The sequence below is a fragment of the Lolium perenne genome, chromosome 2 (assembly GCF_019359855.2).
Source record: "Lolium perenne isolate Kyuss_39 chromosome 2, Kyuss_2.0, whole genome shotgun sequence".
In the NCBI taxonomy this organism is placed as follows: Eukaryota; Viridiplantae; Streptophyta; class Magnoliopsida; order Poales; family Poaceae; genus Lolium; species Lolium perenne.
The window spans coordinates 163962966-164035054 of record NC_067245.2 but is presented as its reverse complement, the minus strand read 5'-3'; the positions used below and the strand labels follow the sequence as shown (position 1 = coordinate 164035054).

At 45.3% G+C, this 72089-nt stretch overlaps 1 protein-coding gene and 1 long non-coding RNA gene across 2 annotated transcripts; both read left to right on the top strand.

The window, feature by feature from the left end:
- Positions 1-42152: 42152 nt before the first annotated feature.
- LOC139836085 (uncharacterized) lies at positions 42153-50260 on the top strand. The gene is made up of 2 exons (XR_011752069.1): positions 42153-42207; positions 49921-50260. It is a non-coding gene; the product is annotated as an uncharacterized lncRNA (long non-coding RNA).
- Positions 50261-53609: 3349 nt separating this feature from the next.
- Positions 53610-55848, top strand: LOC127330261 (pre-mRNA-processing factor 19-like). Its single transcript, XM_051356530.1, has one exon. The coding sequence runs from the start codon at positions 53659-53661 to the stop codon at positions 55840-55842; it is 2184 nt and encodes a 727-aa protein (XP_051212490.1). The 5' UTR covers positions 53610-53658; the 3' UTR covers positions 55843-55848.
- The last annotated feature ends 16241 nt before the right edge of the window (positions 55849-72089 follow it).

Below are 72089 nucleotides of genomic sequence, written 5' to 3'. Positions count from 1 at the left end.
CTGTCACGACTCTGGGCAAAATTCTCTGTAGGTAACTCAGAAAATTATGCCAATTTACGTGAGTGATCCTCAGATATGTACGCAACTTTCATTCAATTTGAGCATTTTCATTTGAGCAAGTCTGGTGCCTCAATAAAATTCTTCTTTACGAACTGTTCTGTTTTGACAGATTCTGCCTTTTATTTCGCATTGCCTGTTTTGATGTGTTCGATGGATATTTCGATTTCATTGACTTTCAGTAGCTTTGTGCAATATCCAGAAGTGTTAAGAATGATTATGTCACCTCTGAACATGTATATTTTGATTGTGCACTAACTCTCTAATGAAGTTGTTTTGAGTTTGGTGTGGAGGAAGTTTTCAAGGATCAAGAGAGGGAGATGATACAACATGATCAAGGAGAGTGAAAGCTCTAAGCTTGGGGATGCCCCGGTGGTTCATCCCTGCATATATCAAGAAGACTCAAGCGTCTAAGCTTGGGGATGCCCAAGGCATCCCCTTCTTCATCGACAACATTATCAGGTTCCTCCCCTGAAACTATATTTTTATTCCATCACATCTTATGTGCTTTGCTTGGAGCGTCGGTTTGTTTTTGTTTTTTTTGTTTTTTTGAATAAAATGGATCCTAGCATTCCTTGTGTGGGAGAGAGACACGCTCCGCTGTAGCATATGTACAAGAATGTCCTTAGGCTTTACTCATAATATTCATGGCGAAGTTTCTTCTTCGTTAAATTGTTGTATGGTTGGAAACGGGAAATGTTGCATGTGGTAGTGTATAATAAAATACTTGTAGAACATTGAGCTTTGATAACTTGATTCTTTGCAAATGTTTTGAGGTATTTAGATGGTAAGGCTTGCTGGATAAATAAGTTAAAATTAGTAGTGGATTGTTGTCTTAAAGCTTGTGCCGTACTACAAACTCTATTTAAATAGTTGAAGGCGTAGTTGGACTTGATAGCTTTCCATGTCTGAGAGTTCATCGTAATAACTAAGTTGTGCTGAAGGTCGAGGGAGCTAGCGGGGTACTTGTGCCACCGTGAACGGCCCTCCTTGGAGTAAATTTTAATCATGCTCTTAATGATGAACCTGCTAGTTGTTTGCAATAAGCTTGTGAGTTCTTTTTGACTAATGTTAAGCTACGGTTTTTGGCACTTCCACCATCCAAATTTGCTAGCCTCTTCGGTACCGTGAATTGCCTTTTGCTCACATTGAGAATTGTGCATACTTCGCCGGTACATCCAAACCCGTGGGAGAACTTTCTCTTGTTCTCCTACACATAAGCCCATACATCTCCTCAAAACAGCCACCATACCTACCTACCACAGCATTTCCATAGCTGTTCCGAGATATATTGCCATGCAACATCCATTTTTACATTACATGCCATGTTGTCATTTATTATTTATATATTGCTTTGCATGATCATATACAGCTGATGTGTGGTTTACCCATGTTACGCTAGATCATTGCACATCCTGCTACACTGGCAGAGGCATACAGTTTCATACATCATGTTTCATTATGAGTTATTTGTACCAAAAAGTGTGTTGTCATATTAGGATGTTGCCCCTAAAAATGAAAAGAGCCGTGGAGGCCATCAAAAAGAGAAAAAAAAAGAAGAAAGAAAAAAAAAATGAAAAGAAAGAAAAAAAAGGAAAAAGGAAAAAGAGAATAAAGAAAAAGGGGGCAGCATTACTATCTTTTATCCACACTTGTGCTCATGTTTTAGCACCCGCATTATTCATAGTCATCATTTGTGCTCATGTTTAGCACCTACATTCATAAGAGTTTTCATGTTTTACTAGTATAACTATGTGGGGAATTTACACTATAGAACTTGGGTTGTATATTCCAATGATGAGCCTCCTCAAAAGTGCTCTAGGTCTTCGTGAGCAACCAAGTTGGATGCACCCCCACTAGTTCCATTGGAGAGCTTTCATACACATATAGCTCTATGTGCATCCGTTGCATGGCAATCACTACTCCTTGCATAGCATCGATCATAAGGCTTCCTCTTGTCTAATGGTCATTTACAGCTTTGCAAGCCTTTCTTCCATTTGGCCTTCCAAACCCCCATTAACGTTCTTTATGCCATAACATCCTGGTGCTAATACCAAATGCTTGCGCTCACCGGTTGAGTAGACTTTGAAACAGTTGATTCATGACGTTCATCTTTATGTTTACTTGACTGAATCCTTCTTATGTTGTGAAAATTTACTTGATGCTTGGAATGAAGGATAGAACTTCTATGCTGAATGCTTAATACATCTTTAATGAACTTTGTACGGTTGCATGTCTTTAAAGCAATAGTTCATGAAAACTTCTAGCTTGTCTAACTCTTGCATTATCATCTCTTATATCAATATAGATACTTGCTTTGAATGATTTGATCTCAGCTCATATGCTTTACAATAGTATGATCAAGGTTATGATGGCATGTCACTCCAGAAATTATCTTTTTTATCGTTTACCTGCTCGGGACGAGCAGGAACTAAGCTTGGGGATGCTGATACGTCTCCGACGTATCGATAATTTCTTATGTTCCATGCCACATTATTGATGATATCTACATGTTTTATGCATACTCTACATCATATTTATGCATTTTCTGGAACTAACCTATTAACAAGATGCTGAAGAGCCAGTTGTTGTTTTCTGCTATTTTTGGTTTCAGAAATCCTAGTAAGGAAATATTCTCGGAATTGGACGAAAATCAACGCCCAGGGGCCTATTTTCACATGAAGCTTCCAGAAGACCGAAGAGTCAACGAAGTGGGGCCACGAGGTGGCCAGGAGGTAGGGCGGTGCGGCCCAGGTCTTGGCCGCGCCGGCCTGTCCCCTGGGCCCCTCGTGTGGCCCCCTGACCTGCCCTTCCGCCTACAAATAGCCTTCATCGCGAAACCCCCAGTACCAAGAGCCACGATGCGGAAAACCTTCCAGAGACGCCGCCGCCAATCCCATCTCGGGGGATTCAGGAGATCGCCTCCGGCACCCTGCCGGAGAGGGGAATCATCTCACGGAGGACTCTACGCCGCCATGGTCGCCTCCGGAGTGATGTGTGAGTAGTTCACCCCTGGACTATGGGTCCATAGCAGTAGCTAGATGGTTGTCTTCTCCTCATTATGCTTCATTGTCGGATCTTGTGAGCTGCCTAACATGATCAAGATCATCTATCTGTAATGCTATATGTTGTGTTTGTTGGGATCCGATGAATAGAGAATACTATGTTATGTTGATTATCAATTTATGTCTATGTGTTGTTTATGATCTTGCATGCTCTCCGTTATTAGTAGAGGCTCTGGCCAAGTTTTTGCTAGTAACTCCAAGAGGGGGTATTTATGATCGATAGTGGGTTCATGTCTCCGTGAATGCGGGGAGTGAGAAACCTCTAAGGTTATGGATGTCTTGTTGCCACTAGGGATAAAACATTGATGCTATGTCCGAGGATGTAGTTATTGATTACATTACGCGCAATACTTAATGCAATTGTGCATTGTTAGCAACTTAATACGGAGGGTTCGGATGATAACCTGAAGGTGGACTTTTTAGGCATAGATGCATGCTGGATAGCGGTCTATGTACTTTGTCGTAATGCCCAATTAAATCTCACAATACTCATCATAATATGTATGTGCATGGTCATGCCCTCTCTATTTGTCAATTGCCCAACTGTAATTTGTTCACCCAACATGCTATTTATCTTATGGGAGAGACACCTCTAGTGAACTGTGGACCCCGGTCCAATTCTCTATACTGAAATACAATCTACTGCAATTGTTCTACTGTTTTCTGCAAACAATCATCTTCCACACTATACATCTAATCCTTTGTTACAGCAAGCCGGTGAGATTGACAACCTCGCTGTTTGGTTGGGGCAAAGTACTTGGTTTGTGTTGTGCAGGTTCCACGTTGGCGCCGGAATCCCTGGTGTTGCGCCGCACTACATCTCACCGCCATCAACCTTCACGTGCTTCTTGACTCCTACTGGTTCGATAAACCTTGGTTTCTTACTGAGGGAAACTTGCTGCTGTGCGCATCACACCTTCCTCTTGGGGTTCCCAACGGACGCGTGTCGAACGGAAAGACAATACGTCAACCACGCGCACCACTGGGGACGTGAAGGAAAATTACACCACAGAGATTTCTAACTCCCACGTCAACTGCACGCCAGCAAGCTATTTTCTGGCGCCGTTGCCGGGGAGGTAAGGTAAAAGGTATTCACATTCTCCGACTAATAAGCTATTTCCTAGCACTGTTGCCAGTGTGTGAGTGCTCGAAGTTATTTCCTTTAGATTCTGCAATTGCATCTTTTTGTTTCTTGTTTTTATTTTCACTAGCTAGGCTTAATGGAAAACAACAAAAATATTAGAGATCTTTATAGTATTTATCTTGAGTTAGGACATGATGTGTTTGAAGAGAGAATTAAAAAACCCATGGAACTTTGTTTGCAAAATAGTTGTAGCAATGTTATTAGTATGAACTCTTTGAACACTATTATTGCTAATGCTATGGAAGAATTTAAGCTCGGGGAAGCTGGTTTTGATGAGCACGATATTTTTAGTCCCCCAAGCATGGAGGAGAAAATTTACTTTGATGATACTTTGCCTCCCATTTATGATGATTATAATGATAGTGGTATTTTGGTACCACCTACTATGGAGGATAAATTTTATTATGATTATAATATGCCTCCTACATTTGATGATTATGGTGATGAGAATAATAATGATAGCTACTTTGTTGAATTTGCTCCCACTACAATTAATAAGAATGACTACGCTTATGTTGGGAGTAGTAATTATTTTATGCATGAGACTCATGATAAGAATGCTTTATGTGATAGTTATATTGTTGAGTTTGTTCATGATGCTACTGAAAGTTATTATGAGAGAGAAAAATATGGTTGTAGAAATTTTCATGTTACTAAAACACCTCTCTACATGCTGAAAATATTGAAGTTACTCGTGTTTTATCTTCCTATGCTTGTCACTTTGTTCTTCATGAATTTATTTGTGTACAAGATTCCTTTTCATAGGAAGCGGGTTAGGCTTAAAATTGTTTTGAATTTTCTTTTTGATGCTCTCTTTTGCTTCAACTCTTATTTCTTGCGAGTGCATCATTAAAATTGTTGAGCCCATCTTAATGGCTATAAAGAAAGCACTTCTTGGGAGATAACCCATGTTTTTATTTTTTTGCTACTGTTTTGTTGTGTCTTGGAAGTTGTTACTACTGTAGCAACCTCTCCTTATCTTTATTTTATTGCATTGTTGTGCCAAGTAAAGTCTTTGATAGTAAGGTTGATACTAGATTTGGATTACTGCGCAGAAACAGATTTCTTGCTGTCACTAATTTGAGTAGGACTCTCTGTAGGTAACTCAGAAAAATCTGCCAATTTACGTGAGTGATCATCAGATATGTACGCAACTTTCATTCAATTTGAGCATTTTCATCTGAGCAAGTGCCTCTAAAAAATTCGTCTTTACAGACTGTTCTGTTTTGACAGATTCTGCCTTTTATTTCGCATTGCCTCTTTTGCTATGTTGGATGGATTTCTTTGTTTCATTAACTTTCAGTAGCTTTGGGCAATGTACAGAAGTGTTAAGAATGATTATGTCACCTCTGAATATGTGAATTTTTGATTATGCACTAACCCTCTATTGAGTTTGTTTTGAGTTTGGCGTGGAGGAAGTTTTCAAGGATCAAGAGAGGAGGATGATACAATATGATCAAGAAGAGTGAAAAGTCTAAGCTTGGGGATGCCCCCGTGGTTCATCCCTGCATATTTCAAGAAGACTCAAGCATCTAAGCTTGGGGATGCCCAAGGCATCCCCTTCTTCATCAACAACTTATCAGGTCACCTCTAGTGAAACTATATTTTTATTTGGTTACATCTTATGTGCTTTACTTGGAGCGTCTGTGTGTTTTTATTTTCGTTTTGTTATCTTAGTTCTCTGAATAAAATCGGACCCTAGCATTCTTTGTTTGGGAGAAAGACACGCTCCGCTGTTTCATATGAACACTGGTGTTCTTAGCTTTACTTTTAATGTTCATGGCAAAGGTTGAAACTGCTTCATTCTTTGTTATTTGGTTGGAAACAGAAAATGCTTCATGTGGTAATTGGTATATTGTCTTGAATAACTTGATACTTGGCAATTGTTTTGCTCAAATAGATCATGTTTAAGCTCTTGCATCATGTAGATTGAACCTATTAATGAAGAACTACCATAGAGCTTGTTGAAATTTGGTTTGCATGATTGGTCTCTCTAAAAGTCTAGATATTTTCTGGTGAAGTGTTTGAACAACAAGGAAGACAGTGTAGAGTCTTATAATGCTTGAAATATTTTCTTATGTAAGTTTTGCCGTATCGGTTCATACTTGTGTTTGCTTCAAACAACCTTGCTAGCCAAAGCCTTGTACCGAGAGGGAATTCTTCGCGTGCATCCAAAACCATGAGCCAAAACCTATGCCATTTGTGTCCACCATACCTACCTACTATGTGGTATTTCTCTGCCATTCCAAGTAAATACTTCATGTGCTACCTTTAAACAATTCAAAAGTTATTATCTCTTATTTGTGTCAATGTTTTATAGCTCATGAGGAAGTATGTGGTGTTTTATCTTTCAATCTTGTTGGGCAGACTTTCACCAATGACCTAGTGGCTTCATCCGCTTATCCAATAATTTTGCAAAAGAGCTGGCAACGGGGTTCCCAGCCCCAACTAATTAACTTTCATTAATAATTCTCTTCACATCTTTTGCCCCGATTCATCAGTAAGCAACTTAATTTTGCAAATAGACACTCCTTCATGGTATGTGAATGTTGGAAGGCACCCGAGGATTCGGTTAGCCATGGCTTGCGTAAGCAAAAGGTTGGGAGGAGTGTCATCCATAAATAAAACTAAAATACATGTGTAAACAAAAGAGAAGAGGGATGATCTACCTTGCTGGTAGAGATAACGTCCTTCATGGGAGCCGCTCTTTGAAAGACTGTTTGATGAGGGGGTTAGAGTGCCCACTACCATTCATTGACAACAACAAACACCTCTCAAAACTTAAATTTTATGCTCTCTATATGATTTCAAAACTCGAAAAGCTCTAGCACATGATTTAATCCCTGCTTCCCTCTGCGAAGGGCCTTTCTTTTACTTTATGTTGAGTCAGTTTACCTACTTCTTTCTATCTTAGAAGCAAACACTTGAGTCAACCGTGTTCACTGATTCCTACATACTTGCTTATTTGCATTCATCATATTACTTTGTGTTGACAATTATCCTTGAGATATACATGTTGAAATTGAAAGCAACTGCTGAAACTTATATCTTCCTTTGTGTTGCTTCAAAACTTTCTACTAAGAATTTATTGCTTTATGAGTTAACTCCTATGCAAGTCTTATTGATGCTTGTCTTGAAAGTACTATTCATGAAAAGTCTTTCCTATATGATTCAGTTGTTTAGTCATTATCTTTACCATTGCTTCGAATCACTTCATTCATCTCATATGCTTTACAATAGTATTGATCAAGATTATGATAGTAGCATGTCACTTCAGAAATTATCCTTGTTATCGTTTACCTACTCGAGGGCGAGTAGGAACTAAGCTTGGGGATGCTTGATACGTCTCCAACGTATCTATAATTTCTTATGTTCCATGCTAGTTTTATGACAATACCTACATGTTTTGCTCACACTTTATAATGATTTTATGCATTTTCCGGAACTAACCTATTAACAAGATGCCGAAGTGCCAGTTCCTGTTTTCTGCTGTTTTTGGTTCCAGAAAGGCTGTTCGGGCAATATTCTCGGAATTCGACGAAACAAAAGCCAAACATCTTACTTCACCAAGACGGACCAGAACACCGAAGGGGAGCCGGAGAGGAGGCCCAGGGCCTCCAAACCATAGGCTCGCGCGGCCAAGAGGGGGGCGCCGCCCTATGGGGTGGGCCCCCAGGCACCCCCTCGCGCCGCCTCTTCGCCTATATTATCCCTCGGGACGTGAAAACCCTACACCAGTCGACGAAACTCCAGAAAGACTCCAGGGACGCCGCCGCCATCGCGAAACTCCGTTTCGGGGGACAGAAGTCTCTGTTCCGACACACCGCCGGGACGGGAAATTGCCCCCGGAGTCATCTCCATCGACACCACCGCCATCTTCATCGCCGTTGCTGTCTCCTATGATGAGGAGGGAGTATTTCTCCCCCGAGGCTGAGGGCTCTACCGGTAGCTATGTGGTTCATCTCTCTCTCCCATGTGATCTTTATGTGATCATGAGCTTTGTATCACTATTAATCTATGTGCTACTCTAGTGATGTTATTAAAGTAGCCTATTCCTCCTCCATGATGTAATGTTGACAGTGTGTGCATCATGTAGTACTTGGTGTAGGTTATGATTGTAATCTTTTGTAGATTATGAAGTTAACTATTACTATGATAGTATTGATGCGATCTATTCCCCCTTTCATAGCTATTGTTGACAGTGTGTATGCTATGTTAGTACTCGGTCTAAATTGCAACGGTCTATTATGCACTCTAGAGGTTACTTAAATATGAACTCCGGATGTTGTGGAGCTTGTTTACTCCTGCCTGAGGTGTGCTTTTGTAGCCCTAAACAATGAATGGTGTTTGTTATCCAACAAGAGAGTGTAGAAAGTAGCATTTATTTGTTCAGTTATGTGATCATTGTTGAGAGTGTCCACTAGTGAAAGTATGATCCCTAGGCCTTATTTCTAAGCATTGAAACACTGTTTCCAACAATTTCTGCTACATGTTTGCTTGCTGCCATCTTTATTTCAGATTGCAATTGCTACTTACAATCATCCATATCACTTGCATTTTACTATCTCTTCGCCGAACTAGTGCACCTATACATCTGACAAGTGTATTAGGTGTTGTAACACCCCAAATTTCAATAAAAAGAAAGTTAGAGGATTCCAGAAATACAAAATTGCAAACCAACAAAAACTTTTCTTTTGCATATAGTACCATGCATAGGACTTGTGCATTTGAGTGATATGCCATGATGATTGTTATTACTGGTATTTGATTGGCTCTAAAACCCTAGGGTGATCATATGAAGATCACCAACTAAATAAATCAAAAAGGAAGAAATTCCCATAATTGAAAAACCCTAAAAACCCTCACATATGCCCTATGGCATTTTTATAAATTTTGACCCTAGACCTATTGAGTCTTCACCATTAGTTGAATAATGTTACTAAACACTTATTACAACTTTTGGAAGCAAGGGTTCACAATTCAAATGAATTTCAAACACTTTTCCCACTCACATGTGATGATGACCAAATCTGCCAATTTTAGCCTGATCACCACTTTGAGCCCCTGCAATTCAATTTTCTCAAACCAATTCTTGATAACTCTTTGCACCATTTCAAAGTCAACATCAAGGTGAACAACTTTGATGAAGACCACCCTGCCAAATTCATCTTTGATCATTAGCTATGCTCATCCAAAGTTGCAACTTTATAACAAGTTCAACAATCTTCACTTAGCCATTTTGGCCAAATTTTGAAATCTAATTTTTCCACCACCACCTCAATTCATCTCTGGTCATTTACAACTTATCTCCACCTTCACATATCACAAACTTTTCCCTTTTGAATTATTTCCAATTTGGATAATTTTGTATTTTCCAAATTTGAACACTATTCACACACTATAGCAAATAGTGATCTACTCAAACTAACCTACCCCAAATTGCACCAAATGGTTCCCCTGCCCCCTCTAACCCTAAAGGAAACATAGTGGAGCTAAGGAGGAGGAGCTAGATTGCATGGCATGGCCATGCCGGCCATGGCATCACCATGCCGAGCCTCCCCCTCTCTCCCTTGCTTGCCAACCCTGGCCCCCTCGCCACAGCACGCCACCACACTGCCTAGCCTCGCCTAGCACAGCCCTGGTCGAGGATGAGCTCGACCGTCGCCAGAACACACGCGCCCAGTGGTGGCCGCGCCATGCCGAGGATGTCGCGAGCGAGCGCCGCGGACGCGCCCTGGACACGCGCTGCCTGGCCACCTCGAGCACGCCCTGGACCACCTAGCCGCGAGTTGAGCATCGCCGCGTCGCCACGCAGCCACCAGACACGCCCAAGACCACGACCCGTGCCCGCCGTCGCCGTAGACGACGACGCGATCCCGCGACCAGCACGGCAGACACGGAAGCAATGCGTCGCCTACAGACGCCGCCCGACCGCGCCATTGCCACCTACAGATTCGCCTGGACGAGGAGAACGTCGTAGCACCCTTGCCTAGCCCAACATCTCGCCGGAACCGCCGCACCTCGGTCGACTTCTTCACGGCCACGCAGCACCCTTGGCCATCTATAAATACGGCGTTCCCTGGACGAAGTTGAGCACACCGTCTCGTTCACCATCCTCCACTGCTTCTCCTCCACCCAACCACTCGCTCGATTGTCGCCGGAGCTGCCCCAATTTGAGGATCGGAGCCCGCCAGTACCGCACCTCGCCGCCGTCGATTGGAGCCGCCCCAGGACGAGCCGCCGGTGCCAGGAGCTTCGCCGTCGTCCACATCTACATCACGCACACTGCCAGCCACCGCGGGAGCCCTGGTTAGCACTCCCACCCCCTACCCGAGCCGCCGGCGAACCTCTCTCTCGCCGGCGAGACGATGCACCTCAGCCGTTAGATCCCTCTCTAATCCTACGCTCCACGTCGCCTCGTACCGTTTCGGGTTTTAAAGGAGGCTGACAGGCGGACCCCACCCTGTCAGCAGGCCCGCGCGCACTGGATGCGCTGCTGGGCCGTTTTCCTCTGTTTAAACCGTTTCGGCCCACGTTGGTTTCCCGCCGGCCTGTTTAATTCAAATTCGATTTAAACTTTTCCAAACATTTTCCAATACTGCACAAACTTTGAAGTTCAACCATTTCAAATTGGCTAAACCAAATTTAGTGAATTTTATATTGTTAGAAAGCCACTGAAATTCTCTATCCAATGCCACTGGCCTCATGGTCAAATTCCTTGTAGAATTAATGTGACAAAAATAACAAGGCAGGGACTTTTCCCTATTCAACTAGTTATTAAAAATCAACCAAAATAGATATTAAGTTAATTCCAACTCTAATAGCTCACTTTTGACTTACACTAATTAGTTATGCAATAAAATGGTGTGGTCACTTTGCATGATCATGCCATGGTTTAATGAATGGATATTTTGACTAGTTTAACTAGTTGATATTATCCAAAACTATTAGAATTAAATTGTGTGGAGTATTACACTTCATTTAAACTTGTCTCACATGAATTCATGGGATGTTTGGACCCCTGGTCCCAAACTCTCTTATATGAATTACTTGAGAATTAAATCAAAGGTAGAGTTATTTAAATGGTATGAGGTGATCCACCTCATTTAAATCATTCTCCCAAATGATGATGATGATGAACATTTGACTTAGGTCAAGATGATTTCATCCATGATTGTTGGAGAAATTAACTCTTAAGAAGATTTCAATGAGAGGAAATTATTTCTCAAGAACCCTATGGAAACTATCATTTACATATGGAATACACATTCTATTTAAATCCCACAACCCATGCACCCTAGTTTATTTATGTGTGTGCATAGAGTAGTTTGTGTGTTTATTTGTGATGTGTGGAATAGCCATTGAATTAGTGAGTAATTATACTCGTATTCAAATTTAGACGGTAGCACCGGAGAGTACGCCGAAGAAGAAGGTTGCTACCAGGAGGAGGAAGAGGAACAGTTTGAGAACTACCAAGGCAAGCTAAATTACTATGCAAGCTAACATTCTTGCAAAGTGCAAAGCCTTTGGGCAAGGCACCATGTTCTTACCTTTTCTTATGTGAACCCATCCCAAGTTTTACTTTACAAGTTTTACTTGTTTTCTAAAAGAGTTACTTTTATAGTTAACTTTGGTCAAAGTACAAGTTGGTTAGTAGAGTAGTGAGTTAGTCTTTTCCAAGCAAAGCAAGGTAGCACCCCTCATGAATTAGAGCTAGTGCTAATGAACTAAACTTGACTACTCTAGATGGGAACAACATGTTTTTGAAAGGATTTTGAAACCTTGGAATGAAGATGCATTCCATTGAATGATTTTTGAAGGTGAATATGACCAAGAGAAGATGGTGATTTTTGATAAAACATGATGTTGGTTTGAATGCGATACCTTTCCAATTAGTAAGTACCCCCACAATACCTGATTATGGGTAGGGCTTAACTAGAAGTTTATGCGTCTTAGTATGGGTTCCCTCTAAACAAGCGTCATCGGGGTTATGCCGAAAGCTGCCTCTACCACAAAAGAAACGATACGATATGATGCGAAACGAGGTGAATGTCCGGCCCAAGCCCTGTGCAGTTCCCAGGCTGACTGACTGTCTTCACTGGGAGGCCAAGCTCATGGGGAGAGGTGCTCATACTAGGGTTCGTAAGTGAAAGGTTATGGTTGATGATCCGCGTACTGTGTTACGATTATTCGGGGAAATCCCGACGGATGAAATCAAATGTTGTGGCACAAGTGTGCAACCTCTGCAGAGTGTAAACCTATTCGAATAGCCGCGTCCACGGTTACGGACGGTTGGAAAGGCCATACAGTTTCCGATGTCATATCTTTGAAAAGGATGTTGAAAAGGTTGATGGTGAAATGACTTGTGGTGAATTGAATTGAAATCACCACTTGAATGGTGGGAATGACACTAATGTTCCCCCTTGAGTTAGTTAGTTCTTGGGTAAGCTTTTTTTCTCAAAACTTTGTGAACTAAAACTAGCTTTATGCAAAGAAACTAGAGCTTAGCAAACCATACTAGAATGTCTAGCACTTACATTAGTATTAGTTTGCGAGTACTCAACGTACTCACGGCTTTGTCCCTGGCTATTCAAATGGCCAGAGTATGAAGATGACCAAGGAGATGACCAGCAGGACGCCTACGACAACTAAGCGCCTTCCGACGTCAAGCGTTGGCCTGTGGACTAGAGAGTCCTTGTATCTTACGCTTCCGCTATGTTGAACTATGAACTTGTGTTGTTCGTTGATCGATAGATCAACTATTCGTGTAAAATGGATCATGTGATTCCAATTTGTAAGACTTATGGTTTGTAATGAATGATGACTGTGATACTTAACTATTATGCCTCGCAACAACAATATTCCTGGGATTGCGATGTATGACATAATAGGCATTCAGACTTAAAAATCCGGGTGTTGACAAGTTGGTATCAGAGCCATTGTTTGACCTTAGAAGACCTTAGTTAGAATGGGCGTTCTGAAAAAAATTAACTTTGAAATCAAATGGAAGAAATTATTTGTGGAAATTTACTACATTCTTGCCTTTGAGACTTTGCCAAAATTTGAGGAATCATGTTCGATCTTATTTGAATCAACTTAAAACTTTGCCACACTTTGCACTCTCTAACTTACTCCTCCAATTCTCTTTCAGATGGAGCCGAATGAACCCCTCAACACCAAGTTTTATCAGCTTGGAAACGGAGGAAGCTTGATCTTCGAGCATGACCTCGACTCCCTGTCGGATCACCTTGGCCGCCCACACCCCGAGTTTCATGGGATTCAGGTGGACGACCAGCCGGGAGGGGAACTGCAGTGGATTATCACTGCCGACTTGAGGGGCAAGCTGGAGCCTCCCACCTCGGAGAGGATCCTTTTCTCTTTCAGGGAAAGCAACTGGCTCGACGGGCTTGCACGTGCTCTTCAGGAAGCACTTGCTCGTCTGTGCGGACAGAATGCGGAAGCACTTCGTGAGGAACGCTTTGCGCATCTCGCGAGGCGCAACTCTGACGGAAGACCCATGGATGTGCCACTGCACCCCCAGTTGAGGCACCATGTGGATCACTTGGACTTCATGCTCTACCAGACTCAGAGGGACCTCGACGCCTCTCGCGCTTACGCGAACCAGACCTATGCTCACATCATCGAGCAGGGCGAGGCGATCAAGCTACTCAACCACGACCGCCGAAGCCTTCGCCAGCAGCGTGCCAAGAAGGACGCTACGATTCGCCGCCTTCGCGACCGGATCGCGTCACTTGAGGCCACTGTCAAGGCCCAGGAGGATCAGATTCTTCAGCTGGAGGATGACGATGGAGGCATCGATATTCAGGGAGGAGACGCCTTTCTGAGCGATGACGACGACTTTGAGGAGGACGAGAACACCGAGGAGGAGGACTACGAGTTCCTGGAGGCAGGAACTGATGACTACGTCCCGATCGATATAGATGATGAGGAGTAGTTGCACTAGTTTCACTTATAGTAGGTGTGAGTTGTATCCCGTCCTTTGTATCGTAGCATGAGAATGGTTCTTAAAACCATTGGAGTATGTGTGTAGTGTGTACTATGTGTTGCATAAAGGAATGAATGTTATGTTTGTCATGAAAAGTTTGCAAGTTTTCAAGCGTTTTTCAAACTTAACCCAAAATGAACCATAGAATGTTCCCTCTTATCTCATGATCTTCTATATCTTCAGATGGCCCCTCCGAATCGCACCAACGACGCGATGATGCAACTTCTGCAAACCCTGCTTGCAGACCGGGAAACCGAGAGAGCCGAGCGCCAAGCCAACATCATCGCCTTGCAGAACATCGCCAACCAAGGCCATGGAAATCATGACCACCCCGGATCCAAGCTCAAGAACTTCCAGAACACCAACCCTCCGGTGTTTAGCAAGACCGAGGAGCCCCTCGACGCCGATGATTGGCTCCAGACTATGGAGAACAATCTGGAAGTAGCTGGAGTGGAAGCCTACGAGAAGGTGTTGTTCGCCACTCACTATCTCGCTGGACCAGCTCGCGCTTGGTGGACAAGTACCCGTGCCATGAACGGAGGTCAATTCATGACTTGGGAGGATTTCAAACTCAAGTTCAGCAAGTACCATGTACCCCCGGGTCTTATCAAGAAGATGAGGGATGAATTCCGTGAACTGAAACAAGGTCGCATGACGGTGGTTGAGTACCGCGACAAGTTTCTCACCTTGTCAAGGTATGCACCTGATGAGACTGACACCGTTGAGAAGAGGAAGGAGAGATTCCTGAACGGACTGCATGATGAGATGCAGACTGTCCTCGTCAACATCCCCTTCGCCGACCTCGAAGCCCTTGTTGACTCCGCCATCCAGATGGAGGGCAAGTTGAACCAAGCCAATGAGAACCGCAAGCGCCGCATGGCGAATCAGAGTGGATCAAGCCACCCCCAAAAGTTTCGCCCTAGCTCAAGCGGAGGATTCACTCCGAGACACAACAAACCCCCGATGCAGAACTCTCGCCCCGGTTATCAAAACCGGAGTGGAGGAAACCCCAAGCCAGGAGGCTACAACACCAACTACAACAACAACAACAACAATTACAACCGCGCTCCACCCCGAGCCCCTAACACCAACAACACCAACCCCAACACCAACCCCAGAACCGGGAGCAATGCCATTCCCGTTGCGAACAAGCAGGACAAGAGCACTATCACTTGTTATGAGTGTGGTGTAGTGGGGCACTACTCCAACGAGTGTCCCAAGCGTCTTGCCAAGCTCGCCGGCAACACCGCTGCCCCTGCTCAGCAGCAACGCCGTGTCTCCACCGGCAAGAAGTTCGTCCCCAACAACCCCAACAACCGCAACGGCCGCCTCTACCACATGAACGCCGAAGAAGCCCAGGAAGCACCAGATGTTGTGCTGGGTATGTTTTCTGTCAACCACACCCCTGCTAGAGTGTTGTTTGATTCCGGAGCATCGCATTCCTTTGTCACCGAAGATTTTGCATCAACAAGTAAAATTCAACCCCTCAGTTTGAAGCATGTTATGATAGTTCAAATCCCCGGATCAACCACCAAAGCCAGAAAATTTTGCAAAAATGTGCCAATCAAAATCCATGATGTAGATTTCTTTGCAAATCTAATCATACTTGGAACCAAAGGTTTGGAAGTTGTCCTAGGAATGGACTGGATGTCCAAGCACAATGGATTAATAGACTGCGCCAAGAAAGCCATAACCATGACTAGCAGCACCGGTATCGTAGTTGAGCACGTCTCTGAAAAACTACCCAGAAAATTTACCTGCAACCAAAGTGTATCCAAGCCAACTCTGGATCAAATCAGGGTCGTTTGTCGCTACCCTGATGTGTTTCCGGATGATCTACCCGGTATGCCCCCGGACCGGGATATCGAGTTTATCATCGAGTTAATCCCCGGAACTGGACCCATCGCCCAGAGAGCCTACAGCATGAACGCAGCCGAACTTGTGGAGCTGAAGAAGCAAATAGATGACATGTTAGCCAAAGGTTTGATTAGACCAAGTGCATCCCCCTGGAGATCCCCAGTCCTGTTTGTCGACAAGAAGGATGGTGCAAATCGTTTATGCACGGACTATCGTAAGCTTAACGATGTCACCATCAAAAACAAATACCCCTTACCCAAGATCGAAGACTTGTTTGACCAACTCACCGGAGCCAGAGTTTTCTCCAAGATAGACCTTAGAACTGGATACCATCAACTGAAGATCCGAGCCACCGACATTCCAAAAACTGCCTTCACCACCAGATATGGGTTGTATGAGTACAACGTCATGTCGTTTGGATTGACCAATGCCCCTGCTTATTTCATGAATCTCATGAATAAGATCTTCATGAACTTCTTGGACAAATTTGTCATTGTTTTCATCGACGACATTCTGGTCTACTCCAAGTCCGAAGAGGAACATGAACAGCATTTGGAGTTTGTCCTCGAAACCCTTAGACAGCACCAGTTGTACGCCAAGTTTAGCAAGTGTGAGTTTTGGCTGGAAGAAGTTGGATTCCTCGGACACATCTTGTCTGCAGGAGGAATTGCCGTAGATCCCGCCAAGATCAAAACTGTTATGGAATGGAAAGCCCCAACCCCACAAACTGAGGTCCGCGCTTTTCTTGGATTAGCCGGATATTACCGCAGATTTGTAGAAGGTTTCTCGAGTATCGCTCAACCAATGACCCAACTGCTGAAAAAGGACAGAAAGTTTGAGTGGACCGACAAGTGCGAAGAGAGTTTTCAACAGCTCAAGAGTAGACTGACAACAGCCCCAATCCTGATCATGCCAGATATCGCAAAGCCCTTTGACGTATATTGCGACGCCTCCAAGACTGGACTTGGATGCGTGCTTATGCAAGAAGGCAAGGTTGTGTCCTATCTTTCAAGACAACTCAAGCAACATGAACAGAATTACCCAACCCACGACCTCGAGCTTGCAGCCGTGGTCTTAGCCCTGAAAGTCTGGCGTCATTACCTCATGGGTAATCGATGCGAGATCTACTCCGACCACAAAAGCCTCAAATATATTTTCACCCAGAAGGAGTTGAACATGAGACAACGCCGATGGATCGAATTGATCAAGGATTACGACATGGAGATTCACTACCACCCCGGCAAGGCCAATGTGGTAGCGGATGCTTTAAGTCGACTGCCGTGCCAGTTGAACTCCATGCTCGCAACCGAACAGCCCAGTTTGCACCAAGAGTTTGAACAGTTCAGACTTGAACTCGTGAGTGAAGGATTCCTAGCCAGCATAGAACTCCAACCCACCTTGGTTGGTCAGATCAAGGAAGCCCAGAAGGACAACGCTAGCATTGACGGAATCAAGAAACAGATAGCCGCAGGAAAAGCCCCCGGATTCACCATAGACGAAGCCGGAGTGCTTTGGTACAAGGAACGTCTCTGCGTACCATCGGACTCTGACTTGAAACAAGTCATTCTGCAAGAAGCCCATGACACCCTTTACTCAATCCACCCCGGAGGTACCAAGATGTACCAGGACCTGAAAGAACAATTTTGGTGGCACGGAATGAAGAGAGAGATCGGTAGCTATATCGCTAAGTGTGACATCTGTCAGAGAGTCAAGGCAGAGCACCAAAGACCCGCCGGACTGTTGCAACCCCTTCAGATTCCGGAATGGAAATGGGACTCCGTAGGAATGGACTTTATCACCGGACTGCCCAAATCCAGCAAAGGCAATGATTCCATATGGGTAGTGGTCGATAGATTGACCAAAGTCGCCCATTTCATCGCCGTCAAAACCACCTATCAAGGCCCCAAGTTAGCTGAACTCTACATCTCCAGAATAGTCGCTTTGCACGGAACCCCCAAATCGATAGTGTCAGACAGAGGATCACAGTTCACCTCAAGGTTCTGGCAGAAGGTGCATGAAGGACTAGGCACTCGCTTAAATTTCAGCACCGCCTATCACCCTCAGACCGACGGACAGACTGAGAGAGTAAACCAGATACTGGAAGACATGCTTAGGGCATGCGTACTGGAATACGGATCCAAGTGGGAAGACTGCCTACCTTACGCCGAATTCTCGTACAACAATAGTTATCAAGCCAGCCTACAGATGGCCCCCTTTGAAGCCTTGTACGGAAGGAAGTGCCGTACCCCCCTGAACTGGTCAGAAGTCGGAGAGAGTCAAGTTTTCGGCCCAGACGTTCTTCGTGAAGCCGAAGAGAAGGTTCACAAGATCCGCGAGTACCTCAAGACTGCGCAATCCAGACAGAAGAGCTACGCCGACAAGAGACGTCGGGAGATGACCTTTGAGATCGGAGATTACGTCTATCTCAAAGTATCCCCCTTGAAAGGGATGCAAAGGTTTCAGCTGAAAGGAAAGCTTGCACCGCGCTATGTGGGACCTTTCCAAGTCCTCGGCCGCCGAGGTGAAGTATCTTATCAACTGGAGTTGCCTGAAGAAATGTCGGCTGTGCACGACATTTTTCACATCTCACTTCTCCGGAAATGCCTTGAAGTCCCTGAGAAGACCGAAGTGTTCAAGAACATCGATCACCGATCGGTGGATATCGACAAGGATCTGACTTACCGCGAAGTGCCGATTCGCATCCTAGAAGAAGCTTACAGAACCACCCGCACCCGAAGCATCCAATTTTTGAAGGTCCAATGGAGCAATCATACCGAGGATGAAGCCACCTGGGAACGCGAAGACTTCATGAAGAAGGAGTACCCAGATCTCTTTAGTACCTAACTTTCGTTTCGATCTCGGGACGAGATCTTTTGTAAGGGGGAAGGGTTTGTAACACCCCAAATTTCAATAAAAAGAAAGTTAGAGGATTCCAGAAATACAAAATTGCAAACCAACAAAAACTTTTCTTTTGCATATAGTACCATGCATAGGACTTGTGCATTTGAGTGATATGCCATGATGATTGTTATTACTGGTATTTGATTGGCTCTAAAACCCTAGGGTGATCATATGAAGATCACCAACTAAATAAATCAAAAAGGAAGAAATTCCCATAATTGAAAAACCCTAAAAACCCTCACATATGCCCTATGGCATTTTTATAAATTTTGACCCTAGACCTATTGAGTCTTCACCATTAGTTGAATAATGTTACTAAACACTTATTACAACTTTTGGAAGCAAGGGTTCACAATTCAAATGAATTTCAAACACTTTTCCCACTCACATGTGATGATGACCAAATCTGCCAATTTTAGCCTGATCACCACTTTGAGCCCCTGCAATTCAATTTTCTCAAACCAATTCTTGCTAACTCTTTGCACCATTTCAAAGTCAACATCAAGGTGAACAACTTTGATGAAGACCACCCTGCCAAATTCATCTTTGATCATTAGCTATGCTCATCCAAAGTTGCAACTTTATAACAAGTTCAACAATCTTCACTTAGCCATTTTGGCCAAATTTTGAAATCTAATTTTTCCACCACCACCTCAATTCATCTCTGGTCATTTACAACTTATCTCCACCTTCACATATCACAAACTTTTCCCTTTTGAATTATTTCCAATTTGGATAATTTTGTATTTTCCAAATTTGAACACTATTCACACACTATAGCAAATAGTGATCTACTCAAACTAACCTACCCCAAATTGCACCAAATGGTTCCCCTGCCCCCTCTAACCCTAAAGGAAACATAGTGGAGCTAAGGAGGAGGAGCTAGATTGCATGGCATGGCCATGCCGGCCATGGCATCACCATGCCGAGCCTCCCCCTCTCTCCCTTGCTTGCCAACCCTGGCCCCCTCGCCACAGCACGCCACCACACTGCCTAGCCTCGCCTAGCACAGCCCTGGTCGAGGATGAGCTCGACCGTCGCCGGAACACACGCGCCCAGTGGTGGCCGCGCCATGCCGAGGACGTCGCGACGGCGCCGCGGACGCGCCCTGGACACGCGCTGCCTGGCCACCTCGAGCACGCCCTGGACCACCTAGCCGCGAGTTGAGCATCGCCGCGTCGCCACGCAGCCACCAGACACGCCCAAGACCACGACCCGTGCCCGCCGTCGCCGTAGACGACGACGCGATCCCGCGACCAGCCCGGCAGACACGGAAGCAATGCGTCGCCTACAGACGCCGCCCGACCGCGCCATTGCCACCTACAGATTCGCCTGGACGAGGAGAACATCGTAGCACCCTTGCCTAGCCCAACACCTCGCCGGAACCGCCGCACCTCGGTCGACTTCTTCACGGCCACGCAGCACCCTTGGCCATCTATAAATACGGCGTTCCCTGGACGAAGTTGAGCACACCGTCTCGTTCACCATCCTCCACTGCTTCTCCTCCACCCAACCACTCGCTCGATTGTCGCCGGAGCTGCCCCAATTTGAAGATCGGAGCCCGCCAGTACCGCACCTCGCCGCCGTCGATTGGAGCCGCCCCAGGACGAGCCGCCGGTGCCAGGAGCTTCACCGTCGTCCACATCTACATCACGCACACTGCCAGCCACCGCGGGAGCCCTGGTTAGCACTCCCACCCCCTACCCGAGCCGCCGGCGAACCTCTCTCTCGCCGGCGAGACGATGCACCTCAGCCGTTAGATCCCTCTCTAATCCTACGCTCCACGTCGCCTCGTACCGTTTCGGGTTTTAAAGGAGGCTGACAGGCGGACCCCACCCTGTCAGCAGGCCCGCGCGCACTGGATGCGCTGCTGGGCAGTTTTCCTCTGTTTAAACCGTTTCGGCCCACGTTGGTTTCCCGCCGGCCTGTTTAATTCAAATTCGATTTAAACTTTTCCAAACATTTTCCAATACTGCACAAACTTTGAAGTTCAACCATTTCAAATTGGCTAAACCAAATTTAGTGAATTTTATATTGTTAGAAAGCCACTGAAATTCTCTATCCAATGCCACTGGCCTCATGGTCAAATTCCTTGTAGAATTAATGTGACAAAAATAACAAGGCAGGGACTTTTCCCTATTCAACTAGTTATTAAAAATCAACCAAAATAGATATTAAGTTAATTCCAACTCTAATAGCTCACTTTTGACTTACACTAATTAGTTATGCAATAAAATGGTGTGGTCACTTTGCATGATCATGCCATGGTTTAATGAATGGATATTTTGACTAGTTTAACTAGTTGATATTATCCAAAACTATTAGAATTAAATTGTGTGGAGTATTACACTTCATTTAAACTTGTCTCACATGAATTCATGGGATGTTTGGACCCCTGGTCCCAAACTCTCTTATATGAATTACTTGAGAATTAAATCAAAGGTAGAGTTATTTAAATGGTATGAGGTGATCCACCTCATTTAAATCATTCTCCCAAATGATGATGATGATGAACATTTGACTTAGGTCAAGATGAGTTCATCCATGATTGTTGGAGAAATTAACTCTTAAGAAGATTTCAATGAGAGGAAATTATTTCTCAAGAACCCTATGGAAACTATCATTTACATATGGAATACACATTCTATTTAAATCCCACAACCCATGCACCCTAGTTTATTTATGTGTGTGCATAGAGTAGTTTGTGTGTTTATTTGTGATGTGTGGAATAGCCATTGAATTAGTGAGTAATTATACTCGTATTCAAATTTAGACGGTAGCACCGGAGAGTACGCCGAAGAAGAAGGTTGCTACCGGGAGGAGGAAGAGGAACAGTTTGAGAACTACCAAGGCAAGCTAAATTACTATGCAAGCTAACATTCTTGCAAAGTGCAAAGCCTTTGGGCAAGGCACCATGTTCTTACCTTTTCTTATGTGAACCCATCCCAAGTTTTACTTTACAAGTTTTACTTGTTTTCTAAAAGAGTTACTTTTATAGTTAACTTTGGTCAAAGTACAAGTTGGTTAGTAGAGTAGTGAGTTAGTCTTTTCCAAGCAAAGCAAGGTAGCACCCCTCATGAATTAGAGCTAGTGCTAATGAACTAAACTTGACTACTCTAGATGGGAACAACATGTTTTTGAAAGGATTTTGAAACCTTGGAATGAAGATGCATTCCATTGAATGATGTTTGAAGGTGAATATGACCAAGAGAAGATGGTGATTTTTGATAAAACATGATGTTGGTTTGAATGCGATACCTTTCCAATTAGTAAGTACCCCCACAATACCTGATTATGGGTAGGGCTTAACTGGAAGTTTATGCGTCTTAGTATGGGTTCCCTCTAAACAAGCGTCATCGGGGTTATGCCGAAAGCTGCCTCTACCACAAAAGAAACGATACGATATGATGCGAAACGAGGTGAATGTCCGGCCCAAGCCTGTCAGGTTCCCAGTGGCTGACTGTCTTCTTTGGGAGGCCAAGCTCATGGGGAGAGGTGCTCATACTAGGGTTCGTAAGTGAAAGGTTATGGTTGATGATCCGCGTACTGTGTTACGATTATTCGGGGAAATCCCGACGGATGAAATCAAATGTTGTGGCACAAGTGTGCAACCTCTGCAGAGTGTAAACCTATTCGAATAGCCGCGTCCACGGTTACGGACGGTTGGAAAGGCCATACAGTTTCCGATGTCATATCTTTGAAAAGGATGTTGAAAAGGTTGATGGTGAAATGACTTGTGGTGAATTGAATTGAAATCACCACTTGAATGGTGGGAATGACACTAATGTTCCCCCTTGAGTTAGTTAGTTCTTGGGTAAGCTTTTTTTCTCAAAACTTTGTGAACTAAAACTAGCTTTATGCAAAGAAACTAGAGCTTAGCAAACCATACTAGAATGTCTAGCACTTACATTAGTATTAGTTTGCGAGTACTCAACGTACTCACGGCTTTGTCCCTGGCTATTCAAATGGCCAGAGTATGAAGATGACCAAGGAGATGACCAGCAGGACGCCTACGACAACTAAGCGCCTTCCGACGTCAAGCGTTGGCCTGTGGACTAGAGAGTCCTTGTATCTTACGCTTCCGCTATGTTGAACTATGAACTTGTGTTGTTCGTTGATCGATAGATCAACTATTCGTGTAAAATGGATCATGTGATTCCAATTTGTAAGACTTATGGTTTGTAATGAATGATGACTGTGATACTTAACTATTATGCCTCGCAACAACAATATTCCTGGGATTGCGATGTATGACATAATAGGCATTCGGACTTAAAAATCCGGGTGTTGACAGGTGTGTTGGGGACACAAGAGACTTCTTGTATCATAATTGCAGGGTTGCTTGAGAGGGATATCTTTGACCTCTACCTCCCTGAGTTCGATAAACTTTGGGTGAATCACTTAAGGGGAACTTGCTGCTGTTCTACAAACCTCTGCTCTTGGAGGCCCAACACTGTCTACAGGAATAGAAGCGTGCATAGACATCACCAGCAAATTTAGTAACAATTTTCTCTTTTTTGCAATCTATAATAGCTCCACAAGTATTTAGAAAAGGCGTATCAAAAATGATAGGACAAGTCTTACTAGCAGCAGAACCAAGTACCAAAAAGTCAGCAGGATATTTAATCTTACCACATAGAACTTCCACATCTCGAACAATACCAACAGGAGAGATAGTTTCTCTATTAGCTAGCCGAATAACCACATCAATATCTTCAAGTTCACAAGAACCAATTTCATGCATGATTTTCCTGTAAAGCTCATAAGGAATGGCACTAGTACTTGCAGCAATATCGCATAAACCATAATAACAATGATCACCAATTCTAACAGAGAGCATAGGAACATTGACTTTCCTAGACTTACTAGGATGTGAAACAATATTAGAAGCATCTTCACAGAAAATAATGTGACCATCTTCTACATTTTCAGTCACAAGGTCTTTAACTATTGCAATAGCAGGTTCAACATTTATTTGTTCCTCAGGTTCTATAGGTTTCTTTGCACTTTTATTAACCACACTAGTTATAACCGAATACTCCTTCATTTTAGCAGGAAAAGGAATTTTTTCAATATAAGCTTCAGGAAGAATGTGATCAACAGTTTTAACTTCAATACATTTACATATAGGTGAATCAGTTTTATCTTTGTAGGGTTCATGATACTTATTAAAACTCTTCCTAGGCAATTCAAAATGAGAGGCAAAAGCTTTATAAAAATTTGCAACAACTTGAGAGTCAAGACCATAAGTAGCACTCATATTTCGAAATTTATCAGTATCCATAAAAGTTTCAATGCATTCATAATCATAATTTATACCTGACTCTCTACCTTTGTCGTTCTCCCATCCTTCAGTATTCTCCTAAATCCGATCAAGAAGGTCCCATTTAAACTCTTTGTTGCGTGTGTATGATCCAGAACAATTAGTATCCAGCAAGGTTTTATCTTGAAAAGAAAGTCTTGCATAGAAATTATCAATGATGATATTACCAGGGAGCTCATGAATGGGGCATTTGAGCATTAAAGACTTCAATCTCCCCCATACTTGGGCATTACTCTCTCCATCATGAGGCCAGAAATTATATATGCGGTTTCGGTCTTTGTGAATTTCACTTGGAGGATAGAATTTAGAATAAAATAGAGGCACAATATCCTTCCAATCAAGAGAATTCCCATTCTTCAGCAATTTATACCAATGCGCTACTTTACCAGACAGCGACATAGAGAATAGTTTCTTCCTAACTTCATCCATAGAAATACCTGCACACTTGAATAACCCGCATAATTCATGTAAAAACAGTAAATGATCTCCAGGATGGACAGTTCCATCCCCTTCATAGAGGTTATCCACAACGCGTTCAATAATTTTCATAGGTATTTTATATGGAATCTCTTTCTCACCTGGTACCTCATCCACTACCTTTGCAGTAGTAGTAGATTTTCCAAATAGGAATTCAAAAGAAGATCTCTCCATAATGAATTATAGCAGCAGGCAGAAATAAAAACAACACGTACAGTAAAAGTTTTCCTTACCAATTCCACTTACCAATAGCGCTTCACTCCCCGGAAACGGCGCCAGAAAATAGTCTTGATGACCCACAAGTATAGGGGGTGTATCGTAGTACTTTCGATAAATAAGAGTGTCGAACCCAACGAGGAGCAGAAGGTGTTGACAAGCAGTTTCGATGAAGGATTCACTGTAAATGCTCACAGACAAGTTTTCAGGGGGTTTTGATATAGCAGATAAATAAAGTACAAGTAAGTAAAATGCGAGAATAATAATTGCAGCAAGTGGCCCAATCCTTTTTAGCACAAAGGACAAGCCGGTTTGTTTACTTATGATGACCAAACGTTCTTGAGGACACACGGGAATTTAGTCTAGTGCTTTCGCTTCATATAGTTGTTTAATCTTCATTGTTTTGATAAGTGTTGTGTGGGTGAACCTATGCTAATGCACCGCCCTTCCTAGAACTAATACATACTTGTGATTAAACCCCTTGCAAGCATCCGCAAATACAAGAAAGTAATTAAGATAAATCTAACCACAGCCTTAAACTCTGAGATCCTGCTATCCCTCATGCATCGATATACCAACGGGGCTTCAGGTTGCTGTCACTCCGGCAACCCCACAATTAGCAAACGAATACAAGATGCATTCCCCTAGGCCTATAAAGGTGAAGTATCATGTAGTCGACGTTCACATGACACAACTAGAAGAATAACACCAAAACTTAAATATCAAACCATTAAATATTACTCAACATAGTTCACTACTAACATTTAGACTTCACCCATGTCCTCAAGAACTAAACGAACTACTCACAAGACATCATATGGAACATGATCAGAGGTGATATGATGATGAATAGCAATCTGAACATAAACCTTGATTCAATGGTTTCACTCAATAGCATCAATAACAAGGAGTAATCAACCCGGAGAGAGTTTCCCCTATGAAATAATCAAGATTCAACCCTAGATGTTACAGCGGAGACGAGGTGCAGCGGTGGAGATGACGGTGTCGGTGGTGGAAATGATGATGATGGTCCCAATGAAGTCCAGCTCGATGACGGTGATGATGGCGACGATTTCCCCCTCCGGGAGGGAATTTCCCCGGCAGATTTCAACCTGCCGGAGAGCTCTTTTCTCTCTGGTGTTTTTCCGCCCCGCAGAGGCGGCTGCGACTATCCTCGATGTTCCCCTACACCTTAGGGTTTCTGGGAGATGAAGTACGCGAAAGAGCGATGGCCGAGGGGGGTCATGGGCCCCCTCCCCAAATGGCGACGCGCCAGGCCTGGTGGCCGCGCCGGCTGATACGTCTCCAATGTATCGATAATTTCTTATGTTCCATGCCACTTTATTGATGATACCTACATGTTTTATGCATACTTTCTGTCATATTTATGCATTTTCCGGCACTAACCTATTAACAAGATGCCGAAGAGCCAGTTGTTGTTTTCTGCTATTTTTGGTTTCAGAAATCCTAGTAAGGAAATATTCTGCCGGAGAGGGGAATCATCTCCCTGAGGACTCTTCACCGCCATGGTCGCCTCCGGAGTGATGAGTGAGTAGTTCACCCCTGGACTATGGGTCCATAGCAGTAGCTAGATGGTCGTCTTCTCCTAATTGTGCTTCATTGTTGGATCTTGTGAGCTGCCTAACATGATCAAGATCATCTATCTGTAATGCTATATGTTGTATTTGTTGGGATCCGATGAATAGAGAATACTATGCTATGTTGATTATCAATCTATTATCTATGTGTTGTTTATGATCTTGCATGCTCTCCGTTATTAGTAGAGGCTCTGGCCAAGTTTTTACTCTTAACTCCAAGAGGGAGTATTTATGCTCGATAGTGGGTTCATGCCTCCATTAAATCTGGGACAGTGACAGAAAGTTCTAAGGTTGTGGATGTGCTGTTGCCACTAGGGATAAAACATCGATGCTATGTCTAAGGATGTAGTTGTTGATTACATTACGCACCATACTTAATGCAATTGTCTGTTGTTTGCAACTTAATACTGGAAGGGGTTCGGATGATAACCTGAAGGTGGACTTTTTAGGCATAGATGCATGCTGGATAGCGGTCTATGTACTTTGTCGTAATGCCCAATTAAATCTCACTATACTCATCATAACATGTATGTGCATGGTCATGCCCTCTTTATTTGTCAATTGCCCAACTGTAATTTGTTCACCCAACATGCTATTTATCTTATGGGAGAGACGCCTCTAGTGAACTGTGGACCCCGGTCCATTCTTTTAATCGAATACAATCTACTGCAATACTTGTTCTACTGTTTTCTGCAAACAATCATCATCCACACTATACATCTAATCCTTTGTTACAGCAAGCCAGTGAGATTGACAACCTCATTGTCACGTTGGGGCAAAGTAATTTGGTTGTGTTGTGCAGGTTCCACGTTGGCGCCGGAATCCCTGGTGTTGCGCCACACTACATTTCGCCGCCATCAACCTTCAACGTGCTTCTTGGCTCCTATTGGTTCGATAAACCTTGGTTTCTTACTGAGGGACGCATCACACCTTCCTCTTGGGGTTCCCAACGGACGCGTGCTGTACGCGTATCAAGCTCTTTTTCTGGCGCCGTTGCCGGGGAGATCAAGACACACTGCAAGGGGAGTCTCCACCTCCAATCTCTTTACTTTGTTTTTGTCTTGCTTTATTTTATTTACTACTTTGTTTGCTGCACTAAATCAAAATACAAAAAAAATTAGTTGCTAGTTTTACTTTACTTGTTGTTTTGTTTGCTATACTAAAAACACAAAAAAATTAGTTACTTGCATTTACTTTATCTAGTTTGCTTTATTTACTGTTGCTAAAATGGGTACTCCTGAAAATACTAAGTTGTGTGACTTCACAACCACAAATAATAATGATTTCTTATGCACACCTATTGCTCCACCTGCTACTACAGCAGAATTCTTTGAAATTAAACCTGCTTTATTAAATCTTGTTATGAGAGAGCAATTTTCTGGTGTTAGTTCTGATGATGCTGCTGCCCATCTCAATAATTTTGTTGAATTATATGAAATGCAAAAGTATAAGGATGTAGATGGTGACATTATAAAATTAAAATTGTTTCCTTTCTCATTAAGAGGAAGAGCTAAAGATTGGTTGCTATCTCTGCCTAAGAATAGTATTGATTCATGGACTAAATGCAAGAATGCTTTTATTGGTAGATATTATCCTCCTGCTAAAATTATATCTTTGAGAAGTAGCATAATGAATTTTAAACAATTGGATAATGAGTACGATGCACAAGCATGGGAAAGAATGAAATCTTTGGTTAAAAATTGCCCAACCCATGGACTGACTACTTGGATGATCATCCAAACCTTTTATGCAGGACTGAATTTTTCTTCACGGAACCTATTGGATTCAGCTGCTGGAGGTACCTTTATGTCCATCACTCTAGGCGACGCAACAAAGCTTCTTGATAATATGATGATTAATTACTCTGAATGGCACACGGAAAGAGCTCCACAAGGTAAGAAGGTAAATTCTGTCGAAGAAACCTCTTCCTTGAGTGATAAGATTGATGCTATTATGTCTATGCTTGTGAATGATAGGACTAATGTTGATCCTAATAATGTTCCGTTAGCTTCATTGGTTGCTCAAGAATAACATGTTGATGTGAACTTCATTAAAAATAATAATTTCAACAACAATGCTTACCGGAACAATTCTAGTAACAACTATAGGCCATATCCTTATAATAATGGCAACGGCTATGGTAATTCTTATGGGAATTCTTACAAAAATAATAGGAACACACCCCCTGGACTTGAAGCCATGCTTAAAGAATTTATTAGTACACAAACTGCTTTTAACAAATCTGTTGAAGAAAAGCTTGGGAAAATCGATATACTTGCTTCTAAAGTCGATAGTCTTGCTGCTGATGTTGATATTTTGAAATCGAAAGTTATGCCTAATGAAAATAATAATAATAAGATTGTTACTACAGAAAATGCCATCCAAGTTAGAATTAATGAGAATATAAGATTGATGGCCGAATTGCGTGCTAGGTGGGAAAGAGAAGAAAATGCTAAAGAAGATAATATAGCTAAAGTTTGGACTATTACCACCACTAGTAATGCTAATGCTTCACATGTTGCTGCACCTCCTACTATTAATGGTAAAATAATTGGTGTTGTTAATGTTTCCACTTCTAATGCAAAGCGTGAAAAACTGCCTGAAACTGCTGAAACTGCCTGTGATAAAACTGCTGAAATTTTTTCCAACCTTGGGGACAATGATCCCATTGATTTAGATTATAATGGTTTGGATTTTGATGATTGTCTCATCTTTGAAGTTATAAAGTTCTTACAAAAACTTGCTAAGAGTCCTAATGCTAGTGCTATAAATTTGGCTTTCACGAAACATATTACAAATGCTCTCATAAAAGCTAGAGAAGAGAAATTAAATCGCGAAACTTCTATTCCTAGGAAGTTAGATGATGGTTGGGAGCCCATCATTAAGATGAAGGTCAATGAATTTGATTGTAATGCTTTATGTGATCTTGGTGCAAGTATTTCCATTATGCCTAGAAAGATCTATAATATGCTTGACTTGCCACCATTGCAAAATTGTTATTTGGATGTTAATCTTGCTGATAATTCTACAAAGAAACCTTTGGGGAGAGTTGATAATGTTCGCATTACCGTTAACAATAACCTTGTCCTCGTTGATTTTGTTGTCTTGGATATTGAATGCAATGCATCTTGTCCCATTATATTGGGAAGACCTTTTCTTCGAACTGTTTGTGCTATCGTTGATATGAAGGAAGGCAATATTAAATATCAATTTCCTCTCAAGAAAGGTATGGAACACTTCCCTAGAAAGAGAATGAAGTTACCTTTTGATTCTATCATTAGAACAAATTATGATGTTGATGTTTCGTCTCTTGATAATACTTGATACACACTTTCTGCGCCTAGCTGAAAGGCGTTAAAGAAAAGCGCTTGTGGGAGACAACCCATGATTTTACTACAGCACTTTTATTTTATATTTGAGTCCTGGAAGTTGTTACTACTGTAGCAACCTCTCCTTATCTTAGTTTTGTTGCATTGTTGTGCCAAGTAAAGTCTTTGATAGTAAGGTTCATACTAGATTTGGATTACTGCGCAGAAACAGATTTCTTTGCTGTCACGAATCTGGGCCTAATTCTCTGTAGGTAACTCAGAAAATTATGCAAATTTACGTGAGTGATCCTCAGATATGTACGCAACTTTCATTCAATTTGAGCATTTTCATTTGAGCAAGTCTGGTGCCTCAATAAAATTCGTCTTTACGGACTGTTCTGTTTTGATAGATTCTGCCTTTTATTTCGCATTGCCTGTTTTGCCATGCTTGATGGATTTATCGATTCCATTAACTTTCAGTAGCTTTGTGCAATGTCCAGAAGTGTTAAGAATGATTATGTCACCTATGAACATGTGAATTTTGATTGTGCACTAACCCTCTAATGAGTTGTTTTGAGTTTGGTGTGGAGGAAGTTTTCAAGGATCAAGAGAGGGAGATGATACAATATGATCAAGGAGAGTGAAAGCTCTAAGCTTGGGGATGCCCCGGTGGTTCACCCCTGCATATTTCAAGAAGACTCAAGCGTCTAAGCTTGGGGATGCCCAAGGCATCCCCTTCTTCATCGACAACGTTATCAGGTTCCTCTAGTGAAACTATATTTTTATTCCATCACATCTTATGTACTTTGCTTGGAGCGTCGGTTTGTTTTTGTTTTTGTTTTGTTTGAATAAAATGGATCCTAGCATTCATTGTGTGGGAGAGAGATACGCTCCGCTGTTGCATATGGACAAATATGTCCTTAGGCTTACTCATAATATTCATGGCGAAGGTTGAATCTTCTTCGTTAAATTGTTATATGGTTGGAAACGGGAAATGCTACATGTAGTAATTGGTAAAATATCTTGGATAATTTGATACTTGGAAATTGTTGTGCTCATGTTTAAGCTCTTGCATCATATACTTTGTACCTATTAATGAAGAAATACATAGAGCTTGCTAAAATTTGGTTTGCATAATTGGTCTCTCTAAGGTCTAGATAATTTCTAGTAAGAGTTTGAACAACAAGGAAGACGGTGTAGAGTCTTATAATGTTTACAATATGTCTTTTATGTGAGTTTTGCTGCACCGCTTCATACTTGTGTTTGTTTCAAATAGCCTTGCTAGCCTAAGCCTTGTATCGAGAGGGAATACTTCTCATGCATCCAAAATCCTTGAGCCAACCACTATGCCATTTGTGTCCACCATACCTACCTACTACATGGTATTTCTCTGCCATTCCAAAGTAAATTGCTTGAGTGCTATCTTTAAATTTCCATTCTTCATCTTTACAATATATAGCTCATGGGACAAATAGCCTAAAAACTATTGTGGTATTGAATATGTACTTATGCACTTTATCTCTTATTAAGTTGCTTGTTGTGCGATAACCATGTTCCTGGGGACGCCATCAACTACTCTTTGTTGAATATCATGTGAGTTGCTATGCATGTCCGTCTTGTCTGAAGTAAGGGCGATTTACCATGAGTTGGATGGTTTGAGCATGCATACTGTTAGAGAAGAACATTGGGCCGCTAACTAAAGCCATGATCCATGGTGGAAGTTTCAGTTTTGGACAAATATCCTCAATCTCATATGAGAAAATTAATAATTGTTGAATGCTTAAGCATTAAAGAGGAGTCCATTATCTGTTGTCTATGTTTTCCCGGTATGGATGTCTAAGTTGAGAATAATCAAAAGCGAGAAATCCAATGCGAGCTTTCTCCTTAGACCTTTGTACAGGCGGCATAGAGGTACCCCTTTGTGACACTTGGTTAAAACATATGCATTGCGGTGATAATCCAGGTAATCCGAGCTAATTAGGACAAGGTGCGGGCACTATTAGTATACTATGCATGAGGCTTGCAACTTGTAGGATATAATTTACATAACACATATGCTTTATTACTACCGTTGACAAAATTGTTTCTTGTTTTCAAAACCAAAGCTCTAGCACAAATATAGCAATCGATGCTTCCCTCTGCGAAGGGCCTTTCTTTTACTTTTATGTTGAGTCAGTTCACCTATTTCTCTCCATCTCAAGAAGCAAACACTTGTGTGAACTGTGCATTGATTCCTACATACTTGCATATTGCACTTATTATATTACTTTGCATTGACAACTATCCATGAGATATACATGTTACAAGTTGAAAGCAACCGCTGAAACTTAATCTTCCTTTGTGTTGCTTCAATGCCTTTACTTTGAATTATTGCTTTATGAGTTAACTTTTATGCAAGACTTATTGATGCTTGTCTTGAAAGTACTATTCATGAAAAGTCTTTGCTATATGATTCATTTGTTTACTCATGTCATTTACATTGCTTGGATCGCTGCATTCATTACATGTGCTTACAATAGTATGATCAAGGTTATGATGGCATGTCACTCCAGAAATTATCTTTGTTATCGTTTACCTACTCTGGACGAGCAGGAACTAAGCTTGGGGATGTTGATACGTCTCCAACGTATTGATAATTTCTTATGTTCCATGCCACTTTATTGATGATACCTACATGTTTTATGCATACTTTATGTCATATTTATGCATTTTCCGGCACTAACCTATTAACAAGATGCCGAAGAGCCGATTCTTTGTTTCTGCTATTTTTGGTTTCAGAAATCCTAGTAAGGAAATATTCTCGGAATTGGACGAAATCAACGCCCAGGGGCCTATTTTCACACGAAGCTTCCAGAAGACCGAAGGAGTCACGAAGTGGGGCCACGGGGCGCCGCCACAGTAGGGCGGCGCGGCCTACAGGGGGCCCGCGCGGCCCTGCTGTGTGGGGCCCCCGTGACGCCTCTCGACCTGCCCTTCCGCCTACTTAAAGCCTTCGTCGCGAAACCCCCAGTACCGAGAGCCACGATACGGAAAACCTTCCAGAGACGCCGCCGCCGCCAATCCCATCTCGGGGGATTCAGGAGATCGCCTCCGGCACCCTGCCGGAGAGGGGAATCATCTCCCGGAGGACTCTTCACCGCCATGGTCGCCTCCGGAGTGATGAGTGAGTAGTTCACCCCTGGACTATGGGTCCATAGCAGTAGCTAGATGGTCATCTTCTCCTAATTGTGCTTCATTGTTGGATCTTGTGAGCTGCCTAACATGATTAAGATCATCTATCTGTAATGCTATATGTTGTGTTTGTTGGGATCCGATGAATAGAGAATACTATGCTATGTTGATTATCAATCTATTATCTATGTGTTGTTTATGATCTTGCATGCTCTCCGTTATTAGTAGAGGCTCTGGCCAAGTTTTTACTCTTAACTCCAAGAGGGAGTATTTATGCTCGATAGTGGGTTCATGCCTCCATTAAATCTAGGACAGTGACAGAAAGTTCTAAGGTTGTGGATGTGTTGTTGCCACTAGGGATAAAACATCGATGCTATGTCTAAGGATGTAGTTGTTGATTACATTACGCACCATACTTAATGCAATTATCTGTTGTTTGCAACTTAATACTGGAAGGGGTTCGGATGATAACCTGAAGGTGGACTTTTTAGGCATAGATGCATGCTGGATAGCGGTCTATGTACTTTGTCGTAATGCCCAATTAAATCTCACTATACTCATCATAACATGTATGTGCATGGTCATGCCCTCTTTATTTGTCAATTGCCCAACTGTAATTTGTTCACCCAACATGCTATTTATCTTATGGGAGAGACGCCTCTAGTGAACTGTGGACCCCGGTCCATTCTTTTAATCGAATGCAATCTACTGCAATACTTGTTCTACTGTTTTCTGCAAACAATCATCATCCACACCTTACATCTAATCCTTTGTTACAGCAAGCCGGTGAGATTGACAACCTCACTGTCACGTTGGGGCAAAGTAATTTGGTTGTGTTGTGCAGGTTCCACGTTGGCGCCGGAGTCCCTGGTGTTGCGCCGCACTACATTTCGCCGCCATCAACCTTCAACATGCTTCTTGGCTCCTACTGGTTCGATAAACCTTGGTTTCTTACTGAGGGAAAACTTGCCGCTGTACGCATCACACCTTCCTCTTGGGGTTCCCAACGGACGCGTGCTGTACGCGTATCACCGGCCTATGGGGAGGGCCCATGGCGGCCCTCCTCGGCCTCCCCTTTTGGCTGGCTCGGTCATCTGGAAAAATAGGGGCTTCGGTATATTTTCCGTGAATTGTTGATCTTCAGAAATATTGTATCCTGATGGTGCTTTTTCCAGCAGAATTCTGACTCCGGTGAGTAATTCTCCAATAATCATGAAACATGCAAAATAGGTGAAATAACATAAGTATCATCTCTAAATATGAAATATATCAGTGAATAATAGTAAATTATGATATAAAATAGTGATGCAAAATGGACGTATCACCCACGTACGGGGTGGCGTCTTCCACAATGTGTCTAACTCCTCTTTCAGCAGCCCGAGATACAAATGCATGTCGACACCTGGTTGTTTCGGCCCCTGAATGAGAATACTCAGGTGTATGTACCTTTGCTTGGTGCACAGCCAGGGGGGTAGGTTGTAAGGCCATACAAACACAGGCCAGGTGCTATGCGTGCTACTCTGGTTGCCGAACGGATTGAGTCCATCGGAGCTCATACCCAGCCTGATGTTCCTTGCGTCACCCCCGAACCTAGCAGGGAAGGCGATGTCCAATGCTTCCCACTGTCCAGCGTCTGAAGGGTGTGTCAGCATATATCCCATCTCCGCATCTTCTTCGGGCTTCTGCCTTTTCGCGTGCCATTGCATGAGCTTTGCTTCCTTAGGATCCACGAAATACAGCTGCAGACGGGGAGTGATAGGAAAGTACCATACCACTTTTCGAGGTACCTTCTTGTTCCCAACCTTGTACCGTCCGTGGCCGCACACCGGACATGTGGTTCTGTCCTTGTACTCGCACCTATAAATCACACAATCATTAATGCAGGCGTGGTATTTTTCGTGCGGTAGGTCAAGGGGGCACACGACTTTCTTGGCCTCCTCGATACTACTTGGCAACGTGTTCCCCTCCGGGAGACGATCGTGCCAGAATTTCAAGTTCTTGCTGAAGCTGGAATCGGTCCACTTGTTCTGCGTCTTCATCTGTAGGTAATCAAGTGTTACATGCAAGCGCGTATCCTGCGGACGGCACCCAGGAAAGATCGGAGTCATCCCGTCTTTCTCCATTTGCGACATCTTGGCTCTTTCTCTAGCTGCAACTCTATCGTTGCTCGTCTCCTGGAGGAGCAGATCTTGAACATGAGAGTCCCGCAAGGCCGAAATTAGCGGGGTCGCGCCGGAATCTTCTTCTTCATCATGATGATCTTCTCCGCCGGCATCTTCTTCTTCATGATGATCTTCTCCGCCGACTTCTTCTTCATGATGATAGTCCCCGTCGACATGATGATAGTCTTTTCATGATGATAGTCATCTCGCTCGACATGGTCTTCATGCGCACCATTTGATGGGGCCGGCCGCGCCTGGTTGTATTGCATGAAACCGCGCCTCAGCAGGTGCTCCTCTAGTTGTCCGGAATGAGGGTTGATCCATCGCTCGAGTTCGCATGATCGACACAGACATCTTATCTGGCGCCTATTGTTCTGAATCATGTCCTCCTTCGCATCTATCTTGTATCTAGAGATTCGAGCGGAACTCATCTAGAGGACCATGCTTTCCTGCAAATGGTATACATAGAACAGGAAATTAGAACCGCAACACATGCACACACATGCATGGGCCGTACCTCTCCTCAAGGTATTACATGGAGCGGAAAAATTCGGCATGACCTCTCCTCAAGGTAGGACATATGGGTAGTGCAAAAAATTTCTGAAACGGAAATGAATCAACATTTCGGCAAACATCCGTAAACCACACCGGCACACACACACAAGCGCTTCGATCACCTGCAACAAGCATCCATACACACGACGGCCACACAAGATCTACAAGCATATGCATGTCTCCTCCAAGCATATGTATGTCTCCTCCAACTACTCACCTTGTAGATTCGATACCGAGACGAGACCGCGATCGATGAGTTCGAGAGGAGGAGAGAGTATGGAGAGCCTTCTCCTCAACTCCAATTATGTATCAACCAAAGTAAGTGCAATAAATACCCAAGCAAGTGAAAAGTATAGCCAAAATAGTATGAGATAGAAGGGGGACGAGCTAGATGGAGGAAGAAGAATGGCTTGGGTAGTGTGGTAGGTGGGAGGTTGGCTCACTTTTGTATATCTGGTTCGCTAATTCTGTGGCGCACCGAGCACAGTGCGCCACAGAATACCTTATTTTTGTGGCGCACCGCCGAGCTGCGCCACAGAATAACGTATTTCTGTGGCGCGCTTGGGTCAGTGCGCCATAAAAAAAGTAAAACCAATGATTGGGGGTGACAGGGTGTGGGCCCCACCAAGTTTTTGTGGCGCATGGATCCCTGGTGTGCCACAATTAAGCTATTTCTGTGGCGCACCTTGTCTGGTGCGCCACAAAATAACTTTCTGTGGCGCATTTTTAATGGTGCGCCACAGAACTAAGCTCCACCTATAAGCATTTCCCTACTAGTGTAAACTCTGACATTAAAGTCAACAGCGTGGGAGGGACAGCGTTCAAAGGGAACATCGTCTTCCATATTACTCTTAGCCCTTTGTAGCACTTGTCGAAGAAGCGGTGGACTTGCTGGACACGATCTTGGAACTTCGCGACAGCCGAAGCTTTCGAGTACTCTCTCCAGAAAACCTCATCCGCTGCTGATAGCTGGGTCAATGCGTTCACACGCTCATGGAACCATTTGTTCTCTTCAGCACGGTTCAGAGCTATGACTAGCAAAGGAATCAAGCGAAGTTCAGATGATGCATTTTGAAGAAAAGTAATGGGCCAAAGGATCAGGAAGCTTACAGTTTAAACTTTCGGTGGCCTTATGCAGTTCAGTAAGAGCATAGCGCTCTACGTCAGCCGCAATCTCGCTCTTCTTTTTGATAATGGCGGCCAAGGCATAGGTGTTGCGCAAATCCTTCTCCATTTGCGCGATCCGATCCTTCATATGCTGGAGTCGATCATTTTCAGAAACAACACCCGAAGAATCGTCGACAAACGAAGGCACGGGGAAAACCTGCAAACAGCGTCAAAGGATATGATGGACCGTATCGCGTCAGCATTAGAACTTAGAAGCTACTCCCATTGGGAGAATGCAAGTAAAATGTCATAATAAGAGTACACTGGCAACATTGCCAGCATGAAATTTATTACAACCACAGGTCTTACGACAGGACACTGCTTCAAATCAAGCTAAAAAGAAGTCTGTTACAAGAATCAAGGGGCTTGGGTTTGGTTCGACAAACTTGGGCCAACTGATGATTTCTTTGCCGAAACCAGCTCAAGGAGTTGGCGTGCACACTTAAGAGCTGAGGTTTTAAAAACGCCTAGGTCGACAAACTGCCCATCTCGCTCTTTCGGCAGCTCCTTAGACATCTCTTCAATATCGGCCTTGAAGCCATGACCCATCATGAGTTGGAAGGCTAAGAGGGAACCATAGGTACGTGAAGTACGTTTGAATACCTCGATAACCTCCTTGGTGTTGATGGCGAAAGCATCGATTATCTGCCCCAAAGTCTTGTCTTGGCTAATCTTGGGGAAGATCATCGAGTGCATCCGTGTCATGGCTCCCTTGCCCTTCTAAGGAGGTCCTATGTAAGTTGATGTGAAGCAAGAGTCATCGACACACCGTTTGCTGGAGAATTGTTTGGAAGCTTATCCAAAGCATCGGCAGTGATATCGGCGGCCTCTGCGAAGAACGATATGGGAAAGAGTTTACTAAACAAAGGACTGGATTCACAAAGTAATAATCAATAGGGAAGCAGAAAGGGAATTACCGAGCAAATCCAAGGAAGACTGGCGAAGAAGATCATCTTTTTCGACCGCCCAAGCTTCAGCGGCCAGCCTAGACGCTTCTTCTTCCTTCAGCCTCTCCTTCAGCCCCTTGAGTTCCTCCTTCAGGGAGTCGATTTCTTGGCGGGCTTCGGCAACTATCTTTACTGCACCTTCCAATTTTGAGGAAGAATACTTAACTTCTTTTTGCAGCCGAGCCTTATCCGCTTCCAGGGAAGAGAATTGGGAGGCGAAGGACTCCAAAGAAGATATGACAATTCGTAGATCCTTGAGAAAAGGGAAAAATAGATATTTGTTGAAGGATTATTAATCAAAGCACATTCAGGAAAATTTACGTTGCGACCAAGGAAGACTTACAGGTTTTCCTGAAGGAGGAGTTGTGGCGGCAGCAGTCGAAGGAATATCTTCCCCCCTGGAAAGGGAGGAAGCAGTCGATACTTGATCCGCGGGGGCTGCAGTAGGGGCCGAAGCCTCGGAAGCTACAACATTCGGCAGAGCGGCGCCAGATTTAGCCTTCTTGGGCGGAGGCTTGATGAAACCTTCGTCACTACAAAAAAAAGGGAGAAAATTGATAAGGGTTAAGAAAGAAATACGAATGCTAGGAAAAGAAGTAAGCACCTACAGCTCGAAGAGATCATCTTCAACGGCAAAGCCGCCGGTTGACCGGTTCATAGGCGACGCTCTGGCCTCCTGCTCAGCTGCATTAACAAAGGCATCATGATCAGCTTCGTCGTCATGAACTGATCCCGCTGTGTCGCAAGTATCGTTGGCTGGGGGAGGAGGATTGGTAAAGGCGGCTCCAGAATCCATCGGATCATCGTGCTCGTCTTTTGGGCTTGTGTTTTCAACAATATGAAAATTTTCAAGGGTTGAGGAGTCTTCCCCTTCGGAAGTGTCATCCGGCAGGTTACGCAAGTTTCCAGAAGCTGTGAGGGTCTACCGAAGAAGAACATGTAAGAACAATGATAGTGGTGTTGATGAGGGAGAATAGAGTAATAAGAGTATGAGAAGAAAAATTTACCTCCATCGGCGGATGATCGGCATCAAAAGGTGGATGAGAGGATATCAGCGGAATAGAATCTTCTTGGCTGAAGAGAGTAAGGCATCGAACTTCGTCAAGCAGCTCCTTTTCCGATAGTTCAGCAACGTTTATTCTAGTTTCATCCATCGGACCCGAATATAACCACATCGGGGAAACCCTGGCCATGACTGGCTGAACTCGACATTTTAGGAACACGGCAGCCACCTCTGTGCCGATCATGGTCTGGCCATCGGCTTCCTTGATCCGAAGAAATTTGACAAATAACTCATCGACTGTTGTCCTTTCATCGGGAGAAAGGATGTTCTTCTAAGAGTGCTTGGGTTTGGCTTCGAGAACGTCGACGAAACGAGGAAGCTAGGATTCGGTTGTTGAAGAATCCTTAATATAGAACCATTTCGATCTCCATCCTTGCACAGATTCTCTCATTGGAAAGTTGAAATAATTGACTTCTGAGCGGACAACGAACCCCACTCCCCCAATGACAAAGGGTCCATTACAACTGTTGTATCTCTTAACAAAGAAGATTTTCTTCCACAACCCAAAGTGAGGCTCGATGCCCAAAAACGCTTCGCAAAGGGTGATGAACACATCAAGATGAAGGATTGAGTTGGGAGTAAGTTGCCACGGTTGGATTTCGTAGGACCGCAGAAGGTGATGAAGGAACTTGTGAGAAGGAAGCGAGAGACCTCGATACAAGAACGACAAGAACATCACGTTAAAACCAGCAGGAGGATTAGGCCGAGAGATCGCACCTGGGAGAATTACATTCCCCTCGTCGGAGGAAACTAGACCAAGGCTTCGGGCCCTCTTTTCATCACGCTTCGTGATGGAGGACGCCAGCCAATCTCCCGGATTAGTCCCAGCCGCGGAGCTTGACGGTGTTAGCGGCGCCGGAGCTAGGGGAGGAGCATCTGGAGCGCTTCTCTTCGGAAGAATGGAAGAGGCCTTGGCAGCGGCGTCGCTGCTCGCGGAGCTCGCGGCGGCGATGATGTTCTTCTTCTTCACCATCGATTGGATCTGGAGAAGATCTAAAATCGGCGGTGGCGGCGCAGCGGTTATGAGAGAAGAAGGAAAGAAGGACGCTACGATGGTGTTAGAGAATACTGAGGATTTCTGCTCTGAGAGATCTTAAGTATGGGGGGAACTTGAGAATTGCGTGGGCACGTGTCGTTGCTTCCAGATTATTAAAAAGACCCTCTCTTCATCGTGGATCGTGGATATCAAGGAGGCGCCTTGGTAACCGTACGAGAAAGGCGGATATTACTTAAAAACAAAGTCATGCAGAAGCAGGGTGGGCCCAATGGGTCGTGTCTTGTCAGTCAAAATCAAAGTATTAGTAACGTCATCAGTGACGTCGTGAAGACCGTTGGAAGCATTCGAAGAAATAGAAAAGGTATCGGATGATGAACTTGAGTCTACGCACGGATTGCAAGCCTCCGTACCTAGACTCGGGGGCTACTCCCATCGGGAGCGCTGGACGCGCACCCGATAAAACGTGAACTCGAAGATATTCCTGTGAAGAAATTTTTGAAGAAAAGGAGGGAATGTTCAGCTCTAGTCTGCACACGGCCGCAAGCACCCGTGCCCAGACTCGGGGGCTACTCCCATCGGGGGCGCTGAGCGCGCACCCGATAAAACTTTTTTTGCACTCCAGGATCATGCCCAGGGACTTGATTCTGTGTAGGGTAACGTTGTTTTGCCATCGGTAGTTAACCAGCAAAGCTTGGCGCGTTACTCATTATCCCTTACGTGTTGAAACCTTATTGAAGAATACGAGCCCTGGCGCAAACTTATCGGATGACCCATGAAGACTTGCAGAAAGACTTCGGCAGAAGAAGATGTTCGAGTGGCACAACTTGAGTCTACGCACGGATTGCAAGCATCCGTACCTAGACTCGGGGGCTACTCCCATCGGGAGCGCTGGACGCGCACCCGATAGAAGAAGATGATGTTGTTACAAGATGGACAAGAACAACCAAGGAGAAGATCATTAGGTGGAGGCATGCTTTAGTCTCTACCCGAAAAATCTTCGGCTAGACACTCGGGGACTACTGACGTGGGCATTACCCTTCGGGTAACCGATATTGCCCTATCCTGTGCGGCCCAACTGGAGGCCCATGAAGATACTCGATGGCAAGGTGGGCCACTAGGACGGTGCGGGAGAAAATCCCTTGAAGAACAAGGCAAAAGCTGAACAAGGAAAGTTTGGAGCTAGACCTTTTGTAAAACTAGTCGTACCCGGACAGACTTCTTGAGACCTGGCCTCCTATATAAAGGCCAGGGGAGGGTCTGCCGAGGGGGATAATCAATCTTAGCAACTTTAGCCACCAAAAGTCTAGAGCTAGGTCGACGTAGCACTTAGCCTCTCGATGAGATTACAGCCGAAACCTTCGGCACCCCATTGTAACCCAATATTCTCATAATCAAGATCAGACAGGCAAGGCGTAAGGGTTTTACCTCATCGAGGGCCCCCCGAACCTGGGTAAATCGCTCTCCCCGCTTGTCTGTTCACCGATGTCTCGTGTCAGCCTACAGGATTCCATCAACCCTAAGCCCCAATCGGAGGGAATTGCCGAGGAGTACCCTCGACAGTAGCTAGCCAATGTTCGTTACTGGTCTACAGAATACTATGAGCATTACGAACGCATGGCGGAAAGTTCTTCACGCAGAACCAACATTAACTCATCACCTGAGGTGGGAGGCTCAACAGATATGCTCCCAAGGCTAATGGGAAAGCGCAGATTAGAGCTGGGATTTGCTTTGTTCAAACAACAATATCGCCCTAATCGCCGTAGAAGATCATAGGTTGATATGTATCGAGAAGATGCATTGGTTCCACTTAGGGAAGATGAATCCTTTGACATCCTGAAGTGGTGGAAAAAAATGTAGAGAATTATCCTGTACTAGCCAGGATGGCTCGGGACTTTCTGGCTATTCCTCTATCATCTGTGGCTTCCGAATCGACATTCAGTACCGCAGGCATGATAATTAATAAACATCGTAGTTCTCTAAACCCTGAAACAGCTGAAGAACTGATATGCTCCAAAGATTGGTTGAAAGAATACTTGTATGAGGACGACGACGATGAAAATGATGGTAAAACACAAAAACTGATACTTTCTTGAATTATTGTAGTCATGCTGGTGTTAATGTTTTCTTTTTCTCAATTTATAATTGACTTGATGAGCTTCGCCAAGAGATTTTTTGCCGAAACAGAAGTGTCTGGTATGTTACTTATAGCATATCGTTAAGCTATAGCTAGCCTTTGTTGTGTAGTAGCTGCAATATCTCTGCTTTCTTGATTTTTACAGTATCACCATCGTAGATTTAACTACAGATAATGTTTGGCATGCCATCTACATCTGCAAGTTCTAGAGCCCTATGCATATTGTGTCATTGTGATGCTGCATCCCACATTCCCACTCACCATAGGACAACTGCAAGCGACAACTTTTTTTTTCTTACAGAAACAACAACCTTATTACAGTCAAAGGTTTTTACTACTAGAACCTAAATCAGACTTTTACATTCTTCATAAACACCTTGTTCCTCACAAAGTATATAGAAGCTGTATCAAAATATATACGGCTAAAGTCTTCGCAAAGGAAGAAATCCATCTAGGCTAATGATCTAAGCTGCTACATACTACCCAGGGATACTATTAGGTAGATGGGTCATCTTGAATCTTAATGGAGGACACAACGCTGAGCTTTGGTCCCGTGTGGCGTATGGCGACATGCCGCTCCTCTCCCTCTCCTTAACCTAGCCAGAGAAACCCATCAAATCTTCTTCAATCCATCTCCTCTCCGCTCCATGATCCAGCACCCAAGATCTACATCTCCACCTCCATCTCCTAAAACCCCAGATCTCTACGAACCACCAACCCCAACACCTCATCAGTTTGTTGCTATGCAGTTTGCAGGAGCCAACAACCAAGGCCTTTCGAAGAGAGCAAATTAGCCGGATGGATCAGTAGAAAGGCAACCAACCTCGCCCATCAGGCCAGAAGGAAGCCCTGCAGCTCCTCATAATCCTTTGATGTTGCAGGTCCCAGAAGTTCCTCATCTGGAGTTACATTTGCAAGCGATGACTATCTCAGATCAGCAGCAGATGCACGAGCAGCAGGCTTTGGATCAACAGTATGCAATATATATGAAGCTGGCAGCTAGCAGATCAACGCCAAGAAACATCTTTTTAACAACTTTGCAGGCTCAGATGAAAAGAGCTTGGAGAGTTCATTATGGTGACATTGTTCAGGTTCACGAATTTGTTTTTAAAGCCTCATTCAATTCCTTCCTCTCAATGATGTGGGTATATGAGAAGCAACCATGGAGAATTGGGCCAGATGTCATTCTTCTTGAGCTAGCTGACCCAGAAGGAGAAGGATATCAGATAGAGCAAGCAAAGTCGGTGGAGAATGGAGGTCCACCAAAATACTCCTTCAGGTTTGTCTATGTCTCTGTTCGAGCTTATGGAATTCCAAAGCAAAGAAGGTTTTTGAAGCTGCTATCTGAAGTGATGAGTATGATAGGAGAGCCATATGATCTGCATCAGCCTAGAACAGCCATGATCAACACTCATCCTGATTACATTTGGGGAGTTGTTAGGCACACCATCTGCAATCCCATTCTTGACAGAATCAAGCTAGTTCTTGGTCCTCAAGAGCCCAGTATTGCTTACTTGCACTACGAGAAAATAGGAAGAATTTGCCTATTTTGTGGTGTGATGTTTCACACGATTGATCAGTGTTATTTAAGGAAGAGTATAGTGTCCGAGAGAATCAGACACCATCACAACCCAATGCAGGTCCCGTTTCAGAGATATGGAACATGGATAATTGATGAATCTCAAATTCCAATGGATAAGGCAGTTGCAAGTACTCCAATTTTCAGCACTTTTCAGAACCCTGAGCTCAGTTCTTTCAACAATATTTTTTCTACGCCAGAAGGAAGAAGAGGAAGGTTATCGGAGAATGCAGCATCGCAAATTATGAGCAGAATGGAGAAGGCAAGAGCTCGAGCTACACCACCCATGGTGTCTCAGCACAACGAAGATGAAGCCACCGTTGTTGTGACACCTAGCCCTACGGAAGCGGTGGAAGGCCACAATGCAGCCATGCAAGGTACACACGTGGAGAGGCAAAACCCTTCGGGTGGGAATACAGATAAAGGTCAACACGCCAACGATAGAAGTCGTCTGCAGCTCCAAGCATGAGAAGAGGAACAGGGTACGCAGGCAGGCGTAGAAGAAATGGACTTCGAATACGTACAGAGCCAGCAGCAACAACAGTCTCCGTTTTAGATGATGCAGCGGTTAGAGAGAGAAGGGGTTTTACCATATACCCCCAGTGAAGAAGCAAATATTATCCAGGAGAATTTTGGCCCAGATAAAGGAAAAATCCCAGTACCTGTTGGGCCTGGTCAAGCCTCAACCAGCATTAAGGCCCTAACCACTTGTCCTGACCCCACAGCCCCTTTAGCTTCCAAACACCTGGCGGGTACAGATGTCTTCCACCCACAGCGCATCCAGTTCGAACAATCGCCTGCAGGCAAACTCCTCTTCAGAGACACTGCCTCTCCTATCATAACTGCAGCTCTGCCACCCCAAGTTGGAGAGCACATCGCCGACGATGTCTCCGAGAACAACAGGCACTCGTCTCGCCGTCCCCACCTATCTAAACCCAAACATCAATCTCTCCACCCACCACATTATCCAACCAGTTCGTCCACCAAGAGGCCGGCGTCGCCGGCGCAGCCACATCTCCTTCCGCCTCGGAAGAAAGCAGCGCTGCCCATCGAGGATGATGAAGCCCCACAAGCACGAGATGCGATCTGCATCTCTGCCGGTCAGATTCGCCGGTAGATCGTGTGCACCCGGGGAGGAGCAGGGAGGAGGGAAGGCGATGTGCAGGAGGGATTTAGCGTCGACCTTGCCCCGAGCGGGCCACCGAGGGGAGGAGATCAGCAGCGCCGTGGACAGCGAAATCAAGAAGAAGAGCAGGCAGAACAGGGAGGAATTCTCGGGCGAGGACCACGCAGCGTCTTCTGTGCACCACCTAATTGGTGCGAATTTGCACAAGACCACACTCCGCCGTCGAGCAATGCAGTGGCCGGCCGTCCCTCCAGTGCAGCGTCTGGGAATCGCAGCCAAAAGTCTCGCTAGGATGCGCCAACGCCGTTTCAACGTCGAGGTATCAACCGATCTCCTGCTGGATACACTCTCAATTTCCCTGGTGCTGCCGTTTGGCGCCGTGCTAGCAATGCCGGCCAAATGGATGGGAATCTTCCTGTGTGCGATGTTCGTAGGGACCATCTAGGAGCTGCTATGCACGCCGCGGCTTAGGTCCAAGGTGCAGACAATGCGCAATTATCCGCAGATCCTACCAATTACGACCTTCACTCGCCGTCCCTGGACACACAAGGCACTGAAGATTCTCGCATTGGCCACTTCTCACCTCCTAGAATGGCTCGTGGGATCTACATGGCTCCTCATTTTGCTGCTCGTAATACTACAGCCATCAGCATTTCACATGATGCAACCCAAAATCAATATGCAAGTAGTAATATTCCTAGCCAGGCTGATCTGCAGGAAGTTTAGAGCAGTGATCAGGACTCTGTGGCTCAACAGGAAGCGGCGCTAGCCTCCAAGGCGCCACGGGCCCCATGAGAGCCCTCGGCTGGAACTGCCAAGGCATGGGCAAGAGCCTAGGCAGTCCTAAGATGCTCCATCTTGCCAGAATGGTTGCAGCAACAAAACCCCAGGTAACTTTCATTTCTGAAATAAAATCAACAAAATTCTCTGCTGTAGACATTGCTTCTCTCTTTAATATGCATGACAGTATTGTAGTACCATCAAGGAGAAGATCAGGAGGACTCTGGCTTTTGTGGACTGACGAGTTGGATATCTCTATTCAGATGGACTCCTTTCATCTCATCCTAGCCATAGCAAAGGATAAATCCACTAATATTTCCTTTGGCTTAGTTTGTGTGTATGGCGACCCTTACCATCACTATACCAGTACTATTTGGAATCAGGTTGCAGATTTTGCAAATGTCCATAGCAACCTTCCTATCGTTTGCCTAGGAGACATGAATGACATTATGTATGAAACTAAGAAAAGTAATGATAATGTAAATTATTTGCGTATGGCTATGTTTAAGGACCTTATCAAGCAAGCTGGTTTATTTGATCTTGGTTATAATGGCCCTGCTTATACTTGGACAAATAGACGTTTCGCTTCCAATCCTTTATTTCAACGTCTTGACAGATGCTTAGCCAATAATCAATGGTGTGTGAACTATCCTATAACCAAAGTTTACAACATGCCTTTAATATACAATTTCAATGATCATGCACCTATTTTGCTTTCTACAAATGGCAAAGCCAACAAAACTAGATCTCATTTCAAATTTGAAAATTGGTTGCTTAAAGAAGAAGACTTTCAAACCTATGCTAAAAAGTCTTGGCAGAACTCTGTAGGGAGATCCTACCACCATAGAACTAATCATCTTGCTAACTCTCTCAAAGTTTGGTGCAAAAAGAAAAAAACCTCTGCAGGAGGAGCTCAAAGACTTAGAAAAAGAAATTTTAATTCTGCAATCTGCCCCTTCAAATCAACAAGATCATACAAAGGAACAGCAGCTGGTCACAATGTATGAGCAGACTACTACTAAATTAAATGATTTCTATGTGCAGAGAGCTAAGAAAAGCTGGGCTAAAGATGGTGATAGAAACACAACATTTTTCCACAGAGCAGTAGCAAGAAGGAGGAGAAGAAACTCCATTGTCTCTATTCAAGATGAACAAAATATAACCCACTTTATGCCTGACCAAATTGCAAACACTTTTGTACTCTATTTCAGATCAATTTTTGCAACACAAGCTACTCAGCAGGCTGCTCCAAGACTTCCCACATCTCCTCCTCAAAGCAATGATTTCACTGATTCAATTCCAACAAAAGAAGAAATTTGGGAAACTCTTAAAGGTATGAAAAGAAATGCCTCTCCTGGTCCGGATGGTTTTAATGTTGAATTTTATCTGGCCACCTGGGATTGGATAGGAGATGATGTGCATAGTATTGTTAAAAACTTCTTTTGCACTGGGAATTTACCCCCCAGTCAAATAAAACACACATTGCTCTTATTCCAAAAAAACTCATATCCCAAGTTCCTGCTGATTACAGACCTATTAGCCTCTGTAATGTTGTCTACAAAATCATTACAAAATGCTTGGCAAACAGACTTAAGGAACATCTTCCTGACCATATCCACCCTTCCCAACAAGCTTTTATTGAAGGAAGAAGAAATCAGTGATAACATTATTATTGCTCAGGAAATTACCCACTCTTTTCAGCTCTCTTCTTGGAAACAAAAAGCTTTTATGTTGAAAATTGATCTAGCCAAGGCTTTTGACAGGTTCGAATGGGATTTTATTCTTTTAGCCCTTGCTCGTAAAGGGCTGCATGCTCATTTCATTAATCTCATTCATGCTTGCATTTCGACCCCATCTTTCTCTGTCATTATCAATGGTCAATCTTATGCAAATTTTACTAGCTCTAGAGGAGTAAGACAAGGTTGCCCTATTTCACCTTATCTACTTGTGCTTGCTATAAATGAATTATCCATTCAGTTACAACAAGGTCTTTCTCAGGCAACCTTAACTTGTATAACCCTTCGACCTAATTGCCCCCCAATCCACTCCCTCCTGTTTGCTGATGACTTACTCATTTCTGGGACTGCAACTCAACAGGAAAGCTATGCTATAAAAGATATTCTTCAAAAATATTGTCAGCACTCAGGCCAAGTTCCAAATTGGGGCAAATCATGAATTATTTTTAGCAAATCTGCGAACATCAATACTCAAACCCAGATTAAAACATTTTCCCAGTTCCTGATATTAATGAAACCTTCATCCATCTTGGTCACCCTTTGATCTTGCCAGCAAAAAACAGATCTGAAGCTTACAACTTTGTTCTAGCAAAATTTAAATCAAAGCTTTCAACTTACAAAGCAAAAAGTCTCTCCCATGCTACCAGGTTAGAACTTATTAAATCAGTTTTCTCTTCCATTCATGTCTACTACATGTCTAACATCATCTTCTCCAAGAAATTTCATGCAAAAATCACTGCTATTATTAGGAATTTCTGGTGGACAGGTAATAACAGTGACCCTGATCATAAGCCTTTATGCCTAGCTGCTTGGAAGAATATTTGTGCCCCAACAAATCAGGGAGGCTTAGGCATTAGGAACCTCTCTGCAGTCAATCATGCTCTTATTCTAACATCCATTTGGAGAATAGCTGAAAACTCTCAAAGTCAAATTCATCTTATCCTAAAATCAAAGTATTTCAACGACACTGCTATTTGGAGAGCTAAATCAAATCTACCAAAATCTGCCTACTGGACCTCTGTTATGAAAACGCTCCATATATTACAGCAGAATTCTTTCTACCAAATTTCATAAGGAAACATATCTATCTGGAGCACTCCTTGGTATGACTCTTGGGAAACAATTTATGATAACCTAATAATCCAGCAGCCTCATTTTACTTTCCTGCCATGGTCAAGGATCTTTGGATACGTCACACTAAGCAATGGAATGTTGGACTAATAGATACTCTTTTTCAAAGAAACACTGCTGAAGCTATCAAAGCAGTGAAGGTCATACCCTTTGATGAACCTGATATTCTCTGTTGGAAACTAACTACAAATGGCAAATGCAACACTAAATCTGCTTATAAAGCATGTCTGCAGGCACTTTTTGATGCAGGTTCTCCTAAGCCAACTCCACCTGAGGATGCAACCCTAAGACTACTAAACAGAATTTGGGATAACAAGGAGCTGCTGCCAAGAATCAAAACTTTTGCCTGGCGAATTATAAGACGAGCCATCCCAACAGCAGCAAGAGCATCAAGGTATTCCAGACATATTTCTAACGTTTGCTGCAGGTGTGGACTACAGGAAAATGACTCACATATGTTTTTTACATGCACTTTTGCTAGAGCTGCTTGGTTCAATGCTCCCTGGTACTTCAGAATGGATTTAATTGCTCAAAATGCTCAAAATGTTCATACTACTGTGCTTCAACTCCTAGCTCTTGATCATCCTGACATAAATATTCCAAACATTTTCACTTTCCTTTGGTGTCTTTGGAAGATGAGAAATGAGAAGTTATTCAACAATCTGAATGAACAACATAATCAAGTAATTATAAGAACTAATGCCTTGCTCAACAGCTTGCAGATTCAAAAAATCCTGCATTACATGTCACATCTTCCACCACCCCTATTGAGCTATCATATTCTGGACCAATTTTTTTTGTTGATGCAGCTTGGAAAAAAAAGAGCAAATGGGCAGTCTTCAAAAGCAGGAATTGGCATATTTCTCACTTGGCAGAATGGACAACAAACAAATGATGTTTTCATTTCAGCAAAGACTTCTCCAGTCAGCACTCCCACACAAGCAGAGGCAGAAGGGTTGTTAGTTGCAGCAAATATTGTTTCTTCTCTTATGGTGCAGGAGCCTTACTTCTTTACAGACAATCTCAACTTGGCAAAAGCAGTGCAGGCGAATGGAGGTACTAATCCAGCCGTCCTCTGGGAGATCAGGAGACAAGCAGTTCAGTTCCAGGACAAAATGCAGCCTCTCCACCCAAAGATTATGCACATCAACAGATTGCTAAACATCATAGCGCACAACTGTGCACAACAGGCTAAGACTCTGTCTAGAGTCTCACCTCTTTGTTCTTGCAATAATCCTGCTCATAGGGCCTTTACTTGTCCTGTATCTGTGGCAATCAACAGATTACCGCCACCGGGAACAATGTTTATATCTGTACAATGTCTATGAGTAATGAAATTAGGGTGCTGAGCACCCTACCCTTGTTCAAAAAAAAGAATCTTAATGGAGTAGCAATGGCATTGATGGATCACTTCTTTCAGGTACTCACCAGGGGAGTGTTGGATATCTAGGCATATATCACAATGGAGAAGGTCTCTGCTTGTCAAAACCTGACGCGATGCTCTCACCTTCAAAAGTCAAAAATGTGATGCTAGTGCATGAACTCTGTAGATTGAAAGACGGTGCTATTATTTTCTACTACAGATTGTAGCCTATTACCACGCATCAATCTTGGATGTTTTATTGTCAGTGGGCTTGATTTAGAACTTCAGATGATTTCAAATATTTTGCTATATGTAGTACTGATTTCTTCATTTACTGTACCGAGAATTTTAGATGATGTTTTTGTTTGTTCCATTTATAAAATTATACTGGTTGATACTTGAGAGCCAGAATTAGGCTTTTAGACCGTGCATGGTAGCATCGAATGGAATGCAGAGTAAACTAAGCCAACCGGTTCACACCTGTTCACACCAAAGTGTTCACACTAGTTCACACCGCGTGGCGTATCCATTCACAGCAAATCCATGGACACTGGATATCCAATGATATATTAACTAGGATTTGGATGGACATGGATTCTTTGACGGGAAGCATGGACTGCACATGGGTGGGCCAGCTTTAGAGTGGATACTAGTTGGGCCTACGTGTCTTGGGCATGGACTGTGATCCAGTTCTAGATTTACCACCACGTGTAGCAACGTTTACAACTAATTTGAAATAATACTACTACATGAAATATAAAGACAACCATAAGGCTCCTGCCGGTTGCCACAATACAATAATGATCATCTCATACATATTCATCATCACATCATGGCCATATCACATCACCAAACCCTGCAAAAATAAGTTAGACGCCTCTAATTTGGTTTGCATATTTTACGTGGTTTAGGGTTTTTGAGTAAGATCCAATCTATGTACGAACATGGACCACAACGCTGATACAAGTGTTGTCAATTGAAAATTGTAAATTGAATCTTAACTATGGTGAGAGAAACTGACACCTGCAAAGCCACTTATGCAATAGAAGTTGCATGTCAAGCGTGGATCAGGTCTCATGAACACGGTCATGTAAAGTTAGCCTGGGCCGCTTCATCCCACCATCCCGCAAGATGCAAAGTACACATAAACAAGAGACAACAAAAGCATCAACACCCACAAAATCATTGTGTTCTACTCGTGCAAACAATCTATGCATAGACACGGCTCTGATACCACTGTAGGGATTCGTAGCACAGAAAACAAAAAATTCCTACCGCAAGAACGAATAACAAGACAAGATCTAATCTAATAGATGGTAGAAACGAGGTGATGATCAACATAGATTCGAAGATCGCTAAGCGTTAACGAGATAAATCTCGTGGTGGATTTAGTCAATCACTTGCCGCTTTCAAAAGCGCGTACAAGATCTTGACGGTGCCACAGTCGGGCAGCACCTCCGCACTCGGTCACACGTACGGTGTCGATGAAGACGTCCTTCTCCCTGTTCCAGCGGGCAGCGGATGTAGTAGATCTCCGTGGAATCCCAGCAACATGACAACGTGGTGGTTGTGGAGGAGAAATTTCTGCAGTGCTTCGTCAAGCCGGCGCAAATTGAGGAGGAACGAGAGGGGCGACTAGGGTTTGGGCGCAGGGTGGTGCTGCGACTCGGGGAGCGGGGGCTGAGACTTGAGGTTCCCCTTGGTCCCTTTAAATAGGTGGCCAAGCCCCTTGGGTCGTCCATAAACCTGCCCCCAGGTTTGACTGAGTTCCAACAGGTTTCCGATTCCGAAAACTAACTCCTACTCGAACTCTTTTGCCAATTCCGAAATTGCATTAAGGAAAGACTCCTTTTCCCTTAAGGCAATGTGGTTGCAACTATTATGGAACCCTCCGGACTTCCTTAGACAGTCTGGGTCGTCCCGGACACTTCCGGAACCTTCCATAATATTCCGGACTATTCCGGTCCTTTCAAAACCTTCTATAAGCTCCGGTCAAAACACCGGACTTTTTCCGAACCCCGGAAAATGATTTTCCATATATGAATCTTATTCCCCGGACCATTACGAACCCCCTCGTGATGTCCCATCCGAGGCTCCGAACAACATTCGAGCTCCATTCCATATTCCATATCTATTTAAAATAACATCGAACATTAAGTGTGTCACCCTACGGTTCGTGAACTATGCAGACATGATCGAGACACTTCTCCGATCAATAACCAATAGCGGGACCTGGAGATCCATAATGGCTTCCACATATTCAACGATGACTTCATAATCGAATGAACCATTTACATACGATACCGATTCCCTTTGTCGCGAGATATTTTACTTATCCGAAGTTTGATCGTCGGTATCTCTATACCTAGTTCAACCTCGTTACTGATAAGTACTCTTTACTCGTACCGTGATATGCCATCCCTTGTGAGCCAGTAACATGCTTGCAAGCTAATTGGATGATATTCCACCGAGAGGGCCGAGAGTATATCTATCCGTTATTTGGATGGACAAATCCCACTATTGATCCACGTGCTTCAATCTATACTTTCCGAACACTTAATGCCACCTTTATAACTACCCATTTACGAAGTAGTGTTTGATATCATCAAAGCATCCATCCGATGTAGGTGATTAACATGATCTCATGGTCGAAGGATTAGGTTACTATGTATCTTAAAGCTTGAAGCACAACGAACTTAATGACTTGATCATATGCTATGCTTACTATGGGTGTATGTCCATCACATCATTCACCGTGAATGATATGATCTTTTTATTAATAACATCCAATGTTCATGATCAGAAAACCATGATCATCTATTAATCAACAAGCTAGTTTAACAAGAGGCTTACTAGAGACTCTTTTATATTTACAAAACACACAAGTATTAATGTTTCCGGTTAATACAATTATAGAATGGGATGTAAAATTTTATCATGAACACTAAGATATAACAATAAACATTTTTATTATTGCCTCTTGGGCATATCTCCAACACGTACCGCCTGTTACGGGCTGGTTGTTGCGTAGGAGGAATCGGTGCCAGTGTCGTCGCTTGTGGACCGACCAACTGCGTCGGCTGTGGGAGTGGAGGTAGCAAGCAGGTGCGCCCAGTGTTCCGCTGAGGCAAAGAGTCCCAGCGGCGGCGGTGGCCGGACGAGGTCTCTGCTTCGCGGTCGTTGGAGGAGTTCTTCATCTGGTTGGGCAGCTTCATCTCCGTCGATGCGAGATCTCAGAGGAGTGGCAATGGCGCGGGCCGTGCGCATCAGAGATTAAGTACCCCTGGCCATCAATGCCCACGCAATGCTCAGCAATGACCTTGATGACCAACGATGTTGCTGATCAGCCTTCTGTCGTTGGGTCGCTTCCAAACGGACACGCGCTGTTCGCGCAGCATCCGCACCAATGCATCAGTTCCCCAAATTTGATGGGCCGATTTGTCGAGACGAACAGATCGGTCCATTTAAATCGTCCTGCTAAGCATGTGCGGCCGATCTATTTGTTCACACGGACCGGTTTCGAATGCGCGAGAACCAAATGGATTGGCCTGCTGGAAGATGCCTGACGAAAAGAGGAACACAAACGGGCTGGTTCGGCCCACCCAGCTAGATTAGGGGTTAGCTTGGTTCGCCGGATGGCGGCCCAAGCCTCGCAAGCTCATCACAGCAAAAAAAATTCTTTGTTTATTTTCATATCCAAATACGAGCAGTGGCCCAGCTCCCTAAAACCTACTCTCAAAAATATTACTGGTCGCAGAGTCCCTAAAGAGATCCCATTCCTGGATCTGGATCTTGATGGCGAGCGGCGGGGAGGATATGGTGAAAGATAAGGCCTCGACGGCGGAGGAGAAGGAGACGGCGTCGAAGAATAAGAAATCCTTGCAGATCGAGGAAGGGGCGCCCTGGTTGTGGAAGTGGGAGGAAGGGGACCGCTTGTCGACGGATGGTGATACCGATGACGATGACGATGATGATCATGTGAAGGCGGTGATTCCAGAGGAGCCGTCCGCTGCCATTTTGGGGAATTGTGGGGTGATAGCGGTGCTATTTGAGACACCCTCTGGCTTTGCGATTTTCGGTTATTATGGGATCAGGCTCCTTGACCTAGATGCCTGGCAGCATATCTGGGTAGACTTCGTCAATACGCCAGACCATACTGTTTGGCTGAAGGAATTTCAAGCTTTTGAGGACAAGCTCAGCGCCATTAACAAAGATGCTATCAGTCCAGCATTGGGTAAGATGATCCGGAAACATGTTGCTGATGGACAAACACTAGCTGTTGGGAAGGAGGATTATGCAGTTGTCATCCAAAAGTGCTTGGGAATAAAATGCCTGTGCAGCCCTTCTGTCCAGGAGTTGATGTGGGGCTTGGAGATTCGGATCCTGTATTTCGTGCCCGAAGAAAACCCAGAGCTGGCTAATGAGGATCGCTTCCGGATGAGTAAAGGAATGGAGGCATTTCTCCTGAATCACCATAACTTTAATGTCAAACCAGGTGTGATGGTCACCAAACGTATTATTGAGACGGCGGCCCTCGTTTATGAGTGTGATCGTTCTGTGGACAAACATGCCATCTCCTTGCGCCATGCAGCTACGCACCTTGAGAGAATATCTCACATTGATGCTCAAGATTGGGATTTGCTTAAACTCGCTACCGCCCTCAAGCTGATATGTTACCCTGAAGAAAAAATCCGAGCTCCCCGACGGCTATTCACAAAACCACAGGTGATGAGGTTGAAGAAGGATGCACCTAAATATGAAGATGTAATCTTGAAGGCTCCTTGCCTGGAAATCTATAATGAAATGTACACTGCTCGTAAAATTAGGTGTGAGGCGGCTCGAGCCTTGATCTGTTTGCTCGAGCGGGCCAAAAGGGCATATGAAGCTGAACTACCAGATCATGAAATTGATCCTGACAGCAGGAAGATTCGTCATTGTATCGACCCTGTTATGATTGATGAACTTAGAGAGTGGCATACCAGGCTTTCCACCAAACCTAAGAAAAGACAGGTTCCACCAACTCTGGCACCAGTTGATGCACTCCAGAGATATACTCTGATCTCCAGCCATCCACTTAACAAGCCGAACGAACCAGGCATCTTATCTCTGGACATCCATCCTTCCCAGGACATTATTTTAACTGGGGGTATAGATACAGATGCAATACTCTTTGATCGGTCGTCCGGTGAAATTTTGTGCAGGCTTACTGGTCACTCAAAGAAGATAACCAGTTTAAAGTTTGTTAATGAAAATGGACTCTTCATAACCGGATCAGCAGATAAGACTGTTCGCATTTGGCAAGGGAGCGAGGATGGAGACTATAGCTGTATCCATACATTGAAAGATCATACTGCGGAGGTTGAAGCTGTTACAGTCCATGCGTCTCAGAAGTACTTTGTGACTACTTCCAGGGATAACTCATGGTGCTTCTATGATATTTCAACCGGTTCTTGCGTAGCACAGGTTGGTGAGGCTTCTGGACAAGAGGGCTATACATCTGCAGCATCCCATCCAGAGGGTCTTATCCTTGGAACAGGAACTACTGATGGTGTTGTCAAAATTTGGAATGTGAAGACTCAGTCAAAGGTTGCAAACTTTGATGGGCATGTCGGACCAGTGGCTGCTATGTCATTCTCTGAAAATGGTTACTTCCTAGCGACTGCTGCTCTAGATGGTGTCAAGCTTTGGGATCTTCGGAGCTCTAGTAAATATTTCATGACCTTCCCTCCCTGTAATTCAGACGCAACAACCAACGCTGTGGAATTTGACTTTAGTGGAAGATATCTTGCAATTGGTGGTTCAGATATAAAGATTTACCAGGTAGCCAATCCTAAGGTTAAATGGAATGTTATCAAGACACTACCAGATCTATCAGGAACAGGGAAAATAACTTCAATGAAGTTTGGGGTCGACGCGAAGTACATCGCTGTAGGTTCGATGGACCAAAATCTACGGATGTTTGGGCTCCAAAGCTACTAGCCATCTACCAAGGAAGAAATCGTGTTATGTTAGTATATTTTTTTATCATGGCGACTCGCTAGTGATTATACCGAGACGGGTTGAGCGGTGTATGGGAAGGCATGAGATCGATCGCCCGTCTCCACCGCCATTTTCCCACCGATGTTTGAATTATTCAGAACTATGCCATATGTTGTGTTTGAACATTGCTGTATGAAATATGTCGTTTGAAATTTGTTGTTCCATTTGAAAGGATGTCGGTTTTCAGCAAGAGATAGATAGACATTAGCACAAGAAAATTTAGGGAGCCATTTTTAAAGAATATTGTGGAGATGAACACACTTCAATACGTGTTTTTCTTTTCTTTTCCTCTCCTAAAAACGAGTCAATGCGCTTAACCTATACCTAGCCAAATTTCGCTGCGCCTGCCTCGCAACGCCGCCGCATTTGAACCCGGCCTCTCCAACTCTGGCCGTCTCCTCACCGCGCCTCCAAGATCAGCAGATTAGATCGATACCCTGCTGCCCTGCCGCTGGCCGGTGTCCGAGTAGCTTGAGGCATTGTTCTGAAGGCGATCGACAGCCTGCGTTGCCCTGCCATCGCGCGTGATTCGCATCTTTGACTGCACAGCAGGGTTTGTGATTGTGCAAATTAACAATTAATTCGCGATCCGACGGCCCTAAATCGGAAGTTAGGAATCGGAGGCTCTTCCTCAGAGAATTGGATTTTGCTGCGTCGGGTATGAACTTTCCGATTGCTTCTTGTTCTCTACAGTATTCCCGATATTATTCAGTGTCGACGGTTAATTCTGCTTTGTTCTGTATCCCTCTGAGACTCAGGATATCGGAATAATTGTTGGTCACGATGAAACAGCGGTTTCTGAACATGGTGGTGCACGAGCATGGCAGTAGCCTAGATTCGTTGTGCCGCCTCTACCTCTCCAATCACATCTTCTTTTAAATATGAGGCCGTAGCCTGTCTTAAATTAATAAGGCCGTAGCCCTGTCTTAAATTAATAAGGCCGTTGCCGGCAAGATGATACAAGATGCTGAAAATCAGCTAACAGGAACCGAAAACTACAAGCAAAACAAGAAAAAAGAGTGAAACACGGCTTGAGCTCCGAGACCATTGTCTAGTCTTGTGATCCAACTAGAGAGGCATCGAAGCTGGTGAAGAAGGCCGCCATAGAGGGACTCGCACCATCGTCAACCTCCAGAGGCCAAGCAAAGCCCAGGCACCATCCGTTCCCACCTCCAAAGAAAGCTCCCTGCTTTCTTGCCCCTGATCGGAGGGCACCGTATCTGTCGGAGGTAGATCGCTCTCTCTGAGCACGCATGGATAATGGAAGTTACCGCCATGGAGAAAGACTCCGAGCACTCGCCTTGCCGCGCCGCCACCCACGAACATCATAGCCACCCGCAGCACAAACCACCAAACCGGACCAAGCTGCCAGGAGTAAGCGAAGACGATGCATACCAACCTCCGCCGAGCTCATCCGCCCAAACCCACTATCTCAAAACGGCGCCTCCAACGAGGGAACAGCGCCACCCGGGCGCCGCCACCGTCCAAACCAAAGCTTTGGGTTTTCACCCGAGATAGATATGGCAGGGAGGGAGGGGATATCACCTCGATGTCGCCTTCAGGAAGGAGAACAGCGCCATCAGCGTCGTCGACGTCACGGCCGCCACCGTCGGCCAAGGGCTTCCCCCGGTCTAGAGCCCACATCCGACCACACCCCGCAGCCACCGGAGGAAGTCCGGGGCCGGGGAGGTGCGACGAGCACCGCTGGGAGGAGGAGCCTCCGTCTTCAGATCTGGTCACAGAGGCCCATCGGGGCGACCTCCACACCATGCCCACACCCGCCGCCCCCTTCACCGCCTGCGCGGCCGAAGAGAGCCGACCACAGCATCGGCACCAGCCGCCCGCCGCCAGGCCGGCGGTGCCTCACCCTGTGCCCAAGGCCGCCGCCCTGGAGTCCTGGTCCCAGCCCGGTCGACGGAGGGCACCAAGCCCCCGGCCACCACTTCCCAGCGCCGGCGAGGCCACAACGGAGAGGGGACGGGGGGAATCGGGCCGACCTCGCCCAGCGGCGGAGGCCACCCCCGCGCACGGGGGGCCGGAGGAGAGATCCCCGCCACCCCCATCACCGGCATCGCGCGGCCTTGCCGGCGGCGGCCTCGGGGGGCGACGAGGGGAGGGGAGAGGGAGGGGGAGGCGGCGGCGGTGGGATTAGGGTCCCCGCCCACCCCGGTCGCCTGGAGGGGCGACGCGAGGGAGAGGACGGGTCCGTTAAGCTTGGGGCTGATGAGGACGCGAACGCAGCTTTGCCCCCAATCACATCTTCTACGCGACAGCGAAGGAACAACATTAGCCAATGAAGCTGCAAATGCAAAGAAGAAGAAGAAGCGAGAGGGATGGCCCTCGACGATCTCGAGCCGTAAGCGGCTGCCAACAGCGGCGATCAACTTCTCCGCGCCACCCAGGTCTGCTGCCACCAGCAACATGCACTTCTTCTCCCTCCTGCGGGAGCAGGGAGAAAACTGCGTCATGTTCGCTGACCCTTTTTGCAATACCTCAGTCTACGATGCCAGCACTAAGTCTGTCTGTCTCACGCATCGATCCTACTTCTGCAAGCCGTACGGCTCCATCGCCTTGTCCATCAGGAGCCGATACGGCGGCGGCAATCCCTGGGGCCGCGAAGACGACCACGGCCTCTACGTCCTCAGCAGCATAGATGGCAGCTTCGAGTTCTTCAACTACTGCAGGATTGCTTCATCTGCATTTGCTCCGTCGCTGTACAATAGGTGGTATTGGAGCCCTCTGCCGTCCCCGCCGCCATGTCTAGGCTACCACCGAGCTACACTCGACAGTCGTCCTCTCATCGCTGCAGCGGTGGTCGACAACTCCACCATATGCGCGTCGTTCAAAGACGGCGGCACCTACACCTTCGACACCTCGACGGAGGTATGGAGCCACGCCGGCCGCTGGGTGCTGCCCTTATACCGTGCAGCAGAGTACGTCCCCGAGCTTGGCCTCTGGTTCGGCATCCAGGCCCCTGCCACCCCTCGGCACCTCCTATGCGCGTTCGACCTTTCGGCCTCTGCCATGGTGGACTCCGCTGCTCCTTCGTCCCTGCATGCCTGGGACTACCTAGACGGCCTGACGAGTTGTTGCCGGTTGAGCGTGCCCTAGTGAATATGGGCTCAGGCAGGTTTTGCATCGCCACCTACTTCATGAGGAAGTTCTCACACGAGGAGGAGGGGGTTAGGAATCAGGCCGGTGCAAACTGTCTTGACCGGCGTGGAGGTGGTTCGCGGCGGTGACGGCCGGCTCCAGATGATCAAGCACAAGTCTGAACGTTACAGTATTAAAAACACTATAATCCAGTGCGTGCTCTGATATGGAACTCATTTTGCACGAGGTGACAATCGACTTCTTCAGAATTCAGATCAGGGTGAATCCTCACAAACCCGACTTGTTTCAGTTAGATTGACCTTGTCGATGCATCACTGGATAATCGATCTCTGGTTATGGTTGACTTTAATTCCGGGACAAAGTAATAATATTTCTGGCATAGTCAACTTTTTTATTAGATGGCAGGTGGACTGTAAACTTGTTTTCCTATATTGTTTCTTAGATTGTTGATTGTTGATTGTTGATGAATTGCCAAAATATGTTATGCGTGGAAACTAAAACGAATTAATCTTTATTTACTATGTTCGCTTATACAGTATTTAAATGTTTATTTGGACATAATAAACATCACTAGGAATAGGACCACAAAAGAGAGGCGGGCATTGTAAAACCAATCTAGAGTCGTCACCGCTTCTCCTCCTCACCGACAATGCCATCGGTCTGCTCTGTCTCTGGTTGGGTTGGAGGCGTTGGTGACCACGACTCCTCATCTGTGGGAGGGCTCTCGTTCTTTGTTTGCCTTTATCTTTGTCTGTTTTAGGACGGTGAGGCGGCAGCTACATCTTCAACCTCTAGTTCTTCTTCTACCTCTGGCCAAATGCTAAGGGAAACACCCAATAGCTCCTTGTTGAGAACGTATAGTAGAAGCATGCAGGAGTAGGAGCTTTACCTCCTCACGAGGGCCCTGAACCTGAGTACATCGTCCTCTTTGTGTGTGTTTAAGTGAGTCTCGTCTCCATCCTCCTCTTCTCCTTTTCTCTCGGTACACATCGGTCCCAACTTAAACCACCCCATAGCATCTGTTGATTCACCACGACGATAATATGTATTATATTATTAAAGCTGCTAATATGAAGTCACGTGATGGCAGTTCATGGGTGTTCACACTTGACAATCACAGAGATAAGTTAAGAATCTTTCCCTCGGGTTGAAGTTACACCAGCATTTCAAAATAGAGAAAAACACCACGAAACAGCTAAAAAACAGACACATAATTGATGTAAGATATGCCACTTAGGGTGGCCAGTATGATGCACGCATCAAGCCCATCAAGGTTCACAGGAGTCAAAATAAGGGGTGTGATAGAGGCGTTAGGGTCGATCTAGGTTTTTGCATGTAGTCTTTTTCCTTTTTTCGAGAATACATTCTGGAAGGTGTATCAATCATATAGAAGAGTGCCAAGATGGCAAAGTTGCGCTACCACAAGGGGGCAGCTCCCCAAACACACGCCTACTCTCCGTCCTGCCACGGTACAATGGTCGGATCAAGAAAAACAAAGAAAGTGCCACGGAAAAGCTTGGCTAGGCGCCACCGCTCGAACTCCTCCCGTACTTTGTCCCTAATGGCGCCGTGCGAAGCCACTGCTCCGTTGAAGACCACGTCGTTCCTATGCCTCCAAATGCACCAGAAGACAAGTATGATGGCAGTCCACATGTCCCGTCTGTGAGCTGTCGGACAAGCCCGAGACGTCCACCACTCCAGCAGATCGGTGTCTGGGTCCGGGAGCCACTCCTCCCTACCCCAACACCTAAGAGCCCATGCCCAGGTCTCCCGCGCCACCACGCAATCCAGCAGCAAGTGCTGCAAGCTCTCCGGCTCCTGATCGCAAAGCGGGCAGGCCGACGGACACGGCAAGCCCCGACGTCGAAGCCTATCTGCCGTCCAACAACGTTTTTTCGAGGCCAACCATGCGAAGAACTTGCAACTGTACGGCGCCCTAGACCGCCAGATCTCCTCTGAGTTGGGGGCCCTCACCTGTCCCGCAAAGAAAGCTCTGTACGCCGACTGGGCGGAGTAGATGCCATCCGTCGACCACCTCCACATGAACACGTCCTCCCGCTCCGGGATCAGCTGGATGTTCGCCAGCCTCTGCCACAACATGAAGAACTCCGGGAGGGCTGCCTCATCCATGTCCGGCCCACAGTCCCTCAGCCATTGGCCGGCCAGGCCCTCTCTCACCGAGCAAGCGGCGATCCTCCTACGCGAGACCATCTTGGCCACATTTGGTGCAATCTCTGCAACACTCGAACCGTCCAGCCACCGATTGGACCAGAACCGAGCTCGCTCGCCATTGCCCAGAACATAACAGGTGGCCGCATCAAAGATAGCGGTGCAGAGGCTGGGGGGCTGAATGTTAAACTCCGCCCCAGGCCTTAGAGGGGTCCACCTTCTATAGCCAGGCCCACCGGCAGCGGAGAGCAAGATTAAGCAAGCGGAGGTTCGAAATACCTAGCCCGCCGAGGTCCTTCGGAGAGGTCACCTTGTCCCAAGCGACCAAGCAGTGACCGCCCTTGACCTCCTGCCGCCCTTTCCAAAGGAAGGCCCGGCATATCTTGCGCAGCGCCTTAACAACCTTCGGCGGGATGTCGAGCGACATCATGGTATGCACAGGGATCGCCGAAAGCGTGCTCTGGACAAGAATGGTCCTACCCCCACGGTTGAGGAGTTTGGCGCACCACGGTGGAAGCCTGCTGGCTGTGCTATCCACGATCGGCTGCAACTGGGTTGCCGTCACCTTTCTAAGCCCAAGAGGGAGGCCCAAGTACTTGAACGGGAGATAGAACTAGCCAGGGCCACCTGCTTCTGCGAGCACCGAATGGGATGGAGCGAGCACTTGGCCAGATTGGTGCGGAGCCCCGACGCCACCCCAAAGTCCTCCACAATCTGCGTGCAGGTGCGCAGGTCTACCTCGGTGGGTCTGATGAAGGTAACCACATCATCGGCATACATCGACGTGCGATGCCGGAAGCCACTAGCCGAGAGCTCAGTGAGCAGGCCCACATTTGCCGCCCTCTCAAACATGAGGTGGAGAACATCCATGACCGTGTCAAAGAGCAAAGGGGAGAGAGGGTCACCCTGTCGCAGACCCCGACGGTTGTAGATGAGCTCTCCAGAAGCGCCATTCATCAGCACGCGGGTCGAGGCGGAGCTGAGCAGCCCCCGACCATCGAGATCCACTTCCGGCCAAAGCCCAACTTGGCCAAAACCTCGAGGAGGAAGGCCTAGTCCACGGTGTCGAAGGCTTTCATGATATCCAACTTGAGGAGGATAGCATCCCGCTTGAGCGCGTGGAGCTTCCGAGCCGTATAGTGTACCAGCTGAAAGTTGTCATGGAGACAACGTCCACGGATGAAGGCACTCTGTTGTGGGCCAACCAGCTCAGGCATCCTCGGCGCCAGGCGAGAGGAGAGGACCTTGGCCATGAGTTTCGCCACGTTATGAATCAAGCTGATAGGGCGAAAATCTTTGACCTCCACGGCGTGGGCCCGCTTGGGGAGCAAGGATACCAGGGCCTGGTTGGCCACGTGTAACCCCCTGAAGTCGCCCTCCCAGAAGAACCGGAAGGCCTCCATCACATCTTGCTTTATGATGGGCCAACACGCCACGTAGAATCTCCCGGAGAAGCCATCCGGCCCCGGGGCTTTGTCCAACTCCTGTGAGCAAACCACCGCCCAAACCTCCTCCTCTGAGAACGGTCGATCCAGTTCCGAGAGATCATGGGACTGAACCCCCAGAAAGTCAAGGTCAAGGGAGAACTCATGTTCCGGCGCCGTACCGAGCAAGTTGAAGTAGAAGGCATCCACTGCATCGGCCTTCTTCTCTTGCTCGGCCTCCAGGACACCATCCACTTTGATGTGAGCAATAAAGTTCTTCCGCCTACGGTGATTGGCGTGGAGATGGAAGAATTTGGTGCAGGCATCCCCCTCTGCAAGCCACGTGATCCTCGATCTCTGCCGCGCAATAGTGCGCTCGAGCGACGCTAGCCCCAGCAACTTGCGTTTGAGAAGCCGGCGAAACCCCCTCTCTTCCACAGAGAGCGCCCTAGACTCCATAGCCACGTCGAGACGGAGGACGAGCTCATTCGCCAACAGGATTTGCTTCTTGTTGTTGCCAATGAAGCGATCATTCCAACTGGAAAGAGCTTTAGCAGTCGCCGCCAACTTCCCCGCCAAACGCTTGAACGGGTTTGCCACTACCGGTCCGGTCGACCAAGCATTCTCCACCGTCTCTGATACGTCTCCAACGTATCGATAATTTCTTATGTTCCATGCTACTTTATTGATGATACCTACATGTTTTATACATACTTTATGTCATATTTATGCATTTTCCGGCACTAACCTATTAACAAGATGCCGAAGAGCCAGTTGCTGTTTTCTGCTGTCTTTGGTTTCAGAAATCCTAGTAAGGAAATATTCTCGGAATTGGACGAAATCAACGCCCAGGATCTTATTTTTCCACGAAGCTTCCAGAACACCGGGGGAGATACGAAGTGGGGCGACGAGGCAGCCACACACCAGGGCGGCGCGGCCCAGGCCCTGGCCGCGCCGGCCTGTGGTGTGGGCCCCTCGCGTCGCCCCTAGACCTACCTCTTCCGCCTACTTAAGCCTTCGTCGAGAATAACTCCAGTACCGAGAGACACGATACGGAAAACCTTTCAGAGACGCCGCCGCCGCCAATCCCTTCTCGGGGGATTCAGGAGATCGCCTCCGGCACCCTGCCGGAGAGGGGAATCATCTCCCGGAGGACTCTTCACCGCCATGGTCGCCTCCGGAGTGATGTGTGAGTAGTTCACCCCTGGACTATGTGTCCATAGCAGTAGCTAGATGGTCGTCTTCTCCTAATTGTGCTATCATTGTTGGATCTTGTGAGCTGCCTAACATGATCAAGATCATCTATCTGTAATGCTACATGTTGTGTTTGTTGGGATCTGATGAATATGGAATACTATGCTATGTTGATTATCAATCTATCTATGTGTTGTTTATGATCTTGCATGCTCTCCGTTGCTAGTAGAGGCTCTGGCCAAGTTTTTGCTTGTAACTCCAAGAGGGAGTATTCATGCTCGATAGTGGGTTCATGTCTCCATTAAATCTGGGGGAGTGACAGAAAACTCTAAGGTTGTGGATGTGCTGTTGCCACTAGGGATAAAACATCAATGCTATGTCTAAGGATATATTTGTTGATTACATTACGCACCATACTTAATGCAATTGTCTGTTGTTTGCAACTTAATACTGGAGGGGGTTCGGATGATAACCTGAAGGTGGATTTTTTAGGCATAGATGCATGCTGGATAGCGGTCTATGTACTTTGTCGTAATGCCCAATTAAATCTCACAATACTCATCATAACATGTATGTGCATGGTCATGCCCTCTTTATTTGTCAATTGCCCAAATGTAATTTGTTCACCCAACATGCTTATTCTTATGGGAGAGACACCTCTAGTGAACTGTGGACCCTGGTCCATTCTTTTACATCGAATACAATCAACTGCAATACTCGTTCTACTGTTTTATGCAAACATCATCATCCACACTATACATCTAATCCTTTGTTACAACAAGCCGGTGAGATTGACAACCTCACTGTTACGTTGGGACAAAGTATCTTGGTTGTGTTGTGCAGGTTCCACGTTGGTGCCGGAATCCCTGGTGTTGCGCCGCACTACACTCCGCCGCCATCAACCTTCAACGTGCTTCTTGGCTCCTACTGGTTCGATAAACCTTGGTTTCTTACTGAGGGAAAACTTGCTGCTGTACGCATCACACCTTCCTCTTGGGGTTCCCAACGGACGCGTGCTGTGCGCGTATCAGTCTCCAGGAAGCCATCAACCTTAGGCCAAAAGGCCTCAAACCGGAAGCGGCGACAGGCCCTTGCCTCTGTCGCGAGACTCAGAAGTAAGGGGCAATGGTCGGAGGTGGAGGAGCCCATCGCCGAAAGGAAAGAGGAGGGGAAAAGCACCTCCCAATCCACTGTGGAGAAGACCCTATCGAGGCGCTCGAGGGTGGCCCGCTCCCGCTCATTCGACCACGTGAACCTGCGACCATTGAGGTAGAGCTCCATCAACTCTAGATCAGTCAAGACCCTCCTGAACTTGCCCATCATGCGCCTATTGAGGTTGTGTTGTTCTTGTCGGCCGCATCCACGATAAGATTGAAGTCCCCCGCAATCGCCCACGGTCCCGGGTGGAGGTCCCGGATATCCTTGATCTCCTGAAGGAATAGGCACTTATCCGCATCCAACTGTGGCCCGTAAACTCCGGTGAGCCACCAACCCGCATCGCCCCGCGCCCCCACTCTAGCGGTAATGGCATTGTTGGAGTAATGCGGGTTGGAAAGAGATACCACAACTGATTTCCAAGCAAGGAGAATGCCCCCACGTGTACCATCAGCGGGGAGGAAAAAGAAGCAGTCGAAATCCCTCCCAAGGCATCTATCCACGGTAGCCCGCGAAACCACTTGTAGTTTGGTCTCGAGGAAGCAAACCACAGTCGCTCCGGAGAGGAGAACCACTTGAAAAATCGAGTCGCAATGGGCCATCGAATTGAGACCATGCACATTCCAAACCAACAAAGAGAAACACATATCCATCATGTTAAGAGGCGAGAGGTTCATAGATTAGAACACAACCATCCACTTAGACCACAAGGTCATCATCAGCCACTGGGAGGACATCCGGGTGCCAGCCAAACAAGGCGAGGCAAGCTGCGAGGTGATCTGACGTCATGGGCTGCTCGTCGAAGTAGCGGAGGTAGTGTGCCCCAGCTGCCGGCGCACCACCTGCGCGGGTGTCCGGTGGCCGACGGCGATCGTCCGGAGGAGGGCCGCGCCCGCCGCCAAAGCCTCGGCCCCCGCTGTCGCCACCTGGGTCGGTATCATGGCCACCGCCTGCCGATGGTCGGCCAGCCTCTCCACTTGTGTCCTCCACGCGTACGATATGTACCGTGGCGTCGTAGTCGAGCAATGCGACTTCCTCCGGAATCATGGCCTCCACAGGAAGCAGCAGATCATCACCGTCATCGTCAAAGACGAGGGGCTCCGCAAGCCAGAGCTGCTTGGAGCGAGGGAGCCCGACGAGGTTGTCCATCCACGCCGTGATGCAGAACGTCCCCAGGTCGGCGCGGTTCGCCGTCTCCGAGCCCAGGCACTCCACCCAACCGGAGGAGCCCAGGATGAACCTGGCCGTGTCGAGGTTCCACGCGATCGGCGGGACACCCACCACTTCCAGGTGAACGCGGAAGCGGCGGCGCGTCGCCTGAAGCTGGCGGTTCCACACGCCAAAGCGGAGGGTGAAGTCCCTTCCGTCGAACGGATTGGCGGAGGCGGTGAGCAGGACGTCGCGGTTGGCCCTGGAGTCGAAGACCAGCAGGAGGTCTGCTGGCCAGAACCGGTGCACGGAGAAGCGCCCTTCGAGCTCGGGGAAGCGCTCGACAAAGGCCGCCGACGCCGCCGCACAGCTGACCGTCCGCCTCGTGCCGGAGACGAACGCCACCAGACCCCACCGGAGGGCTCTCTCCGCAGACTCCACCTCCGGCGTCCGGTAAATGATGCCACGCTCACATGCCGGCGGCGCCGCCTCCACATCCACAGCCACCTCCGGCGCCAGGCCCTGCTCGGAGGCAGAGGTCCCGGCCGCCGCATGGAGTGCGGCGTCGCGCAACTCCTGCTCCCTTCGACGCTCCCTGTCGAGAAAGGAGACGCCTTGCGCTCTCTCCTCTGGCAGCAGCGGAGGCGCCTCCCTAATCGCCCGCTCGAGCCGAAGGCCGCGCTCATATGGGGTCTCGTCCACCAACGGCGCAGCACCACGATCACCAAGACGACTTTGAAGGGCAGGGCGCGAGGGAGGCAGGGGCGAGTGATACGTCCAATTTGCATCACTATTTTATATCATAATTTGCTATTATTCATTGATATATTTCATATTTGGAGACAATACTTATGTTATTTCATCCATTTTGCATGTTTCATGATTATTGGAGGATCGCGCACCGGAGTCAGGATTCTGCTGGAAAAAGCGCCGTCAGAATGCAATATTTTGGAAGATCAACAGTTGACGGAAATTATATGAAAAATCCTATTTTTCCAGAAGACGAAGGGAGCCAGAAGGGGGAGACGAGGGGACCCGAGGTGGGCCCACCTCATAGGCCGGCGCGGCCCAAGGCCTGGCAGCGCCGCCCTGTGAGGAGGGGGCCCACAGCCCCCTCTCGCCTCCTTTTCTTCGCGTACGCCTTCGTCCCGAAAACCTAAGCTCCAGAGGTACGTCACGAAGAGTCACAGACGCCTCTGCGGGGCGGAGAACACCAGAGAGAAAAGAGCTCTCCGGCACGCTGAGATCCGCCGGGGAAATTCCCTCCCGGAGGGGGAAATCGATGCCATCGTCACCGTCATCGAGTTGGACATCATCTCCACCACCATCATCATCATCTTCATCAACATCACCGCCGTCTCCACCGCTGCACATCGCCACCGCTGTAGCAATTTGGGTTTGATCTTGATTGTTTGATAGGGGAAACTCTCCCGGTGTTGATTTCTACTTGTTATTGATGCTATTGAGTGAAACCGTTGAACCAAGGTTTATGTTCAGAAAGTTATTCATTATCATATCACCTCTGATCATGTTCCATATGATGTCTCGTGAGTAGTTCGTTTAGTTCTTGAGGACATGGGTGAAGTCTAAATGTTAGTAGTGAAGTATGGTTGAGTAATATTCAATGTTATGATATTTAAGTTGTGGTGTTATTCTTCTAGTGGTGTCGTGTGAACGTCGACTACACGACACTTCACCTTTATGGGCCTAGGGGAATGCATCTTGTACTCGTTTGCCAATTGCGGGGTTGCCGGAGTGACAGAAACCTGAGCCCCCGTTGGTATATCGATGCAGGAGGGATAGCAGGATCTCAGAGTTTAAGGCTGTGGTTAGATTTATCTTAATTACTTTCTTGTAGTTGCAGATGCTTGCAAGGGGTATAATCACAAGTATGTATTAGTCCTAGGAAGGGCGGTACATTAGCATAGGTTCACCCACACAACACTTATCAAAACAATGAAGATTAATTAGCCGTATGTAGCGAAAGCACTAGACTAAAATCCCGTGTGTCCTCGAGAACGTTTGGTCATTATAAGTAAACAAACCGTATTGTCCTTTGTGCTAAAAAGGATTGGGCCACTCGCTGCAATTATTACTCTCGCACTTTACTTACTCGTACTTTATTCATTTGTTACATCAAAAACCCCTGAATACTTGTCTGTGAGCATTGACAGTGAATCCTTCATCGAAACTGCTTGTCAACACCTTCTGCTCCTCGTTGGGATCGACATTCTTACTTATCGAAGATACTACGATACACCCCCTATACTTGTGGGTCATCAAGACTATTTTCTGGCGCCGTTGCCGGGGAGTGAAGCGCTATTGGTAAGTGGAATTGGTAAGGGAAATTTCTACTGTTTGTGCTGATTTTATTTCTGCCTGCTGCTATAATTCATTATGGAGAGATCTTCTCTTGAGTTTTTATTTGGGAAATCTACTACTACTGCAAAGGTAGTGGATGAAGCGCCAGGTGAGGAAGAAATACCATACAAAATACCTATGAAAATTATTGAACGTGTAGTGGGTAACCGTTATACAGGGGATGGAACTGTCCACCCTGGAGATCATTTACTGTTCTTACATGAATTATGCGGTTTATTCAAGTGTGCAGGTATTGCTATGGATGAAGTGAGGAAGAAACTATTCTCTATATCGCTGTCTGGTAAAGCGGCGCATTGGTATAAATTACTGGATAATGGGGATTCTCTTGAATGGAATGATATTGTGCCCCAGTTTTATTCTAAGTTCTATCCTCCAAGTGAGATTCACAAAGATCGGAACCGCATATATAATTTTTGGCCTCATGATGGAGAGAGTATTGCCCAAGCGTGGGGGAGATTGAAGTCTTTAATGCTCAAATGCCCCATTCATGAGCTTCCCGGTAATGTTATTATTGATAACTTCTATGCAAGACTTTCTTTTGAAGACAAGACCTTGCTGGATACTTCTTGTTCTGGATCATTCACACGCAACAAGGAAGAGTTTAAAAGGGACCTTCTTAATCGGATCCAGGAGAATACCGAAGGATGGGAGAACGACAAAGATAGAGAATCAGGTATAAATTATGATTATAAATGCATTGAAGCTTTTATGGATACTGATAAATTTCGTAATATGAGTGCTACTTATGGTCTTGATTCTCAAGTTGCTGCAAATCTTTATAAAGCTTTTGCCTCTCATTATGAATTGCCTAAGAAGAATTTCGATAAGTATCATGAACCGTATAAAGATAAAATTGATTCATCTATAAATAAATGTGTTGTACTTGAAACTGTTGATCATGTTATTCCTGAGGTTTATATTGAAAAAACTCCTTTCCCTGCTAAAATAAAGGAGTACTCTGTTATAAATAGTGCGGTTCATAAAAGTGAAAAGAAACCTATAGAACCTGAAGAACAAATAAAAGTTGAACCTGCTGTTGCGATAGTTAAAGATCTTGTGACTGAAAATGTGGAGGATGGTCATATTATTTTCTGTGAAGATGCCTCTAATATTGTTTCACATCCTAATAAGTCCAAGCAAGCTAGTGTTCCTATGCTATCTGTTAGAATTGGTGATCATTGTTATTATGGTTTATGTGATATTGGTGCAAGTATTAGTGCTATTCCTTATGAGCTTTACACGGAGATTATGCACGAAATTGGTTCTTGTGAACTTGAAGATATTGATGTGGTAATTCGGCTGGCTAATAGAGAAACTATTTCTCCAATTGGTATTGTTCGAGATGTGGAAGTTCTATGTGGTAAGATTAAATATCCTGCTGACTTTTTGGTACTTGCTTCTGCTGCAAGTAAATATTGTCCTATCATTTTTGGTAGACCTTTTCTAAATACTTGTTAAAGGTATTCGTAGTGTTCTTGGTCATGCTGGGTTTTATAGGAGGTTTATTAAAGACTTCTCCAAGATTTCAAAGCCTCTTACTAATCTTCTTCAAAAAGATGTACCTTTTGTTTTTGATGATGATTGTAAGGAAGCTTTTGAAACTCAAAAGAAAGCCTTAACAACTGCTCCTATAGTTGAACCTCCTGACTGGAACTTACCATTTGAAATTATGTGTGATGCTAGTGATTTTGCTGTAGGCGCTGTTTTTGGACAGCGAGTAGATAAAAAACTGAATGTTATTCATTATGCTAGTAAAACTCTTGATGCTGCTCAAAGAAATTATGCTACTACTGAAAAAGAATTGTTAGCTGTAGTCTTTGCTTGTGATAAGTTTAGATCTTATATTGTTGATTCAAAAGTTACTATACATACTGATCATGCTGCAATTAGATACCTTATGCAAAAGAAAGATGCTAAGCCAAGGCTTATTAGATGGGTACTTCTGTTGCAAGAGTTTGATTTACATATTGTAGATAGGAAAGGTGCTGATAATCCTGTTGCTGATAATTTGTCTAGATTGGAAAATATTGCTTATGATCCTGTTCCTGTTAATGATAGTTTTCCAAATGAACAATTGGCTGTAATAAAGATGAGCTCGCGAGACAGTCCTTGGTATGCTGATTATGCTAACTTTATTGTTTCCAAGTATTTGCCTCCAACCTTTTCAGCTCAGCAAAGGAGGAAATTCTTTTATGACTTGAGGCATTATTTTTGGGATGACCCACACTTATATAAAGAAGGAGTGGATGGTATTCTGCGAAGATGTGTTCCTGAATATGAACAACAAGAGATATTAAGTAAATGTCATGGTAGTGCTTATGGAGGACATCACGCCGGAGATAGAACCGCGCAAAAGGTTCTACAATCGGGTTTTTATTGGCCGACTCTCTTCAAAGATGCAAGGAAGTTTATTTTATCTTGTGATGAATGTCAAAGGGTTGGTAATATCTCCAGACGCAATGAAATGCCTATGAATTATACTCTTGTTATTGAACCGTTCGATTGTTGGGGATTTGACTTCATGGGACCTTTTCCCTCTTCGGAAGGTAACACTCATATACTTGTTGCTGTTGATTATGTTACTAAATGGGTGGAAGCCATACCTACAAAAAGTGCTGATGGTGAGACCTCTTTAAGAATGCTTTTAGATATTATTTTTCCTCGATTTGGAGTTCCTAGATATATTATGACTGATGGAGGTTCGCATTTTATTCATGGTGGTTTTAGAAAAACTCTTGCTAAATATGGTATTAATCATAGAATTGCTTCCGCTTATCATCCTCAAACTAGTGGGCAAGTAGAACTATCAAATAGAGAAATTAAATCTATCTTGCAAAAGACTGTTAATAAAACTAGAAAGAATTGGGCTAGTAAATTGAAGGAAGCACTATGGGCTTATAGAACTGCTTATAAAAATCCCATGGGTATGTCACCTTATAAAATGGTCTATGGAAAAGCTTGTCATTTACCTTTAGAACTAGAGCACAAGGCTTATTGGGCGATTAGAGAATTAAATAAAGATCCTAAACTTGCCGGTAATAAGAGGTTGCTGCAATTGAGTTCTCTAGATGAATGGAGAAGTGAAGCTTATGAAAATGCTAAACTCTTTAAAGAGAAAGTTAAAAAATGGCATGATAGAAGGATTATCAAAAGAGAGTTCAATATTGGGGATAAAGTCCTATTGTATCGGTCTCGTCTCAGATTCTTTGCAGGGAAACTACTCTCGAAATGGGAAGGACCATATGTTGTTGAGGAGGTGTATCGTTGAGGAGCAATTAAAATTAGCTCTCTCCAAGGCAATGCCACGCAAGTGGTGAATGGACAAAGACTCAAGCATTATATCTCAGGTGATTCCTATAATGTAGATGTTGATATTATTCGAGTGGAAACACCGGAAGCTTTCATCAAAGGTCAAATTGACAGTCCACCAGAACTCGACTTTGAATAGGTAACAGTACAGGTAATGAAAAGTTCGCGATTTACTTTCCGAACAATATTTTTGCTGTTTTTGGAAAATATGAAAAATTACGAGATCGAAACGGATGGAGGAGACGCACGAGGGCGTGCCCCCATAGGCCGGCGCGGCCAGGCCTTGGCCCG

Excerpts from the sequence above, each read along its gene's own strand:
- LOC127330261 (XM_051356530.1), top strand. The coding sequence starts at position 53,659 with ATGGCGAGCGGCGGGGAGGATATGGTGAAAGATAAGGCCTCGACGGCG.